Source organism: Prionailurus viverrinus, chromosome B3 (assembly GCF_022837055.1).
Source record: "Prionailurus viverrinus isolate Anna chromosome B3, UM_Priviv_1.0, whole genome shotgun sequence".
NCBI classification, from domain to species: domain Eukaryota; kingdom Metazoa; phylum Chordata; class Mammalia; order Carnivora; family Felidae; genus Prionailurus; species Prionailurus viverrinus.
Genome location: NC_062566.1, coordinates 65,414,445 through 65,486,533, shown reverse-complemented (window position 1 = coordinate 65,486,533; position 72,089 = coordinate 65,414,445). Strand labels below are relative to the sequence as shown.

Below are 72,089 nucleotides of genomic sequence, written 5' to 3'. Positions count from 1 at the left end.
ACTTCTGATAGAATAATTTTGCTCCTAAGTGGAGACACTGCTCAGGACTTGGTTTGTAAGAAGTTTATGTTCTGACAAATCATAAGTCAGGCTGTGTCATTTCCACAACCACTCCTCTCCCTATAGCCAAAGCCATGAATAAATTCTTACAAAAACTATTCTGAAGACTTTCTTGACCACTTCACATAACACTGGTAATTTGCACCTGCACTGGGGTGGAGTGCTTCATGGATTTCCAAAGGTGTGCTCATCCAGATAAAAATTTGCACAAACTTACTTACAAAGAGGAGGCAAACCCACAAATACCGGCCTTTCAGGAAATAACACTTTTGCTCCCAACTCACTTTTGTTTTTCAAGATCCATTTAGTATCTTTAGCCACAGTATTGCAAACTGCACAAGTGGAAAACACAAGGACAGTTTATGCATGTCAAACAATCAGTTATGGATGCAGATGGCCAACGTAGTCCTAGTTCTGTGCATTCCTATTCTTCTGTGCCTTCATATTTATTTTACTAACTAAAATGTATTTATGAGTATGTATTGTTGTCAATCACTTGGAAAGACAATCCCTATCTCACATTGTAAGTCAATATCCAACAAACATAGTAAGATGAATGCCACAGACTTCATAATACCTGAGTAAAGTGAAAGAAGAAAGCCACAGCTGTTGTGATCAGAAAAGACAAAATAGAAAACACGGCATTGAGCAGACCTTTTATAAATAGTAAACATTACAATACATACAGAGAGTTTGAAGAATCCTTTCAGACGGATGGTACAATATGAGAAACGACAGTTAAGCTCAAGGCACTCTGAGATGATGGTGAAGAGGGCAGGCTGCCCAAGAGAACGGAAGTTGTGTAAAAGAACAGTAGAATATAAGACGAGAAGGAAAGTTGAGGCTGGTTTTATGACCTAAGGCTCTAATTGCAGATGGTGAGGTACTGGTAATAAATAAAGAGGAACAAAGACTCAGGAGCAAAGAATTAATGATAAAACCTCTGCTGGAGGAAGATGATTCATCTTCCAGTATGGCAGACACACTAGAAGGAAAGGACCAAGAAGAAAGAAGCTCAGTTAAGAGACTAGTATAATAGAATGGATCGCACTTAAGAATCTTCATTATATCAGCAACACCATTTCTTACAACTGAGAAATTGGGCACCTGGGAGCATCTGACTTTGGCTCGGGTCATGATCTCAAGGTTCATAAGTTTGAGCCCTGCATCAGGCTCTCTGCTGTCCAAACAGAGCCGGCTTTGGATCCTCTGTCCTCCTCTATCTGCCCCTCCCCTGCTCATATTTTTCTCTCTCAAAATTGAATATTAAAAAAAAGAAAGAAAAAAAGCAGGGACAAATCTTTGTTCCTGGATTTTTTTTTTACTGTTATCCCCCTCACCTACCTGTTTTGCCAAGGGAACTAGGAGATCAACATCACTAAAGATTCAAGTATGGTCTCCCAACCACATCCTATTCAGAACCATTATAGACATACCCAAATAGCTGTAAAACAACGGCAGAGCAAGAGTGGAAGCTAATTCTAATTACAGCCCCAGAGGGCAGTGACCAACTGATGCTGCAAAGATCTTGGATTGCCAGATTGAGATCCCTTAACCTGGGGAATTATCACCTATGATCATTTTGGTTTTCCCAGTGTAGCCAAGGAGAGAAGCTGTTAATGAGAAGAAATAAGAGTTGGTAATTTTCTGACAAATAGACTCTTTGCATAATCAAGAACTATTTGGAATCTTGACTTTTACTGTGACTGAATATCTATTCCACAGGAAAATTTAAAGTGGACTTTTGCATTTTTAATCATTTTATGATAATTTTTGTAGGGTGTATTCCATTTTAGAAATGTGAAAATATAGAACAGTATTTTTTAAAACCTTGAGGACACACTATTTTGAGTTTAAACAAAAAGAAATACTATTTTCAAAAGTGAAATTAAAGTGATTTTGAAAATCAATCCTCTTGCATATTATCTTGTTCACTCTTTAGACTAGCACAGCAGAGTAAGCACTATTATCACATACAAAATTTCTTTTTCCTTTTTTCTAATTTTAATTTTAGTTAGCTAAAATACAGTGCAATACTGGTTTCAGGAGTAAAATTCAGTGATTCATCACTTAACATACAGCACCCAGGGCTCATCACAACAAGTGCCCTCCTTAATACCCATCACCCATCTACCCCATCTCCCATCCACCCCCCTCCATCAAGCCTCATTTTGTTCTCTAAGAGTCCTTTGTGGTTTGCTCTCCTCTCTACTCTCCCCTCTCCCACCTTCCCATATGTTCATCTGTTTTGCTTCCTAAATTCTTTTTATCATTTATTTTTTTAATATGAAATTTATTGTCAAATTGGTTTCCATAACCCAGTGCTCCTCCCAACAGGTGCCCTCCTCAATGCTCATCACCCACCCTACCCTCCCTCCCACTCCTAAATTCCAAATATGAGGGAAAACGTATGGCATTTGTCTTTCTCTGATTGATTTATTTTGCTTACCATAATATATTCTAGATCCATACACATTATTACAAATGCCATGACTTCATTCTTTGATGGCTGAGTAACATTCCAGTGTGTGTGGGTGTGGGTGTGTGTGTGTGGGGTGTGTGTATGTATGTATGTATGTATGTATATACCACATCTTCTTTATTCATTCACCAGTCGATGGACATTGGGCTCTCTCCACAGTTTGGCTGTTGTTGATAATGCTGCTATAAACATTGGGGTGTGTGTACCCCTTTAAATCTATATTTATGTATCTTATGGGCAAATACAAAGAGTGTAATTGCTGGATCATAGGATAGTTCTATTTCTAGTTTCTTGAGGAACCTCCGTATTCTTCCCCAAAGTGGCTACACCAGTTTGCATTCCCCCCAGCAGTGCATGAGTGTTCCTTTTTCTTCACATCCTCCCCAACACCTGTTGTTTCTTGTGTTGTAAATTTTAGCCATTCTGACAGGTGGGAGGTGGTGGCTCTTTGTGGTTTTCATTTATATTTCCCTGATGATGAGTCATGTTGAGCATCTTTGCATGTGCCTGTGAACCATCTCGATGTCTTCTTTGGAAAAGTGTCTATGACATGCAAGATTTCAATTTATATAATAAACCAGATTATATATCTAAGAAAGCTTAGTTTCATCTTTGAACACAGAACCACTAATTTGTTCCTGTTCTTCTCTTCATCATACTCCTTTGCCACAAAGTACTGAATACAAGTACAATGTTACCCAATTTTTTTAGAAGACAAAATCAAAGTATCAGGTAACACCACCAACTCCACAGAGATAATTGACTATCACTTTTGAAAATAAAGAATTCTAGATTAAGACAGCTGAAAAGAAAGTGTTTCCTTTCCTCTTCCTGCTACACCAAGGTAACCAACAAGGCTCTCACCAAACCTCACACTTTATAACCCTTCCTTCTTGTGCACTTAAGAACCACTGCAGCTTCCCCCCCACTTTGGTATCATCCATGCTTCCCTGTTTTGTCATTCCCCTCAGCTTTCACCATATGTAGATCTCCCAACGTACTAAATTTTTTTTTAATTTTAATGTTTATTTATTTTCAAAGAGAAATAGAGAATGACTGCAAGTGGTGGGTTGGGGGGGGAGGCACAGAACCCGACATGGGGCTTGAACCCACAAACCACAAGCTCATGACCTGAGCCAAAGGCAGACCCTTAACCAACTGAGCCACCGAGGTGCCTCTAGAAACTCTTAATCTAACTTTCCTTTAATGCTCCATTTCTCTAAAGACCTTTCCAAAACAATTCCTCAAATGAGTTGCCTCTGCTCTCTTCTCCAATTCCTCTCCCAGATTTTCCTGCAAATTCACTCCAGTCAGAAAGTTTTTTGAAGTGTTTTTAAAATTTATTTAGGTTGCGGGAAGAAGGGGGGAGAAGTAGATAGAGAATTCCAAGCAGGCTCCACACTGTCAGCACACAGCCCAAAGCAGGGCTCAAACTCATGAACTGTGAGATCATGACCTGAGCCGAAATCAAGAGTGGGGTGCTTAACCGACTGAGCCACCCAGGCATCCCAGCACTCCAATCAAAATTTGAGTCCAGAACTTCCACTAAAACTTGTCTTTCAGTGTTCCCATGACCTTCATATCAAAATCTAATGATCAAGTCTCAATCCTCATCTTTTAACTGTTCATTACCTACTCCAACCTTCAGGTACATTTTTTTCACTTGGCTTATCAGGTACCACACAATCCTGGTCTTTCCTTTTCATCACTGGTGGCTCCTCTTTACTCTCCATAAGTTGTTATTCAGTCTCTGAGCTCTTGATGTCTAAGAATACCAGCGCTCATGTCTTTTCCATCTATTTTCATGCTCTAGGTTTTCTCATCTAGTACCATGACCTTAAAGAGCATCTGTGTATCAATCTCTTGCTCCTATTTCTACCCTATATATCACACTTGCTTATCCAGGTACCTACTTTACATTTCCACTTGGATATCCAATAAACATCTTAAATGTAATGTGCACAAAATTGAGCTCAGCCTTGTTAAAGTTGGTTACTATGCCTTCATCTTTCCAGTGGCTTATATCAATCAATAAATAAACAAACAAACAAACAAACTTAGAGTCACTTCTCTAAAATCCAGTATCCTCCAGCTGGCAAATTGTGTTAGCTAACCCTTCAAAAGCTCACCACATCTTACCATTTGCATTGCTACTCACGCCGACATTCCCCTCTCCCCTTAATTCCTGCAACACACTACTTAATGTACCATTGCTTAGGCCACTGCACCACTTTCTGTAGACTATTCTTAGAAGTACAACGAGTCATAAAGTTAATTTTAAATATAAGTGGTATCATGTCACCTCTCTGCTCAGAATCCTCCAATGGTACCCCGTTTCCTGTTACAATGGTTTACAGAATCCTACATGATTTGGCCTCACTTTACCTATGCAAATTTTCTACTATTCTCCTCTTTTTACACTGACTGGCCTTTTTGCTGTTTCTTGAATACAACCAAGCACTTTAAGCCTTTGCACTGACTATGTCCTCTGCCTGGGATGAACTTTCCTCCTGACATTTGCAATGATAATTCACTTGCCTGTATCAAATCTTTACTCAAGGACACCTTCCCACTGATGCCTACACCCTAACTGCCCTGATGGGAAGTGCAACACACTGCCCACAACTCTGGACTTTCAGATGCACTTTAACCTTCCCTATTATATTGCTATTGCACTTATTTCCTATTAACTTTCTTTAGAACTTGTTTATTTTGCTAAATATTTATTATCTGGATAGGTGCACAAGAGTAGGAATTATATATATATATATATATATATATATATATAACTTACATATACATAACAATGAAAAAAGTATGTAAATAAACTTTATGTATATTTATTTATGAATAGTTTTATATATATTTAATGTTTACTTATTTTATATATATTAAATGTACAAATATATATTTGTTTTGTATATGTATATATTTATATATAAATTATATATTTTTTAACTGTTTATATTATATATAGTATATTTATAATATACAAACATAATACATATAATATATATAATTTATTATATTTTTATATCTAATTATGTAAATATATTTTAAATATACTTTATATACATTACATATTTTACCTATATATTATGTGTATATTTATCATATATTTATTTATATAATGTATACATAATTATAAAATATATAATTTATGTACATAAATATGTATGTGTTTTATATACATTTAATATTTTCTGTATTAATATATATTAAATATACATTAATATGTGTTATGTATTTTATATATAAATTATATATTTATATATATTATATGTTTCACACATTTTATATGTATATTTTTATATATTTAATATATATTAATATGTAATATATATTACATGTACATTTTTTTTTTTACTTTATTGAGATATTCAAAATGCCTACAGTAATGCCTGGCACTCAGTTGGCACCTGATACTTGCTGCATGAATGAAAAATTGAAAAGGGAAGGTGGAGGTTAAATTATAGGGAAAGAATGAGAATCACAACTGGGTTCTTGGTTTCATGCCTGGATAGATGATAGTCTAAGGAGATGGAGTTTTCAGTGCTGATCACAAGTACCATTTTGTGTCTCTTCAGTCAAAGGATATATGAGAGATGCCATTAGATATATCACATATTATTCTGGATCTCAGAAGACACCAGGACTGTGTTTTATATAGTAATGTAGTATCAAATGGTTATACATCAGAAGGGAAAGGATTACTCACCAAACAGTACTGAGAAAATCAGCAAGCAGATTTGAAAACTTTAGATCCCATCCTATTATTTCTACCAAAAATAATTTTAAGGTGGATAAATTATTTTAGAAATACATGTGAGTGAATATTCATTAGGTGTTCGAATGGAAAAGAACTAAGAACAAAACTTAGCCACAATAAAGAACAAAATAAAAATTCACAATTTAAAAGTTCCATAGATGGGGCGCCTGGGTGGCTCAGTTGAGCATCCAGCTTCTACTCAGGTCATGGTCTTGTGATTCACGGGTTCAAGCCCCCCATCAGGATCTGTGCTGACAGCTCAGAGCCTGGAGCCTGCTTCGGATTCTGTGTCTCCCTCTCTCTCTGCCCCTTCCCTGCTAATGCTCTGTCTCTCTATCTCTCAAAAAAAATAATAAACATTAAAAAAATTTTTTGGATCCTGGGAAGATGGTGGCGTAGGAGGACGCTGGGCTCACCGAGTCCTGCTGATCACTTAGATTCCACCTAAACCTGCCTAAATAACCCAGAAAACTGCCAGAAGTCTAGCAGAACTGGGTCTCTGGAGGGAAGCTCAGAGAGAGGCCCACGGAAGAGGGTAGGAAGGGCAGAGAGGCGGGGCGCGCTCCACAGACTGGCGTAAGGGAGCAGGGGCAGAGGGGCGGCCCACTAGCCAAGCAGAGCCCCCGAGACTGGCTTGCAAAAGCGGAGGGGACAGACGGAATGTGTTCCGACACCAAGAGGGACTTGACATCTGGAAGGTTATAAGCTAACAGCTCTGATCAGAAAATGGGAGGACTAGAGGACAACGGGAGGGCGAGTTGTTGAGCCACGGACAACAGAACTCAGTTTGGTTGGGAACAAAAGCACTCACCAAGGCCATCTCCCTCGCCCATCCCCCTGCCAAAAGCCCAAAGGGAACCAGTTCCTGCCAGGGAACTTGCTTGCACTGCACAAACACCCAACTCTGTGCTTCTGCGGATCCATCCCTCCGGCGGGTCTGACTCCCTCCCAGTGCTGCAGGGCCCCTCCCGAAGCAGATCTCAGAAGGAAAAGCAAGCTGAGCCTGCCCCTCCCGCCCCCATGCACCTTGCCGAACCACCCCAGCTAATACGCCAGATCCCCAGCACCACAAGCCTGGCAGTGTGCAAGTAGCCCAGAAGGGCCACACCACCCCACATTGAATCCTGCCCCTAGGAGAGGGGAAGAGAAGGCACACACCAGTCTGACTGTGGCCCCAGCAGTGGGCTGGGGGCACACATCAGGTCTGACTGCGGCCCTCCCACAAATGCAAGTTATTCAAGACAGCACAGGGGAAGTGCCCTGCAGTCCCGCACCACTCCAGGGACTACCCAAAATGAAGAAACGGAAGAATTCCCCACAAAAGAATCTCCAGGAAATGACAGCTAATGAACTGATCATAAAGGATTTAAACAATATAACAGAAAGCGAATTTGGAATTATATTCATAAAATTAATCACTGGACTTGAAAACAGTATAAAGGCCAGCAGAGAATCTCTTGCTACAGAGATCAAGGGACTAAGGAACACCCAGGAGGAGCTAAAAAATGCTATCAATGAGCTGCAAAATAAAATGGAAACAACTACGGCTCGGATTGAAGAGGCATAGGAGAGAAAAGGTGAATTAGAAAATAAAATTATGGAAAAAGAAGGTGAGAAAAAGAGAGAGAAAAAATCCAGGAGTATGAGGGGAAATTTAGAGAACTAAGTGATGCACTAAAGAGAAATAATATACGCATAATTGGTATTCCAGAGGAGGAAGAGAGAGGGAAAGGTGCTGAAGGTGTACTTGAAGAAATAATAGCTGAGAACTTCCCGGATCTGGGGAAGGAAAAAGGCATCGAAATCCAAGAGGCACAGAGAACTCCCTTCAGACGTACCTTGAATCAATCTTCTGCATGACCTATCATAGTCAAACTGGCAAAATACAAGGATAAAGAGAAAATCTGAAAGCAGCTAGAGATAAACGTGCTCTAACCTATAAAGGGAGACCTATAAGACTCATAACCAATCTCTCTACTGAAACTTGGCAGGCCACAAAGGAATGGCAGGAGATCTTCAACGTGATGAACAGAAAAATTATGCAGCCGAGAATCCTTTATTCAGAAAGTCTGTCATTAAGAATAGAAGGAGATATAAAGGTCTTCCCAAACAAAAACTGAAGGAATTCGTCACCACTAAACCAGCCCTACAAGAGATCCTAAGGGGGATTCTGTGAGTGAAATGTTGCAAGGACCACAAAGTACCAGAGACATCACTACAAGCATGAAATCTACAGACATCACAATGACTCTAAACCCATATCTTTCTATAATAACACTGAATATAAATGGACTAAATGCTTCAACCAAAACACAGGTTATCATAATGGATAAAAAAAAAAAAAAAGGACTCATCTATTTGCTGTCTACAAGAGACTCATTTTAGACCTGAGGACACCTTCAGACTGAAAGTGAGGTCATGGAGATCTATCATGCTACTGGAAGTCCAAAGAAAGCTGGAATAGCCATACTTATGTCAGACAAACTAGACTTTAAATTAAAGGTTGTAACAAGAGATGAAGAAGGACATTATATAATAATTACAGGGACTATCCATCAGGAAGAGCTAACAATTATAGAGGTCTCTGTGCCAAATACAGGAGCTCCCAAATATATAAAACAATTACTCACAAACATAAGCAACCTTATTGATAAGAATATGGTCACTGCAGGGGACTTTAATCCTCCACTTACAACAATGGATAGATCATCTATACACAGGATCAATAAAGAAACAAGGGCCCTGAATGATACATTGGATCAGATGGACTTGACAGATATATTTAGAACTCTGCATCCCAAAGCAACAGAATATACTTTCTTCTCGAGTGCACATGGAACATTCTCCAAGATAGATCATATACTGGGTCACAAAACAGCCCTTCATAAGTATACAAGAATTGAGATCATACCATGCATACCTTCAGACCACAATGGTATTGAGCTTGAAATCAATCACAGGAAAAAGTCTGGAAAACCTCCAAAAGCATGGAGGTTAAACAACACCCCACTAAAGAATGAATGGGTCAACCAGGCAATTAGAGAAGAAATTTAAAAATATATGGTAACAAATGTAAATGAAAATGCAATAATCCAAACGCTTTGGGATGCAGCGAAGGCAGTCCTGAGAGGAAAATAAATTGCAATCCAGGCCTATCTCAAGAAACAAGAGAAATCCCAGAAGAAAATCTAACAGCGCACCTAAAGGAAATAGAAGCAGAACAGCAAAGACACCCCAAGCCCAGCCAAAGGAGAGAAATAATAAAGATCAGAGCACAAATAAACAATACAGAAGCTAAAAAAAAAACAACAACTGTAGAACAGATTAATGAAACCAAGAGTTTAATTTTGATAAAATAAACAAAATTGATAAACCTCTAGCCAGGTTTCTCAAAAAGAAAAGGCAGAGGACCCAAATAGATAAAATCATGAATGAAAATGGAATTATTACAATCAATCCCTCAGAAATACAAGCAATTGTCAGCGAATACTATCAAAACTTATATGCCAACACACTGGACAACTTGGAAGAAATGGACAAATTCCTAAGCACCCACACACTTCCAAAACTCAAACAGGAAGAAATAGAAAATTTAAACAGACCCATAACAAGCAAAGAAATTGAATCAGTTATGAAAAATCTCCCAACAAGAGTCCAGGACCAGAAGGCTTCCCTGGGGAAGTCTACCAGACATTTGAAGCAGAGATAATACCTATCCTTTTCAAGCTGCTCCAAAAAAATAGAAAGGGAAGGAAACTTCCAGACTCATTCTATGAAGCCAGCATTACTTTGATTCCTAAACCAGACAGAGACCCAGCAAAAAAAGAGAACTACAGGCCAATATCCCTGATGAATATGGATGCAAAAATTCTCAATAAGATACTAGCAAATCGAATTCAACATCATATAAAAAGAATTATTCACCATGATCAAGTGGGATTCAATCCTGGGCTGCAGGGCTGGTTCAACATTCGCAAATCAATCAATGTGATACATCACATTAATAAAAGAAAAGATAAGAAGCATATGATCCTCTCAATCGATGCAGAAAAAGCCTTTGAAAAAATTCAACATCGTTTCTTAATAAAAATCCTTGAGAAAGTCAGGATAGACAGAACATACCTAAACATCTTAAAGGCATTTATGAAAACCCACAGCTAATATCACCTCAATGTGGAAAAACTGAGAGCTTTCCCCTGATATCAGGAACATGACAGGGATGTCCAATCTCACCCCTGTTGTCTAACATAGTGTTAGAAGTCATGATATTATACATGGAAAACCCAGTAGACTCCACCAAGAGTCTACTAGAACTGATACATGAATTCAGCAAAACGCAGGACACAAAATCAATGTACAGTAATCAGTTGCATTCGTATACACTAATAATGAAGCAACAAAAAGACAAATAAAGAGACTGATCCCATTCACAATTGCACCAAGAAGCATAAAATACCTAGGAATAAACCTAACCAAAGATGTAAAAGATCTGTATGCTGAAAACTATAGAAAGTTTATGAAGGAAATTGAAGAAGATTTAAAGAAATGGAAAAACATTCCATGCTCATGGATTGGAAGAATAAATATTGCCAAAATGTCAATACTACCCAAAGCCATCTACACATTCAGTGCAATCCCAATCAAAATTGCACCAGCATTCTTCTCGAAGGTAGAACAAGCAATCCTAAAATTTGCATGGAACCACAAAAGACCCCAAATAGCCCAAGTAATATTGAAGAAGACCAAAGCGGGAGCCATCAAAATCCCAGACTTTAGCGTCTACTACAAAGCCGTAATCATCAAGACAGCATGGTATTGGCACAAAAACAGACACACAGAGCAACGGAATAGAATACAGACTCCAGAATTGGACCCACAAACATATGGCAAACTAATCTTTGAAAAAGCAGGAAACAATATCCAATGGAAAAAAAATCTCTTTAACAAATGGTGCTGGGAGAACTGGAAAGCAACATGCAGAAGAATGAAACTAGACCACTTTCTGACACCATTCACAAAAACAAACTCAAAATGGATAAAGGACCTGAGTGTGAGACAGGAAACCATCAAAATCCTAGAGGAGAAAGCAGGAAAAAACCACTCTGACCTCAGCCAGAGCAATTTCTTACTTGACACATCTCCAAAGTCAAGGGAATTAAAAGCAAAAATGAACTATTGGGACCTCATGAAGATAAAAAGCTTCTGCACTGCCAAGAAAACAATCAACAAAACTAAAAGGCAACCGACGAAGAGGAAGAGTTATTTGCAAATGACATATCGGACAAAGGGCTAGTATCCAAAATTTATAAAGAGCTCACCAAACTCCACACCCAAAAAACAAATAATCCAGTGAAGATATGGGCAGAAAACATGAATAGACACTTCTGTAAAGAAGACATCCGGATGGCCAACAGGCACATGAAAAGATGCGCAACATCGCTCCTCATCAGGGAAATACAAATCAAAACCATACTCAGATACCAACTCACACCAGTCAGAGTGGCTAAAATGAACAAATCGGGAGACAATAGATGCTGGCGAGGATGTGGAGAAACGGAACCCTCTTGCACTGTTGGTGGAAATGCAAACTGGTGCAGCCACTCTGGAAAAAGTGTGGAGGTTCCTCAAAAAATTAAAAATAAACCTACCCTATGACCCAGCATTAGCACTGCTAGGAATTTACCCAAAGGATACAGGAGTGCTGACACAAGGGGCATTTGTACCCCAATGTTTGTAGCAGCACTTTCAACAATACTCAAATTATGGAAAAAGACTAAATGTCCATCAACTGATGAATGGATAAAGAAATTGTGGTTTACATACACAATGGAATACCACGTGGCAATGACAAAGAATGAAATATGGCCTTTCATAGCAACATGGATGGAAATATAGAGTGTTATGCTATTTGAAATAAGTCCTACACAGAAAGACAGATACCGTATGTTTTCACTCTTATGTGGATCTTGAGAAACTTACAGGAGACCTGGGGGGGGTGGGGGGAGGAGGAAAAAAAAAAAGAGGTTACAGTGGGAGAGACAGCCAAACCCTAAGAGACTCTTAAAAACTGAGAACAAACTGAGGGGTGATGGAGGGTGGGAGGGAGGACAGGGGGGGTGATGGGTAATTAGGAGGGCACCTGTTGGAATGAACACTGGGTGTTGTATGGAACCAATTTGACAATAAATTTCATATTAAACACACACACACACACACACACACAAAACAAACAAACAAACGTTAAAAAAATTTTTAAGTGGATATACGTTTTAGCAGGTAAAAACCTTTTGGGAAAATTACAATGTGAATAAAGAATTTAAATGATTATGATCCTCTATTGATTCTAAATATATCAATCTCTAAAGGAAGTAATCTGAGATACAGACAACATATGTAATATTTTCAAGCAGAGTACAAAATTAAAGATAATCTAATAGATCAATGAGAGAGGAATAACAAATATAATTATGATTCTCATATAATGCAGTAGTATGTATGTATTTAAAACTATTTTGAAAAAAATTAAATTAAATTAAAAAAATAAAAAATAAAAAAAATAAAAAAATAAAAAATAAATAAATAAATAAAATTATTTTGTACTACAACATTTGATAATGCGAAAAACTTCTCTGAATGTAATATTCATCAAAAAGGCAGGCAGGATAAAATGCAGAGACCATTAAATGTCCCTTTTATAAATATCTATTTTTATTTAAGCAGAGAAAAACACTATAAATTAGCATATCAAAATATTGCCACTAATTATCTCCACATAGTGATTTTATGGGTGATTTCTACTTCATCTCTAATTCAAAGGAAGCTTTTCTTTTTATTAGAAGAAAAAAATTGTATTAGAAAAAATAGTACTTTCTTAAGTAATAAAACATGGAGGAATTCACATCAGAAATCATGGAAAATACACTCTTCTTAGAACCAGAAATGTATTTATCAATACCCTTTCGATTATACAGGACAAAACCACACCTCAAACAAACTTAAGCAAGAAGGTTAATGTATTCGCCCATTTATTAGCTCAGCTGGTCACCAAATTCATTGGTGGGCAAGAATGAAGCTGAATGCCAAAGACTGTTGGAACCAAGAAACTGGCTACTGCCAAGCTTCTATCTGTAAATCCTACGTCTTTTTCCACATATGTTTTTTCAGTATCCCAGACTTGATTTTTGACAGCAGGAAGTATGATGGCCAGCAGTTTCTCCATATCACAGCTCAAAAAGGGATGAGCTTGTTTTCTCTCTGTTCTTGGGTCTACCATCCTGAGGAAAAGCTCAGATTTGGCCCATCTTGGTCAGAGGCTCATACCTGAAGCCTTCAACTATGGCTAAGAGATGTGTCATCAAGACTTGGTTCAGAAGCATCCTTTAAGCAAACAGAAGTAGTCAGAGAGGTAGGATTTACATGTCACCTTCCAGTCATATGACATGGTTACGGCAAGACAAAGCTACATTTACCAGGAGAAGCAGGTTGCTGATTTGAGCAAATAACACACTAGATGTCCACTAAAAGCAGTTATCTCTTCAGAGTACAAAGAATGACCTTTAAAATTAAGTGATACAGAAAATCTTCAGGTACTATGCAGTTGGTGCATCTGCCTTATCATACATACAGACCTGATAGAAGAGCAGAAAGACAAAAGATTGGGAGGCGTAGAAATTTTTTTAAATCAGAGAGGAATCTGGTAACCTGCTAGCCTACTGAACCTTATTTAATCAGTAAAAGAGAAACCTGGAATCTCCGCTTTAAAAACACTACTTCCAAACAAATCTTAGCAGACAGAGTATAAGTGCTAGCTACTAAACTGTTTTCCAAGTATCCATCAGGGGTGTCAAAAATAATGAATGAATGATAAAAAGAGCAATGGAAATCGAAAGAAAACACAAATAAATTAGCAAGTGACATTGTAATTTCATTAATAAGGACCACTTACAAGACAATAGGAATACTGATTAACTGGTTAAGGACTATGTGTAAGGATACATAAGGTTCAGAGTTATTTGTACTACATCTCTGAGAATGAGCCTTGGTTCTTCTTTGTTAAAATGGATATGAATGGAAATTTCTAAATCCATGTATGCAAATCCCTTATTCCTCTAGAATATAATACATTCATATAAAAAAACACCTCCCAAACTAAAACTCAGCTTGCAATGCCTCAAATCCTGTAAATGCAATGGGAATAGTATTATTTCATAAGAAAGAAAAGGAAGAACCAGGCTAGTTACAAAAAAAATGAGAACGAATCTTAAAGAACATAGGAGTTAGAGAGTCTGAAACAGAATACAAACAAAAGTCAAAAGGTAAATCTTGTGAGACCAACCAGCTCTGTCCAGACAGAAAGGTGGCCTGGCCTAAGGATCCATTACTTTTCCACTTCTGATGGCAGGCCTATCCTCAAAGGCATCAAAATCTCATGTGATTATTTGAGTGTCCTGCTGACTCCTCTTACTCCGGTTCCCTCCTCATTAATGTCCTTACATCACTTGACTTCTCATAAATTTCCCTTCACTGAATTAATCAATTAGGCTTACATGAAAGTTCAGACCACTTGCTGATCTTTCACAGCAAGTTAATCAATTGACATCTTGATATACGTATATATTTCTATCTAGTATCAATTTATTTTGTGTCAATCAGCATTCCCTTACATAACACACTCTGACACTGAAGAGACACTATTTTGAATTCTATACCACAGTAAATTCATCAAGGTAATGTCTCCTGAGAGACAAGCAATTGTCCTTCTCTGGGAGCTACTGTGTTTCACACCACATGCTTCCTTCAACCAACCGTAGGCAGCAACACAATCTCTCAGTTAAGATTTTTAAAGACCCTTGTTATTTTAATCTGGGACAACTCAATGGTAGTAAGGTACTTGGAATCTAGTATTCAAACTATAGATATGTAATGTTACTTCAAGTCAGTAAGGAAATTTTGTAATACTTGTGTCATTTAAGAAATCCTTCTATAAACAATAAACCGACTACACACTTTCCTCATTGCCACTTTCATCTCTTTGTTCCTGAATGTATAGATGACTGAGTTAAAAAAAGGAGTGAGAACTGCATCAAAAACAGCAAGATTTTTGTCTAGGTGTGAGGTGGGGTGAGGCCAGATATAAACGAAGATGCAAGGGCCAAAGAACAGAATTACCACCATGACATGAGTTGACAAAGTGGAGAGGGCCTTAGTTGTGCCTGCTGAAGAGTGTTTCCGAACAGTGATCAGGATAGAAATGTACGAGACAATCAATATGAAGAATGATCCCAGAGATATGAACCCACTGTTGGCTATGACCATGAACTCTAGACGGTAGGTATCTGTGCAGGCAAGTCTGATGAACCGAGGAAAGTCACAATAAAAGCTGTCTAACACATTAGGGCCACAGAATGGCAATGTTATTACAAAACCCAGTTGAATCACAGAGTGGGTCAAGCCAATTACCCAGGCAGCAACTGAAAGCAAAATACACATTTTTCGGTTCATAATAGTCAAATAGTGCAGAGGCTTGCATATGGCAACATATCTGTCAAAGGCCATGGCGATGAGCAGCACCATCTCCATGCCACCGATGACGTGGATGAAGAAGATTTGAGCGATGCAGCCACCAAAGGAGATGACCTTACGCTTTCTGAAAAGGTCATAAATCATCTTCGGAGAAATGACACAAGAAACTCCCAGGTCAATGAAGGACAGGTTGGCCAACAGAAAGTACATGGGGGAGTGTAAGTGAGGGTCAGAAATCACAGTGAGCATGATGAGGGAGTTTCCCATCATGCTTGCCACATAAAACGTAGAGGAGAACACAAAGAGGAGAAGTTGGATCTCCCAGGAATCGGTGAGTCCCAGGAACACAAACTCTGACACCACAGAGTGATTTGCTCTATCCATTGATTTATCTGCTAGAATGTTCCAGACAAAAGAAAATAACAAGAAACTAAAATGAGAATGTTAATAAAGTTCTACATTAAAATGATTAATTAATCAAGGATATTCACATTGTGAGAACAAGATAACTCCTCAATTCCTTGTCAGGGTCATTATTAAATATGCATTTTACTGGGATCACCTAAAGCAGTTGAGTCACTTCCACATACAGTATTCCTAACACAGTGGCTGCAAGGACTATGGATCTATAAACAAGAAAATGATGCAAATATGAAAACATAGATGTATATAGCAAGGATCATGAGGCACGGGGAAGGTGGTGCAATGCAACACAAACAGAAAAAGAAAGAAGAGGTAAAGATTGCATTTGCCAGAATTCACTGCTATTGCTTTTTTTTAATATTTTAAGTTTATGCATTTTTATTGAGAGAGACAAAGACAGCACCAGAGGGGGAGAGCAGAGAGAGAGGAAGAGAGAGAGAGAAGGAGAAGGAGGGACAGGGAGGGAGGAAGGAGGTGGGGGATATGGGAGAAAAAGAGAGAGAATTCCAAGCAGACTCCATGGTGCCAGCAAACAGCTTGATGCAGGGCTTGAACCCACCAACCATGAGATCATGACCTAACCCAAAGTCGAATGCTTAACTGACTGAGCTACCCAGGCACCCCTCACTGGTACTATTTTAAATGTTCATACAACAATTCCTCAGTCATTCAAGTTGTCTTATTTCTTGCCCTCAAGTCATCTCAGGCACATATTATGTCTCTTGTAGTATGTCTCATACCAGTACCTACAATCACTTTTGCAATTCACACTAAGCCCACAGGGTAGTGGCAAGCTAAGGAAACCTGACTTAGGATACAGAGGTGACTTGGGTGTATGCCAGGACCAAGGGCAGAAAAACCTAGCAGTAGGAAAAAAAAATGGATTCTAAAGCTTTTCCTTTTTAAAAAAAAAATGTTTTAATCTTTATTTATTTTTGAAGGAGAGAGACAGAGCATGAACGGAGGAGGGGCAGAGAGAGAGAGACACACAGAATCTGAAGCAGGCACCAGACTCCGAGCTGTCAGCACAGAGCCCAAAGTGGGGCTCGAGGTCACAAGCCATGAGATCACGACCTGACCCAAAGTAGGATGCCCAACTGACAGAGCCACCCAGGTGCCCCTTGTCCTTTAATATGTGTATTTATATATGCACACATGTGCACACCTCAGTTGTACATGATCAGTGAAATCAGTCATAAGAATACCCCACAGACACGTCTGGGTGGCTCAGTCAGTTAAGCGTCCACAGCTCAATTCATGGTCTCGCAGTGTATGAGTTCGAACTCGGTGCTGGATTCCGTGCCGCCGTCTCTTTCTGCCCCTCCCCCACTCTTTTCACACTCTTTTCTCTCTTTCCCAAAAATAAACATTAATAATTATTATCCCACTAACTCATTCATGATTCCCTAGTCCAAGCTAATAATTTACAAAGGAGAAAACAGTAGTCCAGGGAGGAAAGAACAACTAGTTACAGAGAATTCAGGTTTTCTAGTCTACAAATGACTTCAGATTCCATATGCTAGAAAAATGATAAAGTGACAAGAGGTATGCCAAACCTAGATCTACTTAGTCCAAAACAGCAGCCACTCCTTCCATATGGTTGTTACGTGAAATTAAAAACCTATTTCCTTGGTTGCACTAGCCACATTTCAAGTGCCCAACAGCCTCCTATAGCTAGTGGTTAAGTATAGGGTAGTACAATATAGAACTTTCCAAACCTTACCCATCCTTAAAGGTAAATCAAACTCCCATTTCCTCTATGAAAACTTTCCTAGTAACTACACTTTATACAAACGTCTTTTCTCTCTTATTCCTACAAGTCAGGAAATTTAAACCTTAATGGAAAAGTAATAATTAACCACATTAAAAATAAACCACAATATATAGCATCATAGGAGACATTCCAGATGTCTACTTTTGGCCAAGAAGGACACCTAAGAATCTGTGAAATTCAGAGACATCTTTACAAAGGAGAAAGCGTTGTCAGTTTTGAAAAACCAGTAGGAGTTTAATAAGCTAAGAGGGGAAAGGAAGGCCTTTTGAGAAGAGATAATAACTGCTCTCTTATTAGAGCAAATCCTTTGCTACTAATCATAATTCCTCAATGGTTTCAATTTCTTTAACATTTTATTTCTTTTTGAGACAGAGAGCACCAGCAAGGAAGGGAGAGAGGATCCAAAGTGGGCTCAGAGCCAGCAGCACAGAGCCCAATGTGGGGCTCCACTCACGAAATGTGAGATCATGACCCGAGCCGAAATGAGACTCTCAACCTACTGAGCTACCCACGGTGCCCTCTCATGGTTTCAATTACAGATTTTCTCTCCTCAAATATACTGTAAGTTTGAAGAGGAAAAGGACCATTTCTTCTGGTTCTTGTGTTTCCTAAAATACAAAATAAGTAGCAAGGATATCCTGATTATTTAGTTAATAACACTTCTCTGAAGTACAACCATTTTCTCAAGTCCATCATTTTTCAGTTTCTGTTTTTCTCATCTACATGTTTTTCCATGAAGTCCAGCATGCATAAAGGAACTCTTCACATTCAAAATTAAGCATTAACATAGTTCCCAATCACTCCCAAAAGGATGCCTGGTATTCTTGCTATAAATCTCTACTTGGGAATAGGGAAGCCTCATCTCAACTCTTATAATGGTTCATGGTTTAACTTTATGAAGTTTTAGAAAACAAGAAGCAGCACGTAAAAGGAAAAGGAAGACCGGGCGTGAGGTGGCAGTTTCCAGTAACAGCCAACATATCAGGAAATTTACAGTTTCTATTTTCCAAGCTTCACGATATAATTAGTAGTCATCTTCCATGCCATTGTTAAAGTCAGGAAAAAAATAATGATTCTTTTCACCATATTTTAAAAGTTTCTAAAATATTTAACGATGCAATCCTAGAGCTGGAAAAGTATACGTTATTTTCATGGCGCATATTTACTAAGGACTTTCACACATTTGATGCTTGTATTATCTGTAGGGGTGGATATATCTGATAGAATTATTTTCATTTATAGATGAAAAACCTCAAATTCAAAAAAGTAACTTACCTAAAAACATAGTTACTTAGTTTGAAATCAAATACCAGGTCTTCTGATTCCAAATCCAGTGCTGTCTTGACTACATCAAGAAAATATGGATGTTTGCTCATGGTCTAAAACAATGATACCTCCTATAAATTTTAACCAAGCATACAAAAAAAAGTACACCTTAAACTGGCACAGTGTTATAGGTCATTATATTTCAATAAATGTGGAAAGAATTCCATTTTATTCAGAAAAATATTCTATCCCACCCACATAAACATTTAATACCTATATAAAATAATTTACCCAAGGTTTTATAGCTACTTGTTGCAGATCCAAGACTTAAACCTACATATTAGTGTACAAGTTAAAGGGAAGGGAGAAAGGTGGTTGCCAATTAGAATAGGGGGAAAAAACCAAAACCCAACAAAGTTTTGGTGCTAGTCAAAGATTCACCAAAGTCTGGCCCATTTATTCGTAAAAAGTCATGGTGATTGACAGACAAGAAACATCCAAGCTAGAGACAAAAACGTAGAAGCCATTCAAACTTTGACGTCATGAGAAAGAAATATTTGCTTAAAAGATAACATATTAACAGATAAAAGAAAGCTAATGGAGGACACATGCATGGCCAAAAAAGAACAAATACATAGTATTTCTCATCATCATTATTATATTGCTAGTACTACGATTTTTACATATTATCTGCCTTTTTTTTCATTTTTTTAATGTGTATTTATTTTTGACAGAGAGAGAGAGAGACAGAGACAGAGACAGAGAGAGACAGAGATAGACAGACAGAGCATGAGTGTGGGAGGGGCAGAGAGAGGAGGAGACACAGAATCCAAAGCAGGCTCCAGGCTCTGACCTGTCAGCACAGGCTCCCCTATTATCTACCTTTTAAAAGCCCTGTTTCTATATACAAAAATCAGGTAGAAAGAAATGTCAAAGAATTAAGGAACGGCTCACTTTCATATGCTAACCAGTGATCAAATTGAGAAGACTAAGTAAAAGCCATAGACTTAGGGCTGAGCTATCACTGGTGCCATTCAAGAGAGTAGAGAAAATCAAAACAGAGAAAATCATGATTTTAGGGAGATAACCAATGGTGCCAAAGTGGAGAAAGTCAAATAGGAACTGACAAACAATGTCAATCATCTAGGGGAAGAGGTTTGGGAAGGGGGGAATGGGGAGATAAGGCAATATGCTATGTGCAGAAAACGTGTAGAGTGACAGAAATCTACAGTAATGAGATAAAGAGGTTCCAAACAACTCTGAGGATCTGGATGAAGCTGGCTATCACAAACTTAGACAAAAGCCAGAGGAAACCTTTTTGTGACACCATTCAGAAATGTTCACGAACTGATACCCAGAATTTTAGAGCAGCGTATTTATTTAGCACAATTAGGAGAATGGGGTATCAAAACAGAGATCCTTTGTTCATTATTTTTGCTTCCTAAATTGTACATATAAGCGAGATCATGTGGCACTTGTCTTTCTCTTATTTTGCTTAGCATTATACTCTCTCAATCCATCCATGTTGTTGCAAATGGCAAGGTTTCATTCTTTTTATGGCTGAATAATATTCCATTGTGTATATATTTACCACATCTTCTTTATCCATTCAGATAGCAACACTCTGTTTCCTGAACTTGGCTATTGTAAATAATGCTGCAATAAACACAGGAGTGCATATATCCTTTTGACTGTTAACAATAGAGAACAAACTGGCAGTTACCAGAGAGGAGGTGGTGAGGGTATGGGTGCATAGGTGAAGGGGATTAAGCATACATTTATCATGATGATCAATGAGCAATGTACAGAACTGCTGAAACATGATATTGCACAACTAAACTGGAATTAAAATAACAAACTTGATAACAAACTAAATGCATTCCCTTGAAAAAAAAGAGACAGAAAGAAAGAAAGAGATCCTTGGAGGCCTGAGGTCACATTGAAATTGTTTGACCAAATCACATACTGGGCAATGCAGCAAGCGAAGCCACAGATGAGCTGACAACTGGAGAAAACACAATACAGATCAGAGATCGTGAAGGCAGGTACAGTAATTGTAAGCCTGTGATAACTCTATACTTTACTCTTTCTCCCATATCTTCGTTCTCAAATCTGGATTCCCATTAAAAAGCAACTTCAGTACAACATTATGACTATAGTTAACACTGCTCTATGATCTACAAGAAAATTGCTAAGGGAGTTAATCCTATGAGTTCTCATCAAAAGGAAAATTTTTTTTTTATTTAACCTATGAAAAGATGGATATTAACTAAATCGACCGTGTTTGTCATTTCACAATATACATAATCCAACCCATCATATTCTACATCTTAAATTTATATAGTGATGTATATCAATTATTTCTCAATAAAGCTGGAAAAATCTATTTCACTTTCTTTCCTCTACTGTTCTGTACACAGTTGCCCCAACTCTTCCCTCCTGTACAATTCCTACCTCTGCTCATTTTCGTATACCCTTCCTCTCTTGAAGCATAGGAACCTATGAAGGAGAGTCTTCTTATAGAGTATGGTCCACCAACCCCTCTGCCCCTCTTCACCACCACCACCTACCTAATCTGTCAAAAGATCTCATAACATCAGGCTCAGGGAATCAGAGGAGTTCCACACACTGAATTTCCTCCCGTGCATAAGCATTGCCCATATCCTTCCACTCACCCTCCCTAGGACAAGAAGCTAAACAAAACTCTGCTATTTGGAGAAAGGCTCCTAATTTAGCTATAGCACAAGGTGGTGACCAAATGATGCATTAGAGTTCTGGGATTCTCAGCCTGAGGTCATGAGTCCAAGGGAACGGTCTCACAGGATTATCAGGGAGGGAGGAAACAGGTGTAGGATTTTCTTATACAAAATAAAGAGCTACTAGTTTATTTATTACATCCTTTTTAGCTTTTTTATTATATAACCCAGGGAAATCTCTAATGAAAGGAAAAATGTATTTTATGTTTTTTAAATGGGAAAAAACTCCACAACTTTCAGGAAAACAGTTGTAGAACCTAGAAATCTTGACACATTTTGTCAACAAAGTCTCTTTGTGTGTTCAAACGTCCAAACAACAAATAAGAACAGCAAGCATGAGTAAATATGAAAGGCTCAGAATAATGAAGAAGGATGTGAACACTTGGGGTACAAACAGATTAGGACAGAAGGCAGAGAGATGGAGATAGAGAGGTGTGGGTACAAACACTTTCCTTCCCCCAGAAACAATACGAAACCAACCCAAAGACTGGTCAGAGTGCAGCAAATTGGAAAAATAGAAAAATTCCAATTCCAAATAGAATTGGAATGTAAGATTATTACATTCAAACTAAGACCCTGAATATAATTTTCTTGGATTTGAAATATATTAAATACGAAAAACATGAAAATAAAATACATTTTCAATAATAGCACATAAATTAATCATTACAGATACCTTCTTCTACTCTGGTAAATAAATATAAGCCGAACTAGTAGAAAACAAAAAATAGAATGAATTGACAGTTCATAAAGGAAGAAAAATTAAAAGGCCAATAAACATAGAAAAGTACAAAATTTGGAGGCAAAAAGTTGGTGTTTGTCCTTTCCACACTACATGATGCCCAAGGCCATCCAAGGAGTATCTAGGAGAATGTATTTCATTTATCTCACTATTAAGTATTAATTAAAGGATATAGACATAGTGAAGTTCCCTTTGTTCCTCACAGATTTTTGCCCAGTAGACATACACACACTTTCTGTCCAGTCAAACAGACAACCCCAGATATTTATGGCCTGTTGAACATTAACCAGTGTTACATCTGTAATTCAGCAATCTTACTAGAATTTCTATGCAAAAGTACCTACAGATACCCTAAATTTTTTCACAGTTTTACGGAGATATTGGCATACGATACTGTGTAAGTTTAATAAGTATACAGCATGATTCAATACACATAAGTGATAAAATAATTACCACAATAAGGTTCATTAACATCTTCATCACCTCACTATCATTACTTCGTGTGTGGTGATAACATTTAAGATTTACACTCAGGGTACCTGGGTGGCTCAGTCAGTTAAGCCACCGACTCTAGACTTTGGCTCGGGTCATGATCTCACGGTCGTGAGATCAAGCCATGTTGGGCTCTACACTGACAGTCGCCTTGGGATTCTTTCTCTCCCATTCTCTCTGCTCCTCCGTCATGTGCATGCACACATGTGCTCTCTCAAATCAATAAACACTATAAAAAAGATTTACACTCAAAACTACTGTATTATACACAGAAAATTGTTATCTATTGTTACTATGCTATACATTAAATCCTCAGAACTTATCCTTCTTATAGCTGCAAGTTTGTACCCTTTGGACAACATCATCCCATTTCCCCTACCCCTTGGTCCTTGGCAATCACCATTCTACTCTCTGTGTCTAGGAGTCTGACTTTTCAAAACTCCACATAACAAAGAATGGGTAGTATTGGTCTTTCTCTGCCTGACTTACTCCACTTAGCATAATGCCTCAAGGCTACCTATACTCTTACGAAATCAGGATTTCCCTTTTTGATGGCTGAGAAATATTCCTCTGTGTGTGTGTGTGCGTGTGCACGCATGTGTGTGTACCAAAGCTTCTTTATCCATATCTCTACCAAAGGACACTAAGGTTGCTTCCATGCCTTGGCTATTGCAAATAACGCTGCAATGAACACAGGTGTGCAGAGAGCTCCCTGACATAGTAATTTCATTTCCTTCAAGTATATGGCTACAAGTGAAATTGTTGCCTGATATGGTAGTTCTATTTTTAATTCTTAGAGGAACCTCCAGACTGTTTTCCATAGTGGCTGCACAAATTCACATCCACCAACAGTGCACGCAAGTTCCATTTTCTCCACATCCTTGCCAATACTTGTTATCTCTTATTTTTTTTTATAATAACCGTTCTAATAGGTATGAGATACTACCTGATTTGCATTTCCCTGATGATTAGTGATACTGAGCAACTTTTCATGTGTCTATTACCATTTGTATGTCTTTGGGGAAATGCCTATTCATTCCTTTGCCCATTTTTTGATTGGATTCTTTGTTTTGCTAGGAGTTCTGTGTGTATTTTGGGTAGTAACCCTTTGTAATTTGTTGCAAATATTTTCTCCAATTCTATAAGCTTTTCTTCTCCTATATAGAAGGTTCTTAGTTTAATGTAGTCCCACTTCATTTTTGCTTTGGTTACTATCATTTAGTGTTCTATCCAAAAAATGGTTGCCAAGACCAATGTTGAGATGTTTCCCTATGCTTTCTTCTAGTAGTAGTTTTACAGTTTAGGGTCGTATATTTAAGTTTTTAATCCATTTTGAGTTCATTTCTCCACTTTTGTAAGAGAGGGGTCCAACTTCATTCTCTTGCATGTGACTATCCAGTTTCCCCAACACCATCTGTTGAAGAGACTATCATCTCTCCATTAAGTATTCTTGTCAAATATTAGTTGACTGTATATGCAGGGGTTTATTATGGGTCTTTGATTCTATTTCATTGATGTATGTGTCTGTTTTTATGCCAGCACCATACTACTTTGATTAGTATAACTTTGAAATAAAGTTTGTAATTAGGAAGTGTGAGATCTCCAACTTTGTCCTTCTTTCTCAGGACTGCTTTGGCTATTTAGGATCTTTTGCCATATGAATTTTAAGACGGTTTTTTCTATTCTGGTAAAAACAAAATGCCATTGTAATTGATAAGCATTGCACTGAAAATATAGAAGTATAGAATTAATCATTATAGAATATAGTGGTAAGCTTTATTTTTTTTTCTGAAATTTATTGACAAATTGGTGTCCATACAACACCCAGTGCTCATCGCAAAAGGTGCCCTCCTCAATCCCCATCACCCACCCTCTCCTCCCTCCCACCCCCCATCAACCCTCAGTTTGTTCTCAGTTTTTAACAGTCTCTTATGCTTTGGCTCTCTCCCATTCTAACCTCTTTTTTTTTTTTCCTTCCCCTCCCCTATGGGTTAATGTTAAGTTTCTCAGGATCCACATAAGAGTGAAACCATATGGTATCTGTCTTTCTCTGTATGGCTTATTTCACTTAGCATCACACTCTCCAGTTCCATCCACGTTGCTACAAAAGGCCATATTTCATTTTTTCTCAAGGCCACGTAATATTCCATTGTGTATATAAACCACAATTTCTTTATCCATTCATCAGTTGATGGACATTTAGGCTCTTTCCATAATTTGGCTATTGTTGAGAGTGCTGCTATGAACATTGGGGTACAAGTGCCCCTATGCATCAGTGCTCCTGTATCCCTTGGATAAATTCCTAGCAGTGCTATTGCTGGGTCATAGGGTAGGTCTATTTTTAATTTTCTGAGGAACCTCCACACTGCTTTCCAGAGCGGCTGCACCAATTTGCATTCCCACCAACAGTGCAAGAGGGTTCCCGTTTCTCCACATCCTCTCCAGCATCTATAGTCTCCTGATTTGTTCATTTTGGCCACTCTGACTGGCGTGAGGTGATACCTGAGTGTGGTTTTGATTTGTATTTCCCTGATAAGGAGCGACGCTGAACATCTTTTCATGTGCCTGTTGGCCATCCGGATGTCTTCTTTAGAGAAGTGTCTATTCATGTTTTCTGCCCATTTCTTCACTGGGTTATTTGTTTTTTGGGTGTGGAGTTTGGTGAGCTCTTTATAGATTTTGGACACTAGCCCTTTGTCCGATATGTCATTTGCGAATATCTTTTCCCATTCCGTTGGTTGCCTTTTAGTTTTGTTGGTTGTTTCCTTCGCTGTGCAGAAGCTTTTTATCTTCATAAGGTCCCAGTAATTCACTTTTGCTTTTAATTCCCTTGCCTTTGGGGATGTGTCGAGTAAGAGATTGCTACGGCTGAGGTCAGAGGGGTCTTTTCCTGCTTTCTCCTCTAAGGTTTTGATGGTTTCCTGTCTCACATTTAGGTCCTTTATCCATTTTGAGTTTATTTTTGTGAATGGTGTGAGAAAGTGGTCTAGTTTCAACCTTCTGCATGTTGCTGTCCAGTTCTCCCAGCACCATTTGTAAAAGAGGCTGTCTTTTTTCCATTGCATGTTCTTTCCTGCTTTGTCAAAGATGAGTTGGCCATACGTTTGTGGGTCTAGTTCTGGGGTTTCTATTCTATTCCATTGGTCTATGTGTCTGTTTTGGTGCCAATACCATGCTGTCTTGATGATGACAGCTTTGTAATAGAGGCTAAAGTCTGGGATTGTGATGCCTCCTGCTTTGGTCTTCTTCTTCTAAATTCCTTTGGCTATTCGGGGCCTTTTGTGGTTCCATATGAATTTTAGGATTGCTTGTTCTAGTTTCGAGAAGAATGCTGGTGCAATTTTGATTGGGATTGCATTGAATGTGTAGATAGCTTTGGGTAGTATTGACATTTTGACAATATTTATTTTTCCAATCCATGAGCAGGGAATGTCTTTCCATTTCTTTAAATCTTCTTCAATTTCCTTCATAAGCTTTCTATAGTTTTCAGCATACAGATCCTTTACATCTTTGGTTAGATTTATTCCTAGGTATTTTATGCTTCTTGGTGCAATTGTGAATGGGATCAGTTTCCTTATTTGTCTTCCTGTTGCTTCATTGTTAGTGTATAAGAATGCAACTGATTTCTGTACATTGATTTTGTATCCTGCAACTTTGCTGAATTTCTGTATCAGTTCTAGCAGACTTAGTGGAGTCTATCGGATTTTCCATGTATAATATCATGTCATCTGCAAAAAGCGAAAGCTTGACTTCATCTTTGCCAATTTTGATGTCTTTGATTTCCTTTTGTTGTCTGATTGCTGATGCTAGAACTTCCAGCACTATGTTAAACAGCAGCGGTGAGAGTGGGTATCCTTGTCGTGTTCCTGATCTCAGGGAAAAAGCTTTCAGTTTTTCCCCGTTGAGGATGATGTTAGCTGTGGGCTTTTCATAAATGGCTTTTATGATCTTTAAGTATGTTCCTTCTATCCCAACTTTCTCAAGGGTTTTTATTAAGAAAGGGTGCTGGATTTTGTCGAAGGCCTTTTCTGCATCGATTGACAGGATCATATGGTTCTTCTTTCTTTTTTTGTTAACGTGATGTATCACGTTGATTGATTTGTGAATGTTGAACCAGCCCTGCATCCCAGGAATGAATCCCACTTGATCATGGTGAATAATTCTTTTTATATGCCGTTGAATTCGATTTGCTAGTATCTTATTGAGAATTTTTGCATCCATATTCATCAGGGATATTGGCCTGTAGTTCTCTTTTTTTACTGGGTCTCTGTCTGGTTTAGGAATCAAAGTAATACTGGCTTCATAGAATGAGTCTGGAAGTTTTCCTTCCCTTTCTATTTCTTGGAATAGCTTGAGAAGGATAGGTATTATCTCTGCTTTAAACGTCTGGTAGAACTCCCCTGGGAAGCCATCTGGTCCTGGACTCTTATTTGTTGGGAGATTTTTGATAACCGATTCAATTTCTTCGCTGGTGATGGGTCTGTTCAAGCTTTCTATTTCCTCCTGAGTTTTGGAAGAGTGTGGGTGTTCAGGAATTTGTCCATTTCTTCCAGGTTGTCCAATTTGTTGGCATATAAGTTTTCATAGTATTCCCTGATAATTGTTTGTATCTCTGAGGGATTGGTTGTAATAATTCCATTTTCATTGATGATTTTATCTATTTGGGTCATCTCCCTTTTCTTTTTGAGAAGCCTGGCTAGAGGTTTATCAATTTTGTTTATTTTTTCAAAAAACCAACTCTTGGTTTCGTTGATCTGCTCTACAGTTTTTTTAGTTTCTATGTTGTTTATTTCTGCTCTGATCTTTATTATTTCTCTTCTTCTGCTGGGCTTAGGCTGCCTTTGCTGTTCTGCTTCTAGTTCCTTTAGGTGTGCTGTTAGATTTTGTATTTGGGATTTTTCTTGTTTCTTGAGATAGGCCTGGATTGCAATGTATTTTCCTCTCAGGACTGCCTTTGCTGCGTCCCAAAGCGTTTGGATTGTTGTATTTTCATTTTTGTTTGTTTCCATATATTTTTTAATTTCTTCTCTAATTGCCTGGTTGACCCACTCATTCGTTAGTAGGGTGTTCTTTAACCTCCATGCTTTTGGAGGTTTTCCAGACTTTTTTCTGTGGTTGATTTCAAGCTTCATAGCATTGTGGTCTGAAAGTAAGCATGGTATAATTTCAATTCTTGTAAACTTATGAAGGGCTGTTTTGTGACCCAGTATATGATCTATCTTGGAGAATGTTCCATGTGCACTCGAGAAGAAAGTATATTCTGTTGCTTTGGGATGCAGAGTTCTAAATATATCTGTCAAGTCCATCTGATCCAATGTCTCATTCAGGGCCCTTGTTTCTTTATTGACCGTGTGCCTAGATGATCTATCCATTTCTGTAAGTGGTGTATTAAAGTCCCCTGCAATTACCACATTCTTATCAATAAGGTTGCTTATGTTTATGAGTAATTGTTTTATATATTTGGGGGCTCCGGTATTCGGTGCATAGACATTGATAATTGTTAGCTCTTCCTGATGGATAGACCCTGTAACTATTATATAATGTCCTTCTTCATCTCTTGTTACAGCCTTTAATTTAAAGTCTAGTTTGTCTGATATAAGTATGGCTACTCCAGCTTTCATTTGGCTTCCAGTCGCATGATAAATAGTTCTCCATCCCCTCACTCTCAATCTAAAGGTGTCCTCAGGTCTAAAATGAGTCTCTTGTAGACAGCAAATAGATGGGTCTTGTTTTTTTATCCATTCTGATACCCTATGTCTTTTGGTTGGCGCATTTAATCCATTTACATTCAGTGTTATTATAGAAAGATACGGGTTTAGAGTCATTGTGATGTCTGTATGTTTTATGCTTATAGTGATGTCTCTGGGACTTTGTCTCACAGGGTCCCCCTTAGGATCTCTTGTAGGGCTGGTTTAGTGGTGACAAATTCCTTCAGTTTTTGTTTGTTTGGGAAGACCTTTATCTCTCCTTCTATTCTAAATGACAGACTTGCTGGATATAGGATTCTTGGCTGCATATTTTTTCTGTCTAGCACCCTGAAAATCTCGTGCCAATTCTTTCTGGCCTGCCAAGTTTCAAAAGAGAGTTCAGTCACGAGTCTCATAGGTCTCCCTTTATATGTGAGGGCACGTTTACCCCTTGCTGCTTTCAGAATTTTCTCTTTATCCTTGTATTTTGCCAGTTTCACTATGATATGTCGTGCAGAAGATCGATTCAAGTTACGTCTGAAGGGAGTTCTCTGTGCCTCTTGGATTTCAATGCCTTTTTCCTTCCCCAGTTCAGGGAAGTTCTCAGCTATTATTTTTTCAAGTACCCCTTCAGCACCTTTCCCTCTCTCTTCCTCCTCTGGGATACCAATTATGCGTATATTATTTCTTTTTAGTGTATCACTTAGTTCTCTAATTTTCACCTCATACTCCTGGATTTTTTTATCTCTCTTTTTCTCAGCTTCCTCTTTTTCCATAACTTTATCTTCTAGTTCACCTATTCTCTCCTCTGCCTCTTCAAGCCGAGCTGTGGTGGTTTCCATTTTGTTATGCATTTCGTTTAAAGCGTTTTTCAGCTCCTCGTGACTGTTCCTTAGTCCCTTGATCTCTGTAGCAAGAGATTCTCTGCTGTCCTGTATACTGTTTTCAAGCCCAGCGATTAATTTTATGACTATTATTCTAAATTCACTTTCTGTTATATTATTTAAATCCTTTTTGATCAGCTCATTAGCTGTTGTTATTTCCTGGAGATTCTTCTGAGGGGAGTTCTTCCGCTTGGTCATTTTGGATAGTCCCTGGAGTGGTGCGGACCTGCAGGGCACTTCCCCTGTGCTGTGGTGTATAACTGGAGTTGGTGGGCGGGGCCGCAGTCAGACCTGATGTCTGCCCCCAGCCCACCGCTGGGGCCACAGTCAGACTGGTGTGTGCCTTCTCTTCCCCTCTCCTAGGGGTGGGATTCACTGTGGGGTGGTGTGGCTCGTCTGGGCTACTTGCACCCTGCCAGGCTTGTGATGCTGGGGATCTGGCGTATTAGCTGGGGTGGGTAGGCAAGGTGCACGGGGGCAGGAGGGGCAGGCTTAGATCGCTTCTCCTTAGGTGATCCACTTCAGGAGGGGCCCTGTGGCAGCGGGAGGGAGTCAGATCCGCTGCCGGAGGTTTGGCTCCGCCGAAGCGCAGAATTGGCTGTTTGCACGGAGCGAGCAAGTTCCCTGGCAGGAACCGGTTCCCTTTGGGATTTCGGCTGGGGGATGGGAGGGGGAGATGGCGCTGGCGAGCGCCTTTGTTCCCCACCAAACTGAGCTCTGCTGTCAGGGGGCTCAGCAGCTCTCCCTCCCTTTGTCCTCCAGCCTTCCCGCTTTCCGAGCAGAGCTGTTCACTTATGACCTCCCAGACACTAAGTCGCGCTTGCTGTCGGAACACAGTCCGCCCGGCCCCTCCGCTTTTGCAAGCCAGACTCGGGGGCTCTGCTTGGCCGGCGAGCCGCCCCTCCACCCCGGCTCCCTCCCGCCAGTCCGTGGAGCGCGCACCGCCTCGCCGCCCTTCCTACCCTCTTCCGTGGGCCTCTCGTCTGCGTTTGGCTCCGGCGACTCTGTTCTGCTAATCCTCTGGCGGTTTTCTGGGTTATTTAGGCAGGTGTAGATGGAATCTAAGTGATCAGCAGGACGTGCGGTGAGCCCAGCGTCCTCCTAAGCCGCCATCTTGCCCTAGTGGTAAGCTTTAAACACTTTAAAATATTCTTTCAATCCATGAACACAAGATATCTTTCGATTTTTTTTGTGTGTCTTCCTCAATGTCTATAATCAATTGCTTTGAATGTTCAGTGTATGTTTCTTTTACTTCTTTGTTTAAACCTATGTTTAAGTATCTTATTCTTTTGATGCTATTTAAATTAGATTATTTCCTTTATTTCTTTTTCAGATTCTATGTTCTCAGTGTAAGAAATGAAGTGATTTCTGTACATTGGTTTTGTATCCCACAACATCACTAAACAAATGCATTTATTAGTTCTAAGTGTCTGGTAGGGTCTTTGGGATTTTCTGTATTTAAAAAACTCTTATCATCTGCACACATAGACAATGCTTTTCCTTTCTGATTTGGATGTCTTTTACTTCTTTTTCTTACCTATTTACCATGGCTAGGACTTCTAGCACTGTGTCGCAAAGCAGCAGCTAGAGTGGGTACCTCTGTCTTGTTCCTAAGCTTACAGGAAAAGGTTTCAAACTTGCACCATGGAGTATGAGGTTTGCTATGGTTTTATCATAAATGGCCTTTATTATACTTCAGTACATTCCTTGTATACCCAATTTGGTGACAGCTGTTAATCAGGAGAGGATGTGGAAGACTGTTAACTTATTTTTCTGTATCTACTGAGATAATGTGATTTTTATCTCTCATTCTATTAGTGTGGTATACCACATTTATTGATTTGCATATGGACATCAGATTATCATCCTGTATACTTCAAGGTGACATATCTATCAATAATAGCTTAATAAAGCTATAAAACATACTCTATTTTTTTTATTTTAAGATGCTGTCTTTACTGATGGTCGTTGAAAAGAAGCTAGACCTCTCAATGTAATCATTTCATCAGGAAACCAGATTAGTCACAGAGAATGATATATTTAAGTGATAATACAACATGTTCTTAGAATTTCGTTTCACTAAAGCTATAAAACTACTTAAATACTTCTGTGATAAGTACATTAGTCACCAGTAAGGTTCATAGATTTTTCCTGCTACTCACAAAACTTCAGCCTCTAAATTCACCATTCCCTTTGTAGCCGTAAACCCTTTAAGTAAAGTGAAGTCGAATACCAAAGTCCTTTGCTCTCAGAATATGCCATCTGTCACTCAGTAACTTCCAACACAGGGTACTACAGCAAACCAGCTTAGCACTGAATCACAGGTACATCAAAAACTGAGAGCTAGAAACCTTTCTTCAGGGCTTCAGTGACAGCTCCCATCTCTGCAGCTAATCTCTAATTCGGGATAGAAACACTCTGTTTTGTTGGGTTTTTTTCCCCTGTAAATTTGCTGGAAGCATCGATGGGATACAGAAAAGGAAATTCATGAAATTACCGGGTAAGGATCCAGAGTCATATGATGTTGTGAAAAGCTGTATTTTTCCACTCAGGAACTTTTAGATGACTCTGTACCTAAAAGCAGTTTTAGAAACTGAGAAAAGAAAATAGGAACAGTAATTTATAAGGAACAAAACAAAATCACAAGCAATGACCACCCTGAACCATAAGGGACAAGACAAAATAAAAATCACAGGAGTGTTGAAAATGAACAAGCTGTAGCCCCTTCGCTTAGGTTAACAAGCATTTGCTGAGTCATGTCTCAAGGAAAACTCCAACTTGTTCAGGGAGGCACTACTATAGTCATTTTGAACAAAAACTTGCCTGTGCCTCTAATTAGAGGCTAACTAGTCTCAATTTGTATCTTGTTGGTGTGCTGAAATAAAAAAGAAAAACAAGAGACAGCAGGCAGTGTTGAATGGAAACATTTTATTAAATCCAATCCGGCAACAGACTAGAAAAATGAAAGATAGTAGTTCAAAGGAAATGGGAAGAAAAGGAGTTAAGTGCGTTCAAGCCAAAAGTCTATGATCCATGCCAAGTGGGAAAGCAATCTCTGAATTTGGTTGACCGGGTTGGCAGCATCCGGGTAGGCGGGTGAGGTGAGCCCTAAGCGGCTGGGCTCGCTGTTTGTGCTCCGCTGCAGATGAGGCGTCGGAGTCTAGGACACACAGGTGTCTGCAGGGCCGGTCGGACAGAATACACAAGTGAAAATACAATTTTCAAAACGCTAAAATCACGACATTCTTACAAAGTCATTAATTACCAAGCAAACTAACAGGTTTTAAAATCAATTCAAATGGGGGCGCCTGGGTGTCTAGGTCAGATAAGCACCTGACTTAGGCTCAGGTCAGTATCTCCCAGGTCATGAGTTCCAGCCCGCATCAGGCCCTGTGCTCACAGCTTGGAGGGAGCCTGGAGCCTGCTTCACATTCTGTGTCTCCCCTCTCTCTGCCCCTCCCATCCTCATACTCTGCCTCTCTCAAAAGTAAATATTAAAAAAAAAAAATTTAAGAGCATAATCAAAGACAAAGGCCCACATTCCTATAGAACCACATAATCCCAGAGGATCCCCTAGCTAATGCCCAGTATTCCATGGAAAAGGCACCCAGTCATTTCTTTGCCCATTTCCAAGACATTCTCAATTTTTCCCTATTAGTCAGTATTTACCTGTTTCCCAGAGCAACAACTATTGGAGGTTAAAAACAGACAAAAAAAGAAAACAAAACATACACACCAAAACAAAAACAAACACACACAAAAAAACAGTCTTCCCTGCAGTGCAATCAAATGATAGTCAAAGGAGAGGAAAAATTCTCCTATGGTTATTCACTGCCCCAATCTAACTGGCTCCCTGCAGAGAAACTAGTCTGCAAGAACATTTGGAGTGCTGTCCCAAGGTGATGTGCTTTGAGTAAGTTTTTCATGAAATAAACTCAGTCCTGAGGCTGACCCAGTATGATTCAAGTTTCTCTGTTTGACCGTGATATAATGGAGGTAAACAGAACATTGTCACTGTGTTTTCAGTGCCTTCACCTCCAACACTCTTTCTGCACCAACAGAAGTTGTGTGTGAAGTAAGGGAAGGAGGTGATCTAGAAGAGCTATCTCTATAATTTGTCAAGTCACAACTTCTTGATGTGGCATTAGTTTGCTCCAGACATGTATATAATTATTCAAAAACAATGTATATACATAAAATTGCCAATTTTCAAGACAAAACAGTCATAAAGAAAGTGCATACGCAGAGATTACAAGAACCCTAATCAGAAAAACCGCAGCACAAAGTATAAAAATATGGCCAACGTATGTTTATATTCTCCTTCCTTTCCCTTGTTCTTTCTCTTGCTAGAAGAAATAACTGAATTCCCTGCCTTTGGAGCTCTTGTTGCACCTATAGGAAAAATTGCTTACAATCACAATTTTCTCCCCTTTCCCTTTCCCACTTGCCCAGAAATTTACAGGTAATGAATATCTTAGTTGGGGGTTACTTCTTCCCATTCGTAACTATAGAAAATTAAAAACCAGTAGAGATATTGCCAGTAGGTAAGGCTCATACCGATAAAACACAGAAATAAGCTAAAAACAAGATACTAAAGAGAAGTCTGATGAATGGATAATGAAGATGTGGTATAGATATGGTATATACAGACAGATATGGATATATGCATAGATATTATACATAGTGATACATACATGCTGTGTTTATGTATATATCACAATGGAATATCAGTGACCAAAAAGAATAAAATCTTGCCATTTGCAGCAACCTACACGGAACTAGAATATATTACGCTTAGTCAAGTAAGTCAGAAAAAGACAACTGTAATATGATTTCACTCACATGTGGAGTTTAAGAAACACAACAGATAAACATAGGGGAAGGGAAAGAAAAATTAAGATACAAACAGAGAGGAAGGCAAACCATAAGATTCTTAAATACACAGAACAAGCTGAGGGTTGCTGGAGGGGGGGTGGGGGGGATGGGCATTAAGGGGGGCACTTGGTGGGATGAGCACTGGGTGTTATATGTGGGTGATGAAACACAGAGTTCTACTCCTGAAACCAATACTACACTGCATGGTAACTAACTTGAAATTAAATTAAACACAAAAAGAAAAGAAAACATAACAAGTAATAACGACATGAAGGAGAAGAAAGAGTAAAACTAAATTACCAAATAAATCTTTAGGCCTCTAACCAGAAAAGACTGACTTAAAACATAAACTAACTGATAAAATCTTTCTCGTTTTAGCCTGAAAAATCAACAAAAATCCTCTTCTGGCAAAGGAAGTGGGTTAAAAGCCAAGGATATTGATGGGAAGTTTTAAGAATGTAGCTTAAAAATACTCTGTTTTGATTCTATTCATCCCTTTATAGATGAGGACTACACCTTAACTTTTGTTTGAAAGATACTCCTATGAAAACAATGCAGCTAAACAGAAGGTTTGCATGAATGAGAAGTTTTGTTGGTTTTTTAAAAAGGCTAGATGCCTTTTGTCATTCTAGGCTAATTTGTGCATTCTGCGTACACTAGATTTTAAAGTTCTTAAGAAGAGTTGAATTGTGTTATCACAAACTGAGTTATTCATTAAATCATTAAGTTGAGGAATTCAGGTTTGTTGTGTTAGAAAAAAGCTAAAAATTCACTGAGGGCAACTGATTTCAATAAAGGAAGAACTCTTGTCTCAAAGACAGACACAAGTTGATTCTGTACAGTTAGAGATCGAATAAAGATAACAAGATGAAAGTACAGGTACAAGTTTGAGACACTGTCTGCTTCCACGGAATTTTTTTTATCATTTAAAGTTTTTTATTTAGTGGGACCTAGGTGGCTCAGTCAGTTGAGCGAACAATTCTTGATCTGGCTCTGGTCATGATCTCACAGTTCATGGGTTTGAGCCCCACATGTGCAGAGCCTGCTTCGGACTCTCTCTCTGCCTCTCCCAGTGCCACCACCCCCCCTTCATCAGTAAAAGAAATAAATCAGTAAAAGAAATAAATGTTTTTTTATTTATTTTAGACAGGCAGGCAGAGTGCCTGCAGGTAGGGGAGGGGCAGACAGAGAGAGAGAGAGGATCCCAAGCAGGTTCTGTACTGAGGTGGGGAGCCCATCATGGGGCTAGAACCCACAAAATGGGAGATCATAACCTGAGCTGAAATGAAGAGTCCAAGCTTTAACCAACTGAGCCACCCAGGCGCCCCCATTTGAATCTTGATTTGAGGCGATTGCTACTGTGGTTTCTGATTGAGAAAGTCAAAGAAATAGCCACTCATCCTTCTACTATTTTCTAAAGAGAGATGAATGTGAAAACTCACTTGACAAGCATTAATTTATATTAATTCTATTCTCAGCTTAGTAATTTCCTAAATGTTTTCAATCATTAATTAGTAAGTTCGAGGACTTTCTGTGGAAATCTCCTTGTCCAATAAAAAAAAATCTGCTATGATATTACTAAAACAGTAGCACTTAATTAGGGAAAGTGGGAACAAGGTGACGATGGCATAAGGGTCGATCTCATTCATACTTATTAAAACAGGCTATCAAAAACTGGGCAAATCTTGAGATTGGTTGTGTTTTAAAGCCAGAGTTGATACAAGCAAGAGGCAAGAGACTGGGGCAAAAATAAAGGAAGTGCAATGTGAATCACAAGATGTTCTGGTTACAATTACACAATTGGTGGAGATGGTTGTTCTAGTTCTCAGTCATGCATGGCTGATTGAGGACTATGTTTTGCCAATCCAGAGGGTCAGAAAAAAAGTAGCCTCACTCCTGACTACATCACCGTCAGAATTTCTAGATGGCATTGATGTCACAGAAACAATAGCTTGGAGTCCAATTAGGAACCGATCAATATGCTCCTTTTGTTGAATGATGGGTTGTTGGGTCATGTGGTATGATACGACTATACAGCAGCCCTTAAAACTTTGGAAATTACTTGCAGTGGCAATGCACAGAAATTCAAGAGCAGAATAATTATGAAACACTGCAGAATGCTTCAGAGACAGAATTGTAAATTACCAAGCTCCAGCCTAAACAATGTAGCTTTGCATCTAATTACCTACCTTGGCAAGCCAGATAAACCATCTTCTTCAGTTTACACATTAAGTGTTCTTTCTGGCTTACATCCAGTGCAACAAAAAGTGTTGGCAAAAGCAGAAACATAACCTACTTGGCTACCTAATACAAAGTCTAAAGCTATTGTGTGGTCCACTGTTACATAGGCTAAAATGATGCTTAGACTTGCATATTCAGCCTCAAAAGCTATCAGAGTCCATTATAACTTCAGCTGAGGTTAATGATACCTTTCTGGCCATGTTTTCCAATTAATGATCACTTACAGAAATCTCCACTTTAGGGATGGCACCATAAAGAGTGAATCAGTGATTCCTCTAGGAAGTTCTTCAGATGTTAGGTCATGCAAGATTTCCTTGGAAGGATGAGGAAAAGATGCTAGTACCTGCTGATGATAAAACCCAGTGATGTACCCACCAAAAAACTGCTAGAACTGTTTCATGAATTCAGCAAAGTGGCAGGATAGAAAATCAAAGCATACAAATCGGTTGTACTCCTATACACCAACAATGAAGCAACAACAAGACAAATCAAGGAATCGATCCCATCTACAATTGCACCAAAACCACAAAATACCTAGGAATACATCTAACCAAAGAGGTGAAAATACTGTACACTAAAAACGATAGAAAGCTTATGAAAGAAATTGAAGAAGACACAAAAGAACAGAACAAGATTCCATGCTCCTGGACAGGAAGTACAAATACTGTTAAAATGGCATAGCCACCCAAAGCAATCTACATGGTCAATGCAATCCCTATCAAAATAACACCAGTGTTCTTCACAGAGCTAGAACAAATACTCCTAAAATTTGCAGAGAACCAGAAAGACCCCGAATAGCCAAAGCAATCTTGAGAAAGAAAACCAAAGCAGGAGGCATCACAATCCTGCACTTCAAGCTATACTACAAAGCTGTAATCATCAACACAGTATGGTACTGGCACAAGAACAGACACTCAGATCAAAGGAACAGAATAGAGAACCCAGAAATGCACCCACAAACGGAGGGCCGTTGACTAATGTCACAAACTAATCTTTGACAAAGCAGGAAAGAATATCAATGGAACAAAGACAGTCTCTTCAGCAAGTGCTGCTGGGAAAACTGGACAGCAACATGCAGAAGAATGAACCTGGACCACTTTCTTACACCAGACACAAAAATAAATTCAGAATGGATGGAAGACATCAATGTGAGACAGGAAGTCATCAAAAACCCTTGAGGAGATTGCAGGCAAAAACCTCTTTGATCGTGGCTGCAGCAGCTTTTGCTCAACATGTCTCTGGAGGCAAGGGAAACAAAAGCAAAAATGAACTATTAGGACTTCATCAAAATACAAAGCTTCTACACAATGAAGGAAACCATCAGCAAAACTAAAAGGCAACTGACAGAATGGGTCAAGCATTTTGCAAACGACATATCAGGTCAAAGGTTAGTATCCAAAATCTAGAAAGAACTTATCAAACTCAACACCCAAAAAACAAAGAACCTAGTGACAAAATGGGCAAAAGACAGGAACAGACACTTCTCCAAAGAAGACATCCACATGGCCAACCAACACATGAAAAAATGTTCCACATCGCTCACCATCTGGAAAATACAAATCAAAACCACCACAAGCTACCACCTCACACATGTCAGAATAGCTAACATTAAAACTCAGGCAGGGCGCCTGGGGGGCTCAGTCGGTTAAGCATCTGCCTCAGATTCAGGTCATGATCTCAGTGTGTGAGTTCGAGCCCCATGTCGATCTCTGTGCAGAGCAGGGAGCCTGGAGCCCACTTACAGTTCTGTGTCTCCCTCTCTCTCTGCCCCTCCCCTTCTCGCACTCTGTCTCTCTCTCTCTCTCTCTCTCAAAAAATAAACATTAAAAATTTTTTGAAAAAAACTCAGGCTACAACAGATGTTGGCAAGAATGCAGAGAAAGAGGATCTCTTTGGTATTGCTGGTGGGAATGCAAACTAGTGCAGCCACTCTGGAAAACAGTATGGAGGTCCTCCAAAAATTAAAAATACAACTGCCCCTGCCCCATCCATGCTCTCTCTCTCACTTTCTCTCTCTCTGTGAAAAATAAACTTTAAATATTTTTAAAAAATTAAAATTAATATAGAAATACCCTACAACCCAGCAATTGCACTACTAGGTACTTACCCAAGGGATACAGGTGTGCTATTTCCAAGGGACACGTGCACCCCAATGTTTATAGCAGCACTATCAACAATAGCCCAAGTATGGAAAGAGCCCAAATGTGCATTGATGGATGAATGGATCAAGAAGATGTGGTACATATATACAATGGAGTATTACTCGGCAATCAAAAAGAACGAAACCTTGCCATTTCAACAACATGGATGGAACTAGAGGCTATTACACTAAGCTAAATTAGTCAGTCAGAGAAAGACAAGTATCATATGACCTCACTCATATGAGGACTTAAGACACAGAACAGATGAACATAAGGGAAGGGAAGAAAAAATAATATAAAATCAGGGAGGGGGACAAAACCTAAGAGACTCTTCGATATGGAGAACAAACAGGGTTACTGGAAGGGTTGTGGGAGGGGGAATGGGCTAAATGGGTAGGGGGCATTAGGGGATCTACTCCTCATACCATTGTTGCACTAACTTGGATGTAAATTTAAAACAAAACAAACAAAAAGCCCCTGAGTAATGTAGTACATTAGTTCCTTGTAGTATTGGGCCATATCTGCTTGCAACAGAATGGAGTCTAAGAACAGATGATTTTCTAAGATGCACAGATTGGCCTGTTACGAAGTCATCAATAGACTATGAGCTAAGGAAGCTGAAATATTTCTGAAAGGTTTGAATAATTTTAAATTAATTCCATTTGTCTTACAAGCACCAGGTGATGTACAGAATTGTTGAATCACTACAGTATACACCTGAAACTAACATACTACTGTATGTTAAGTAACTGGCATTAAAATAAAAACTTTTTAAAAAGCCAAAAAAAAAAAAAAAAAAGAAAAGGAAAAGAAATAATTCCATTTGTCTTTTCTCCTAGGCCAGAAGATGGGAGATGGTATTAATAGTAGAGTTTTCATGTACATGAGAAGGTCTTGCATAGGTCTTAATGACAGCATCGTGACTCCCCAAGTGGGAAACTGAGGATACTTTTCCCAGTGTCAGAGACACAGATCGCTAACAAGGATGTTGACCGTTCTGAAAACAAACATAGAAAAATAAAACATATTCATACCCCATTGCAGGGAGTAATAATATGAAGTCAATTTGGATGTATTCAAATGGGCTGTGAGACTCTGGCTCCCACATATGCCTAATCTTGACAGTTTTGCCATGATTATATCATTGGAAAATTAGGCATGTCTTAGAGATACTCTAAGTGATTTTTCTAAAATTTCCCTAGCAGTGTTGATTTACGATGATGACAAACTTGTCCTTACTATGATGGGTAAGTTCACGTAGAGTCAAAACAAAGTCTCCTTAAAATCATCAGGGACTACAACAACTGTATCCTGGAAGTGACAGAGATTATCTTCATGGAATCTACATCCATATCATTTCCAATATTCCTTCTGGAGGTTCCAAACGAATTTTGGCTCTCTGTGACCTTTTCAAACTCCTCCAAAGTCCTATTTAGGGGAAGTATCACAGAAACAAGCACCTTTGTAAGGGCTTTCTACTATAACTCCTTGCATGGAACATATTCTCACTTATACAGCAACTCCATGGTCCCTAGCATCTCCAATCTTCTGGCTTAGTGGAAAATACGAAGATAATTCTCAAATGGAAACTAGTCAAATTTGCCTTATAAGATAACTAATTGCAATGCTTTTTAATTTACATGCTCCTTTAAATTTTATCTGGTGTGGATACAGGTAAGAAGGGTATTTGCAAATCCTTGATCAGAATGGATGAATCAGGGCCCTAAAAATATTAGCACATAACAGCTGAAGAAGAGTCATATTAAATACATCAGACTCACATTTCCAGGTTGTAAACAGTCATTTTAATTAAATGACTACTAAGAGATAAAAATATAGGTGCCTAGGGATCCAAATCTAGGAATATTCACATTATTCCACAAATTCTCATTAATGAGGTCCTCCCTTTGGCTGTATCTCTGATTTGAAAAGCATATTAACTTAATCAATTGGCACCATAGAGATTGAGCAAAGATCCTAATGTCACTTCGTGCTTCAGTCCATATGTTGTTAATCAACATGAAGGAAGTCTTTTTCTCATTTCATTCTTTGTCTCCTTTTCACTGACTTCAAATGAAAATAGACTACCTTCCTTTCTCCCAAGACTCAACTCTCTTGGACAAGGGCAGTTTCTATTTTTCATATACCATCTATCCTTAACTCGTGGAACACTAGTACAAAGAGAGTGGACAGTCAGCTACGATTAAGAGGCACATAGACCAAATCTACACTAAACCTGTCATTTTTCCCATGTAAATATTGTCCTATATGGCTATTTTATAAGAAGGCTAGGAGGATTTTAACTTTCTTTTGTGTGACTGGCTTTCAGGGCTTGGCTCTAAGTCAGCCTACAGGACGTTATTTGTAACGCCTCCAGTTGGTCTCACTCTGATTTCCACCAATAACTACTCCCCAGGGTTAAAATACAAATCAACCAAAGTATCTCCTCATAAGCTATGCAGAGAATTAGGGATTGCCATCGTAACCTCCATTTCTAAAGGGCAGAGCAATTGCATGTGAAAGCGTCTTGATAGTCCCAGTGATACCAAACTCAGAGATTGACCCAAACCCATTCAATGAATAAAGGATCTGGAGACCATTAAGATAGAATTTCCTTTGAGAAAGGATGATAAAATGTATAATTATCTATGAGTTCACCAAAGATATACCAGGAGAAAAGCAATGCAATTTTTGAGACTAAAAACCATGCCTGTTAGAATTCTTTTAGAGGTCAACTCTAAAGGCGAATAAACTACCACTAGTGATTATGATTTACATATAAGCTAGCAAAATGGAAGAAGACGGCGGCGAAGGAGGACGCTGGGCTCACACGTCCTGCTGATCACTTAGATTCCACCTACACTTGCCTAAATAACCCAGAAAACCACCACAGGATTAGCAGAATGGAGTCTCCAGAATCAAGCGCAGAAGAGAGGCCCACGGAAGAGGGTAGGAAAGGCAGAGAGGCGGTGCGCGCTACACGGACTGGCGGGAGGGAGCCAGGGCGGAGGGGCAGCCCACCGACCAAGCAGAGGCCCCCCCCCCCACAAGTCTGGCTTGCAAAAGCGGAGGGGCCGCACACAGTGTGTTTGCACAGCAAGCTGGACTTAACATCTGGGAGGTTATAAGTTAACAGCTCTGCTCAGAGAGCAGGAAGGCTGGAGGACAACGCGAGGGAGAGTTGTTGAGCCCAGGATGACAGAGCGCAGCTTGGTGGGGAACAAAGGGGCTCACCAGCGCAATGTCCCTAGCTCATCCCCCTGCCAAAATCCCAAAGGGAACTAGTTCCTGTCAGGGAACTTGCTTGCACCGCGCAAACACCCAACCCTGTGCTTCTGCGGATCCATCCCTCCGGTGGTGGAGGGTATGACTCCCTCCCAGTGCCACAGGGCCCCTCCAAAAGCTGATCAAAGAAGGATAAGCGAGCTGAGCCTGCCCCTCCCGCCCCGGTGCACCTTGCCGATCCACCCCAGCTAATACGCCAGATCCCCAGCACCACAAGCAGGCAGTGTGCAAGTAGCCTAGATGTGCCATATCACCCCACAGTGAATTCCGCCCCTAGGAGAGGGGAAGAGAAGGCACACACCAGTCTGACTGTGGCCCCAGCGGTGGGCTGGGGGCAGACATCAGGTCTGACTACGACCCCACCCAGCAACGCAAGTTATTCAAGACAGCACAGGGGAAGTGCCCTGCAGGTCCTCACCATTCCAGGGACTATCCAAAATGAGGAAACAGAAGAATTCCCCACAAAAGAATCTCCAGGAATAATGACAGCTAACGAACTGATCATAAAGGATTTAAACAATATAACGGAAACTGAATTTAGAATAATAGTCATAAAATTAATCGCTGGGCTTAAAAACAGTATAAAGACCAGCAGAGTATCTCTTGCTACAGAGATCTAGGGACTAAGGAACTGCCAGGAGAGGCTAAATGCTATAAATGAGCTGCAAAATTAAATGGAGATGACCATGGCTCACATTGAAGAGGCAGAGGAGACAATAGGGGAACTAGAAGATAAAATTATGAAAAATGAGGAAGCTGAGAAAAAGAGAGATAAAAAAATCCAGGAGTATAGGGGAAATTTAGAAAATTAAGTGATGCACTATAGAGACATAATCTACACATAATTGGTATTCCAGAGGAGGAAGAGAGAGGGAAAGGTGCTGAAGGTGTACTTGAAGAAATAATAGCTGAGAACTCTAAGCAAGCATGAAACCTACAGACATCACAATGACTCTAAACCCTTATCTTTCTATAAAAACAATGAACGTAAATGGACTAAATGTGCCAACCAAAAGACATAGGGTATCAGAATGCAAAAATAAACAAGACCCATCTATTTACAATCCACAAGAGACTCATTTTAGACCTGAGGACACCTTCAGATTGAAAGTGAGGGGATGGAGAACTATTTATCATGCTACTGGGAGTCAAAAGAAAGCTGGAGTAGCCACACTTATATCAGACAAACTAGACTTCAAATTAAAGGCTATAACAAGAGATGAAGAAGGGCATTATATAATATTTACAGGGACTATCCATCAGGAAGAGCTAACAATTAAAAATGTCTATGCGACGAATATGGGAGCCCCCAAATATATAAATCAATTACTCACAGACATAAGCAACCTTATTGATAAGAATGTGCTAATTGCAGGGGACTTTAACACCCCACTTACAACAATGGATAGATCATCTAGACACACGGTCAATAAAGAAACAAGGGCCCTGAATGAGACATTGGATCAGATGGACTTGACAGATATATTTAGAACTCTGCATCCCAAGGCAACAGAATATACTTTCTTCTCAAGTGCCCATGGAACATTCTCCAAGATAGATCATATACTGGGTCACAAAACAGCCCTTCATAAGTATACAAGAATTGAGATCATACCATGCATACTTTCAGAACACAATGCTATGAAGCTTGAAATCAACCACAGGAAAAAGTCTGGAAAACCTCCAAAAGCATGGAGGTTAGAAAACATCTTACTGGGGCGCCTGGTGGCGCAGTTGGTTAAAGCGTCCGACTTCAGCCAGGTCACGATCTTGCGGTCCGTGAGTTTGAGCCCCGCGTCAGGCTCTGGGCTGATGGCTCAGAGCCTGGAGCCTGTTTCCGATTCTGTGTCTCCCTCTCTCTCTGCCCCTACCCCGTTCATGCTCTGTCTCTCTCTGTCCCAAAAATAAATAAACGTTGAAAAAAAAATTTTTTTTAATTAAAAAAACATCTTACAAAAGAATGAATGGGTCAACCAGGCAATTAGAGACGAAATTTAATAATATATGGAAACAAATGAAAATGAAAATACAACAATCCAAACGCTTTGGGATGCAGCCAAGGCAGTCCTGAGAGGAAAATACATTGCAATCCAGGCCTATCTCAAGAAACAGGAAAAATCCCAAATACAAAATCTAACAGCACACCTAAAGGAAATAGAAACAGCGCAGCAAAGACACCCCAACCCAGCAGAAGAAGAGAAATAATAAAGATCAGAGCAGAAATAAACAATATAGAATCTAAAAAAACTGCAGAGCAGATCAATGAAACCAAGAGTTTGTTTTTTGAAAAAATAAACAAAATTGATCAACCTCCAGGCAGGCTTCTCAAAAAGAAAAGGCAGAGGACCCAAATAGATAAAATCATGAATGAAAATGGAATTCTTACAACCAATCCATCAGAAATACAAGCAATTATCATGGAATACTATGAAAAATTATATGCCAACAAACTGGACAATCTGGAAGAAAAGGACAATTTCCTAAGCACCCACACACTTCCAAAACTCAAACAGGAAGAAATAGAAAATTTAAAAAGACCCATAAGCAGCAAAGAAATTGAATCGGTTATCAAAAATCTCCCAACAAATAAGAGTCCAGGACCAGATGGCTTCCCTGGGGAAGTCTACTGGACATTTGAAGCAGAGATAATACCTATCCTTCTCAAGCTGTTCCAAAAAATAGAAAGGGAAGGAAACTTCCAGACTCATTCTATGAAGCCAGCATTACTTTGATTCCTAAACCAAACAGAGACCCAGCAAAAAAGAGAACTACGGGCAATATCCCTGATGAATATGGATGCAAAAATTCTCACTAAGATACTAGCAAATCGAATTCAACAGCATATAAAAAGAATTATTCACCATGATCAAGTGGGATTCATTCCTGGCTGCAGGGCTGGTTCAACATTCGCAAATCAATCAATGTGATACATCACATTAATAAAAGAAAAGATAAGAACCATATGATCCTCTCAATCGATGCAGAAAAAGCATTTGACAAAATTCAGCATCCTTTCTTAATAAAAACCCTCAAGAAAGTCGGGATAGACAGAACATACCTAAACATCTTAAAGCCATTTATGAAAAGCCCACAGCTAATATCAACCTCAATGCGGAAAAACTGAGAGCTTTCCCCCTGATATCAGGAACATGACAGGGATGTGCACTCTCACCCCTGTTGTCTAACATAGTGTTAGAAGTTCTAGCATCAGCCATCAGACAACAAAAGGAAATCAAAGGCATCAAAACTGGCAAAGATAGGGGCGCCTGGGTGGCGCAGTCGGTTAAGCGTCCGACTTCAGCCAGGTCACGATCTCGCGGTCCGTGAGTTCGAGCCCCGCGTCGGGCTCTGGGCTGATGGCTCGGAGCCTGGAGCCTGTTTCCGATTCTGTGTCTCCCTCTCTCTCTGCCCCTCGCCCGTTCATGCTCTCTCTCTGTCCCAAAAATAAATAAACGTTGAAAAAAAAAAAAAACTGGCAAAGATGAAGTCAAGCTTTCACTTTTTGCAGATGACATATTATACATGGAACACCCGATAGACTCCACCAAAAGTCTGCTAGAACTGATACATGAATTCAGCAAAGTTGCAGGATACAAAATCAATGTACAGATATCAGTTGCATTTTTATACACTAATAATGAAGCAACAGAAAGACAAATAAAGAAACTGATCCCATTCACAATTGGACCAAGAAGCATAAAATACCTAGGAATAAATCTAACCAAACCAGTAAAAGATCTGTATGCTGAAAACTATAGAAAGTTTATGAAGGAAATTGAAGAAGATATAAAGAAATGGAAAAACAGTCCGTGCTCATGGATTGGAAGACGAAATATTGTTAACATGTCAATACTACCCAAAGCCATCTACACATTCAATGCAATCCCAATCAAAATTGCATCAGCATTCTTCTCAAGCTAGAACAAGCAATCCTAAAATTTGCATGGAACCACAAAAGACCCCAAATAGCCCAAATAATATTGAAGAAGACCAAAGTGGGAGCCATCACATACCCAGACTTTAGCCTCTACTACAAAGCCGTCATCATTAAGACAGCATGGTATTGGCACAAACTCACACATAGACCAACGGAATAGAATACAGACTCCAGAATTGGACCCACAAACATATGGCCAACCATCTTTGACAAAGCAGGAGACAATACCCAATGGAAAAAAGACAGTCTCTTTAACAAAGGGTGCTGGGAGAACTGGACAGCAACATGCAGAAGAATGAAATGAGGAAAGTTTCTGACACCATTCATAGTAATAAACTCAAAATGGATAAAGGACCTAAATGTGAGACAGGAAACCATCAAAACCCTAGATGAGGGGCGCCTGGGTGGTGCAGTCGGTTAAGCGTTCGACTTCAGCCAGGTCACAATCTCACTGTCCGTGAGTTCGAGCCCTGCGTCGGGCTCTGGGCTGATGGCTCAGAGCCTGGAGCCTGTTTCCGATTCTGTGTCTCCCTCTCTCTCTGCCCCTCCCCCGTTCATGCTCTGTCTCTCTCTGTCCCAAAAATAAATAAACGTTGAAAAAAAATTTTTTTTAAAAAAACCCTAGATGAGAAAGCAGGAAAACACCTCTCTGACCTCAGCCGCAGCAATTTCTTACTTGACACATCTCCAAAGTCAAGGGAATTAAAAGCAAAAATGAACTATTGGGACTTCATGAAGATAAAACGCTTCTGCACAGCAAAGGAAACAATCAACAAAACTAAAAGGCAACCAACGGAATGGGAAAAGATATTTGCCAATGACATATTGGACAAAGGGCTAGTAACCAAAATCTATAAAGAGCTCACCTAACTCCACACTCAAAAAACAAATAATCCAGTGAAGAAATGAGCAGAAAACATGAATAGACACTTCTCTAAAGAAGACATCCGGATGTCCAACAGGCACATGAAAAGATGCTCAATGTCGCTCCTCATCAGAGAAATACAAATCAAAACTATACTCAGATACCAACTCACACCAGTCAGAGTGGCTAAAATGAACAAATCAGGAGACTATGGATGCTGGAGAGGATGTGGAGAAACGGGAACCCTCTTGCACTGTTGGTGGGAATGCAAACTGGTGCAGCCGCTCTGGACAACAGTGTGGAGGTTCCTCAAAAAATTAAAAATAGACCTACCCTATGACCCGGCAGTAGCACTGCTAGGAATTTACCCAAGGGATACAGGAGTGCTGACGCAAGGGGCACTTGTACCCCAATGTTTATAGCAGCACTTTCAACAATACCCAAATTATGGAAAAAGCCTAAATGTCCATCAACTGATGAATGGATAAAGAAATTGTGGTTTACATACACAATGGAATACCACGTGGCACTGAGAAAGAATGAAATATGGCCTTTTGTAGCAACATGGATGGAACTGTAGAGTGTTACAGATACCATATGTTTTCACTCTTATGTGGATCCTGAGAAACTTAACAGAAGACCATGGGAGAGGGGAAGGAGGAAAACAAAAAAAAAAAAAGTGAGGGAGGGAGGGAGCCAAACCCTAAGAGACTCTTAAAAACTAAGAACAAACTGAGGGTTGATGGAGGGTGGGAGGGAGGACATTGTGGGTGATGGGTAATTAGGAGGGCACCTGTTGGGATGAGCACTGGGTGTTGTATGGAAACCATTTGACAATAAATTTCATATTAAACACACACACGCACACACAAAACAAACAAACAAACATTTAAAAAAATTTTAACTGGATATACTTTTTAGCAGGTAAAAATCTTTTGGTTGTAATTAAAATGTGAATAAAGAATTTAAATGATTATGATCCCCTATTGATTCCGAATTTATCAACCTCTAAAGGAAGTAATCTGAGATACAGATAACATATATAAGATTTTCAAGCAGAGCACAAAATTAAAGATAATCTAATTGGTCAATAAGAGAGGAATAACAAATCTAATTATGATTCTCATATAATGCAGTAGTATGTATGTATTTAAAATTATTTTGTACTGCAACATTTGATAATGTGAAAAACTTCTCTGAATGTAATATTCATCAAAAAGGCAGGCAGGATAAAATGCAGAGACCATTAAATGTCCCTTTTATAAATATTTATTTTTATTTAGGCAGAGAAAAACACTACAAATTACCATATCAAAATATTGCCACTAATTATCTCCACATAGTGATTTTATGGGTGATTTCTACCTCATCTCTAATTCAAAGGAAGCTTTTCTTTTTATTAGAAGAAAAAAATTGTATTAGAAAAAATAGTACTTTCTTAAGTAATAAAACATGGAGGAATTCACATCAGAAACCATGGAAAATACACTCTTCTTAGAACCAGAAATATATTTATCAATACACTTTCGATTATACAGGACAAAACCACACCTCAAACAAACTTAAGCAAGAAGGTTAATGTATTCGCCCATTTATTAGCTCAGCTGGTCACCAAATTCATTGGTGGGCAAGAATGAAGCTGAATGCCAAAGACTGTTGGAACCAAGAAACTGGCTACTGCCAAGCTTCTATCTGTAAATCCTACGTCTTTTTCCACATACGTTTTTTCAGTATCCCAGACTTTTTTGACAGCAGGAAGTATGATGGCCAGCAGTTTCTCCATATCACAGCTCAAAAAGGGATGAGCTTATTTTCTCTCTGTTCTTGGGTCTACCATCCTGAGGAAAAGCTCAGATTTGGCCCATCTTGGTCAGAGGCTCACACCTGAAGCCTTCAACTATGGCTAAGAGATGTGTCATCAAGACTTGGTTCAGAAGCATCCTTTAAGCAAACAGAAGTAGTCAGAGAGGTAGGATTTACATGTCACCTTCCAGTCATATGACATGGTTACGGCAAGACAAAGCTACATTTACCAGGAGAAGCAGGTTGCTGTTTCGAGCAAATAACACACTAGATGTCCACTAAAAGTAGTTATTTCTTCAGAGTACAAAGAATGACCTTTAAAATTAAGTGATACAGAAAATCTTCAGGTACTATGCAGTTGGTGCATCTGCCTTATCATACATACAGACCTGATAGAAGAGCAGAAAGACAAAAGATTGGGAGGCGTAGAAATTTTTTTAAATCAGAGAGGAATCTGGTAGCCTGCTAGCCTACTGAACCTTATTTAATCAGTAAAAGAGAAACCTGGAATCTCCGCTTTAAAAACACTACTTCCAAACAAATCTTAGCAGACAGAGTATAAGTGCTAGCTACTAAACTGTTTTCCAAGTATCCATCAGGGGTGTCAAAAATAATGAATGAATGATAAAAAGAGCAATGGAAATCGAAAGAAAACACAAATAAATTAGCAAGTGACATTGTAATTTCATTAATAAGGACCACTTACAAGACAATAGGAATACTGATTAACTGGTTAAGGACTATGTGTAAGGATACATAAGGTTCAGAGTTATTTGTACTACATCTCTGAGAATGAGCCTTGGTTCTTCTTTGTTAAAATGGATATGAATGGAAATTTCTAAATCCATGTATGCAAATCCCTTATTCCTCTAGAATATAATACATTCATATAAAAAAACACCTCCCAAACTAAAACTCAGCTTGCAATGCCTCAAATCCTGTAAATGCAATGGGAATAGTATTATTTCATAAGAAAGAAAAGGAAGAACCAGGCTAGTTACAAAAAAAATGAGAACGAATCTTAAAGAACATAGGAGTTAGAGAGTCTGAAACAGAATACAAACAAAAGTCAAAAGGTAAATCTTGTGAGACCAACCAGCTCTGTCCAGACAGAAAGGTGGCCTGGCCTAAGGATCCATTACTTTTCCACTTCTGATGGCAGGCCTATCCTCAAAGGCATCAAAATCTCATGTGATTATTTGAGTGTCCTGCTGACTCCTCTTACTCCGGTTCCCTCCTCATTAATGTCCTTACATCACTTGACTTCTCATAAATTTCCCTTCACTGAATTAATCAATTAGGCTTACATGAAAGTTCAGACCACTTGCTGATCTTTCACAGCAAGTTAATCAATTGACATCTTGATATACGTATATATTTCTATCTAGTATCAATTTATTTTGTGTCAATCAGCATCCCCTTACATACCGCACTCAGACACTGAAGAGACACAATTTTGAATTCTAGACCACAGTAAATTCATCAAGGTAATGTCTCCCGAGAGACAAGCAATTGTCCTTCTCTGGGAGCTACTGTTTTTCACACCACATGCTTCCTTCAACCAACCGTAGGCAGCAACACAATCTCTCAGTTAAGATTTTTTAAGACCCTTGTTAATCTGGGACAACTCAATGGTAGTAAGGTACTTGGAATCTGGTATTCAAACTATAGATATGTAATGTTACTTCAAGTCAGTTAGGAATTTTTGTAATACTTGTGTCATTTAAGAAATCCTTCTATAAATAATAAACCGACTACACATTTTCCTCATTGCCACTTTCATCTCTTTGTTCCTGAATGTATAGATGACTGAGTTAAAAAAAGGAGTGAGAACTGCATCAAAGACAACAAGATATTTGTCCAGGTGTGAGGTGGGGTGAGGCCAGATATAAACGAAGATGCAAGGGCCAAAGAACAGAATCACCACCATGACATGAGTTGACAAAGTGGAGAGGGCCTTAGATGTGCCTGCTGAAGAGTGTTTCCGAACAGTGATCAGGATAGAAATGTAGGAGACAATCAATATGAAGAATGATCCCAGAGATATGAACCCACTGTTGGCTATGACCATGAACTCTAGACGGTAGGTGTCTGTGCAGGCAAGTCTGATGAACCGAGGAAAGTCACAATAAAAGCTGTCTAACACATTAGGGCCACAGAATGGCAGTGTTATTACAAAAACCAGTTGAATCACAGAGTGGGTCAAGCCAATTACCCAGGCAGCAACTGTAAGCAAAATACACATTTTTCGGTTCATAATAGTCAAATAGTGCAGAGGCTTGCATATGGCAACATATCTGTCAAAGGCCATGGCGATGAGCAGCACCATCTCCACGCCACCAATGACATGGATGAAGAAGATTTGAGCGATGCAGCCACCAAAGGAGATGACCTTACGCTTTCTGAAAAGGTCATAAATCATCTTCGGAGAAATGACAGAAGAAATTCCCAGGTCAATGAAGGACAGGTTGACCAACAGAAAGTACATGGGGGAGTGTAAGTGAGGGTCAGAAATCACAGTGAGCATGATGAGGGAGTTTCCCATCATGCTTGCCACATAAACCATAGAGGAGAACACAAAGAGGAGAAGTTGGATCTCCCAGGAATCGGTGAGTCCCAGGAACACAAACTCTGACACCACAGAGTGATTTGCTCTATCCATTGATTTATCCGCTAGAATGTTTCCAGACAAAAGAAAATAACAAGAAACTAAAATGAGAATGTTAATAAAGTTCTACATTAAAATGATTAATCAATCAAGGCTATTCACATTGTGAAAACAAGGTATCCCCTCAATTCCTTCTCAGGGTCATTATTAAATATGCATTTTACCTGGGGTCACCTAAAGCAGTTGAGTCACTTCCACGTGAAATATTCCTAACACCATGGCTGCCAGGACTATGGATCTATAAACAAGAAAATGAAGCAAATATGAAAACATAGATGTATATAGCAAGGATCGGGAGGGGCAGGCAAGGTGGTGCAATGCAACACAAACAGAAAAAGAAAGAAGAGGTAAAGATTGCATTTGCCAGAATTCACTGCTATTGCTTTTTTTTTAGTATTTTAAGTTTATGCATTTATACTGAGAGAGACAGAGACAGCACCAGAGGGGGAGAGCAGAGAGAGATGAAAAGAGAGAGAGAGACAGAGAAGGAGGGACGGGGGGGAGGGGTAAGAGAGGGAGAAAGAGACAGAGAATCACAAGCAGGCTCCATGGTGCCAGCAAACAACCTGATGCAGGGTTTGAACCCACCAACCTTGAGATCATGACTTAAGCCAAACTCGGATGCTTAATTGACTGAGCCACCCAGGCACCCCTCACTGGTACTATTTTAACTGTTCATACAACAATTCCTCAGTCATTCAAGTCGTCTTATTTCTTACCCTAACTCATCTCAGACACATATTATGTCTCTTGTAGTAGGTCTTATACCAGTACCTACAATCACTTTTGCAATTCACACTAAGCCCACAGGCTAGTGGCGAGCTAAGGAAACCTGACTTAGGATATAGAGGTGACTTGGGTGTATGCCAGGACCAAGGGCAGAATAGATGTTGATGGCACAGAGTACTTGCATGAAACCCAGAAAGTATAAGTACCTAGAAAAATGGTAGCAGGACTCGCCCAAGATGTGCAAGGAGAATGGGGTTTTATGGGAAGTTAAGGAAGCCAATGCCATTTATCTGTCCAGAGTCTTTATAATCTCTGAAGTTTGTGAACCTTGGTTATAGCTATTGGAGCCCTAAGCTTTGGGAATTTGGATGAAGATATGCCCACTAATGTCACAGTTACCACATAACTATAACTCTCTCCCGTTCTTCCATCAACCTTAGGCCTTTTATTTTTCTTATCTCATGTCTTCCATTTCAATTCTCTCCATTGTCTGAGATCCAATGCCAAGTCTGACAGTTCCCTGCCCCTAATTTTGCATGACTACATGAATCTCTCTAATTGTTACCCATTTTTTTCAGACTAAAATGTTGCCATGTAGGAGATATATTCTCTTGCCTGTGTGTCCAACTGTGCATCTCCAGCCCTCTGGTTCCCATAATACTTAGATTTGCTGCTAAAAAGGGAGGTGATCTGAAAAAAAAGAGGTAGGTTGCAGAATAAACAGTAAGGACTGGTAAAATAAAGATACGTGAATGCACAAAAACCCTCATACCTGGAACCAAAAGGAAAGAGCAAGAAAAACCTAGCAGTAGAAAAAAAATGGATTCCAAAGCTTTTCCTTTTATTTAAAAAATTTTTTTAATCTTTACTTATTTTTGAAGGAGAGAGACAGAGGATGAGTGGGGGAGGGGCAGAGAGAGAGGGACACACAGAATCTGAAGCAGGCTCTAGGCTCCGAGCTGTCAGCACAGAGCCCAATGTGGGGCTCGAAGTCACAAGCCATGAGATCACGACCTGAGCCAAAGTAGGATGCCCAACTGACTGAGCCACCCAGGTGCCCCTTGTCCTTTAATATGTGTATTTATATATGCACACATGTGCACACCTCAGTTGTACATGATGAGTGAAATCAGTCATAAAAATACCCCACAGACGCGTCTGGGTGGCTCAGTCAGTTAAGCGTCCACAGCTCAGGTCATGGTCTCGCAGGGTATGAATTCGAACTCGGTGCTGGATTCCGTGTCTCCCTCTCTTTCTGCCCCTCCCTCTCTCACACTCTTGTCTCTCTCTTTCCCAAAAATAAACATTAAATATTATTATCCCACTAACTCATTCATGATTCCCTAGTCCAAGCTAATAATTTACAAAGGAGAAAACAGTAGTCCAGGGAGGAAAAAACAACTAGTTACAGAGAATCCAGGTTTTCTAGTCTACAAATGACTTCAGATTCCATATGCTAGAAAAATGATAAAGTGACAAGAGGTATGCCAAACCTAGATCTACTTAGTCCAAAACAGCAGCCACTCCTTCCATATGGTTATTAAGTGAAATTAAAAATCTATTTCCTTGGTTGCACTAGCCACATTTCAAGTGCCCAAAGCCTCCTATGGCTACTCTTTAAGTATAGGGTAGTACAATATAGAACACTTCCAAACCTTACCCATACCTTAAAGGTAAATCAAAATCCCATTTCCTCTATGAAAATTTTCCTAGTAACTACACTTTATACAAACATCTTTTCTCTCTTATTCCTAGAAGTCAGGAAATTTAAACTTTAATGGAAAAATAATAATTAACCACATTAAAAATAAACCACAATATATAGCATCATAGGAGACATTCCAGATGTCTACTTTTGGCCAAGAAGGACACCTAAGAGTCTGTGAAATTCAGAGACATCTTTACAAAGGAGAAAGCGTTGTCAGTTTTGAAAAACCAGTAGGAGTTTAATAAGCTAAGAGGGGAAAGGAAGGCCTTTTGAGAAGAGATAATAACTGCTCTCTTATTAGAGCAAATCCTTTGCTACTAATCATAATTCCTCAATGGTTTCAATTTCTTTAACATTTTATTTCTTTTTGAGACAGAGAGCACCAGCAAGGGAGGGACAGAGAAAGAGGGGGGACAGAGGATCCAAAGTGGGCTCAGAGCCAGCAGCCCAATGTGGGGCTCGAACTCACCAACTGTGAGAAAATGACCCGAGCCAAAATGAGACTCTCAACCCACTGAGCTACCCACGGTGCCCTCTCATGGTTTCAATTACAGATTTTCTCTCCTCAAATATACTGTAAGTTTGAAGAGGAAAAGGACCATTTCTTCTGGTTCTTGTGTTTCCTAAAATACAAAATAAGTAGCAAGGATATCCTGATTATTTAGTTAATAACACTTCTCTGAAGTACAACCATTTTCTCAAGTCCATCATTTTTCAGTCTGTTTTTCTCATCTACCATGTTTTTCCATGAAGTCCAGCATGCATAAAGGAACTCTTCACATTCAAAATTAAGCATTAACATAGTTCCCAATCACTCCCAAAAGGATGCCTGGTATTCTTGCTATAAATCTCTACTTGGGAATAGGCAAGCTTCATCTCAACTCTTATAATGGTTCATGGTTTAACTTTATGAAGTTTTAGAAAACAAGAAGCAGCACGTAAAAGGAAAAGGAAGACCGGGCGTGAGGTGGCAGTTTCCAGTAACAGCCAACATATCAGGAAATTTACAGTTTCTATTTTCCAAGCTTCACGATATAATTAGTAGTCATCTTCCATGCCATTGTTAAAGTCAGAAAAAAAATAATGATTCTTTTCACCATATTTTAAAAGTTTCTAAAATATTTAACGATGCAATCTTAGAGCTGGAAAGTATACATTATTTTCATGGCGCATATTTACTAAGTACTTTCACACATTTGATGCTTGTAATTATCTGCAGGGGTGGATATATCTGATAGAATTATTTTCATTTATAGATGAAAAATCTCAAATTCAAAAAAGTAACTTACCTAAAAACATAGTTACTTAGTTTGAAATCAAATACCAGGTCTTCTGATTCCAAATCCAGTGCTGTCTTGACTACATCAAGAAAATATGGATGTTTGCTCATGGTCTAAAACAATGATACCTCCTATAAATTTTAACCAAGAATACAAAAAAAAAGTACACCTTAAACTGGCACAAGGTTATACCTCATTATATTTCAATAAATGTGGAAAGAATTCCATTTTATTCAGAAAAATATTCTATCCCACCCACATAAACATTTAATACATATATAAATTAACTTACCCAAGGTTTTATAGCTACAGAGACAAGATTTAAACCTACATATTAGTGTACAAGTTTAAGGGAAGGGAGAAAGCTGGTTGCTGACCAGAATGGGGGGGGAAAACCAAAATCCACCAAAGTTTTGGAGGTAGTCAAAGATTCTCCAAAGTCTGGCCCATTTATTCGTAAAAAGTCATGGTGATTGACAGACAAGAAATATCCCAGCTAGAGACAGAAACGTAGAAACCATTCAAACTTTGAAGTCATGAGAAAGAAATATTTGCTTAAAGGATAACATATGAACAGATAAAAGAAAGCTAATGGAGGACACATGCATGGCCAAAAAAAGAATATATAGTATTTGTCATCATCATTATTATATTACTAGTACTACTGTTTTTATATATTATCTGCCTTTTAAAAGCCCTGCTTCTATATACAAGACTCAGGGAGAAAGGAAAGTCAAAGAATTAAGGAACGGCTCACTTTCATATGCTAACCAGTGATCAAAATGAGAAGACTAAGTAAAAGCTCTAGAATTAGGGCTGAGCTATCACTGGTGCCATTCAAGAGAGTAGAGAAAATCAAAACAGAGAAAATCATGATTTTAGGGAGATAACCAATGGTGCCAAAGTGGAGAAAGTCAAATAGGAACTGACAAACAATGTCAATCATCTAGGGGAAGAGGTTTGGGAAGGGGGGAATGGGGAGATAAGGCAATATGCTATGTGCAGAAAACGTGTAGAGTGACAGAAATCTACAGTAATGAGATAAAGAGGTTCCAAACAACTCTGAGGATCTGGATGAAGCTGGCTATCACAAACTTAGACAAAAGCCAGAGGAAATCTTTTTGTGACCCCATTCAGAAATGTTCACGAACTGACACCCAGAATTTTAGAGCAGCGTATTTATTTAGCACAATAAGGAGAATGGGGTATCAAAACAGTCAGAGATCCTTTGTTCATTATTTTTGCTTCCTAAATTGTACATATAAGCGAGATCATGTGGCACTTGTCTTTCTCTTATTTTGCTTAGCATTATACTCTCTCAATCCATCCATGTTGTTGCAAATGGCAAGGTTTCATTCTTTTTATGGCTGAATAATATTCCATTGTGTATGTATTTACCACATCTTCTTTATCCATTCAGATATAGATAGACACTTTGTTTCCATAACTTGGCTATTGTAAATAATGCTGCAATAAACACAGGAGTGCATATATCTTTTTGACTCTTAACAACAGAGAACTGGCGGTTACCAGAGAGGAGGTGGTGAGGGGATGGGTGAATTGGGTGAAGGGGATTAAGCATACACTTATCATGATGAGCACTGAGCAATGTACAGAACTGCTGAAACATGATATTGCACACTTGAACTGGAATTAAAATTACCAACTTGACAACAAACTAAATGCATTCCCTTGAAAAAAAGAGACAGAGAAAGAAAGAGATCCTTGGAGGCCTGAGGTCACATTGAAATTGTTTGACCAAATCACATACTGGGCAATGCAGCAAGCGAAGCCACAGATGAGCTGACAACTGGAGAAAACACAATACAGATCAGAGATCGTGAAGGCAGGTACAGTAATTGTAAGCCTGTGATAACTCTATACTTTACTCTTTCTCCCATATCTTCGTTCTCAAATCTGGATTCCCATTAAAAAGCAACTTCAGTACAACATTATGACTATAGTTAACACTGCTCTATGATCTACAAGAAAATTGCTAAGGGAGTTAATCCTATGAGTTCTCATCAAAAGGAAAATTTTTTTTTTATTTAACCTATGAAAAGATGGATATTAACTAAATCGACCGTGTTTGTCATTTCACAATATACATAATCCAACCCATCATATTCTACATCTTAAATTTATATAGTGATGTATATCAATTATTTCTCAATAAAGCTGGAAAAATCTATTTCACTTTCTTTCCCATACCTTTCTCTATACAGTTGCCCCAGCTCTTCCCTCCTGTACAATTCCTGCTTCTGCTCATTTTCATATACCCTTCGTCTCTGGAAGCATAGGAACCTGTGAAGGACAGTCTTCTTATAGAGTGTGGTCCACCAACCCCTCCGCCCCTCTTCACCACCACCACCTACCTAATCTGTCAAAAGACCTCAGAAGGTCAGGCTCAGGGAATCAGAGGAGTTCCACACACTGAATTTCCTCCCGTGCATAAGCATTGCCCATATCCTTCCACTCACCCTCCCTAGGACAAGAAGCTAAACAAACCTCTGCTATTTGGAGAAAGGCTCCTAATTTAGCTATAGCACAAGGTGGTGACCAAATGATGCATTAAAGTTCTGGGATTTTCAGCCTGAAGTCATCAGTCCAAGGGAACGGTCTCATAGGATTTTCAGGGAGGGAGGAAAGAGGTGTAGGATTTTCTTATACAAAATAAAGAGCTACTAGTTTATTTATTACATCCTTTTTAGCTTTTTTATTATATAACCCAGGGAAATCTCTAATGAAAGGAAAAATGTATTTTATGTTTTTTAAATGGGAAAAAACCCCAAAACTTTCAGGAAAACAGTTGTAGAACTTAGAAATCTTAACATTTTGTCAACAAAGTCTCTGTGTGTGTTCAAAGGTCCAAACAACAATTGAGAGCACCAAGCATGAATAAATATGAAAGACTCAGAATAATGGAGAAGGATGTGAACACTTGGGGTACAAACAGATTAGAACAGAAGGCAGGGAGATGGAGATAGAGAGGTGTGGGCACAAACACTTTCCTTCCCCGAGAAACAATAGGAAACCAACCCAAAGACTGGTCAGAGTGCAGTAAATTGGAAAAATAGAAAAATTCCAATTCCAAATAGAATTGGAATGTAAGATTATTACATTCAAACTAAGGCCCTGAATATAATTTTCTTAGATTTAAAATATGTTAAATATGAAAAACATGAAAATAAAATACATTTTTAATAATAGCATATAAATTAATTATTACAGATACCTTCCTCTACTCTGGTAAGTCAAATAAGCCGAACTAGTAGAAAACAAAAAATAGAATGAATTGACAGTTCATAAAGGAAGAAAAATTAAAAGGCCAATAAACATAGAAAAGTACAAAACTTGGAGGCAAAAAGTTGGTGTTTGTCCTTTCCACACTACATGATGCCCAAGGCCATCCAAGGAGTATCTAGGAGAATATATTTAATTCATTTCACTATTAATTAAAGGATATAGACATAGTGAAGTTCCCTTTTTTCCTCACAGATTTTTACCCAGTAGAGACACATACACTTTCCATCCAGTAAAACAGACAGCCCCAGATATTTATGGCCTGTTGAATATTAACCAGTGTTACATCTGTAATTCAGCAATCTTACTAGAGTTTCTATGCAAAAGTACCTACAGATACCCTAACTTTTTCCCAGCTTTACGGAGATATTGGCATACGATACTGTGTAAGTTTAATAAGTATACAGCATGATTCAACACATATATGTGATAAAATAATTACCACAATAAGGTTCATTAACATCTCCATCACCTCACTATCATTACTTTGTGTGTGGTGATTACATTTAAGATTTACACTCAGGGTGCCTGGGTGGCTCAGTCGGTTAAGCCACCGACTCTCGCCTTTGGCTCGGGTCATGATCTCATGCTCGTGAGATCAAGCCATGTTGGGCTCCACACTGACAGTGCAGAGTCTGTTTGGGATTCAAGCAGAGAGGGGACCAACTTCATTCTTTTGCCTGTGACTATCTGGTTTTCCCAACACCATCTGTTGAAGAGACTATCATCTCTCCATTAAGTATCTGTCAAATATTAGTTGACTGTATATGCAGGGGTTAATTATGGGCTTTTGATTCTATTTCATTGATGTATGTGTCTGTTTTTATGCCAGCACCATACTACTCTGATTAGTATAGCTTTGAAATAAAGTTTGAAATTAGGAAGTGTGAGATCTCCAATTTGGTCCTTCTTTCTCAGGATTGCTTGGCTATTTAGGGTCTTTAGCCATATGAATTTTAAGTTTGTTTTTTCTATTCTGGTAAAAAAAAAATGCCATTGTAATTTTGATAAGCATTGCATTGAATATATAGAAGTATAGAATTAATCATTATAGAATTATAATATTATAATTAAAATGACAAGCTTTAAACACTTTAAGATATTCTTTCAATCCATGAACACAAGATATCTTTCCATTTTTTTTGTGTGTCTTCCTCAATGTCTATAATCAATTGCTCTGAAATTTCAGTGTATATATCTTCTATTTCTTTGGCTAAACTTATGTTTAAGTATCTTATTCTTTTGATGCCATTGTAAATTAGATTATTTTATTTCTTTTTGAGATAGCTCGTTCTCAGTGTAAGAAATGAAGTGATTTCTGTACATTGGTTTTGTATCCTGCAACATCACTAAATAAATGCATTTATAGTTCTAAGTTTCTGGTAGAGTCTTTGGGATTTTCTGTATTTAAAAAACTCTTATCATCTGCACACATACACAATTTACTTTTCCTTTCTGATTTGGAAGGCTTTTACTTCTTTTTCTTATCTATTTGCCATGGCTAGGACTTCTAGCACTGTGTCTCAAGCAGCAGCTAGAGTGGGTACCTCCGTTTTGTTCCTAAGCTTACAGGAAAAGGTTTCAAACTTGCACCATGGAGTATGATGTTTGCTATGGTTTTATCATAAATGGCCTTTATGGGGCACCTGGGTGGTGCAGTCGGTTAAGCGTCCGACTTCAGCCAGGTCACGATCTCGTGGTCCATGAGTTCAAGCCCCGCGTCAGGCTCTGGGCTGATGGCTCAGAGCCTGGAGCCTGTTTCCAATTCTGTGTCTCCCTCTCTCTCTCTGACCCTCCCCCGTTCATGCTCTGTCTCTCTCTGTCCCAAAAATAAATAAATGTTGAAAAAAAAATTTTTTTTTTAAATAAATAAATAAATGGCCTTTATTATGCTTCAGTACATTCCTTGTATACCCATTTGGTGACAGCTGTTAATCTGGAGAGGATGTGGAAGATTATTAACTTATTTTTCTGTATCTATTGAGATGATCATATGATTTTTATCTTTCATTCTATTAGAGTGGTATATCACATTTATTGATTTATATATGGGTATCAGATTATCACCCTGTAGACTTCAAATTGACATATCTATCAATAATAGCTTAATAAAGCTATAAAACATACTCTATTTTTTTTATTTTAAGATGCTGTCTTTACTGATGGTCGTTGAAAAGAAGCTAGACCTCTCAATGTAATCATTTCATCAGGAAACCAGATTAGCCACAGAGAATGGCATACTTAAGTGATATTACATGTTCTTAGAATTTGGTTTCACTAAAGCTATAAAACTACTTAATACTTCTGTGATAAGTACATCAGTCACCAGTAAGGTTCATAGATTTTTCTTGCTACTCACCAAACTTCAGCCCCTAAACTCACCATTCTCTTTGTAGCCCTAAGCCATGTAAGTAAAGTGAAGTCGAACACCAAAGTCCTTTTCTTTCAGAATATGCCATCTGTCACTCAGATAGTAACTTCCAACACAGGGTACTACAGCAAACCAGCTTAGCACTGAATCACAGGTACATCAAAAACTGAGAGCTAGAAACCTTTCTTCAGGGCTTCAGTGACAGCTCCCATCTCTGCAGCTAATCTCTAATTCGGGATAGAAACACTCTGTTTTGTTGGGTTTTTTTCCCCTGTAAATTTGCTGGAAGCATCGATGGGATACAGAAAAGGAAATTCATGAAATTACTGGGTAAGGATCCAGGGTCATATGATGCTGCGAAAAGCTGTATTTTTCCACTCAGGAACTTTTAGATGACTCTCTGTCTAAAAGCAGTTTTAGAATCTGAGAAAAGAAAATAGGAACAGTAATTTCTAAGGAACAAAACAAAATCACAAGCAATGACCACCCTGAACCATAAGGGACAAGACAAAATAAAAATCACAGGAGTGTTGAAAATGAACAAGCTGTACCTCCTTCACTTAGGTTAACAAGCATTTGCTGAGTCATGTCTCAATGAAAACTCCAACTTGTTCAGGGAGGCACTACTATGGTCATTTTGAACAAAAACTTGCCTGTGCCTCTAATTAGAGACTAATTAGTCTCAATTTGTATCTTGTTGGTGTGCTGAAATAAAAAACAAAATCAAGAGACAGAAGACAGTGTTGAATGGAAACATTTTTATTAAATCCAATCTGGCAACAGATTAATTTAAAATGAAAATAGACTACCTTTCTTTCTCCCAAGACTCAACTCTCTTGGACAAGGGCAGTTTCTATTTTTCATATACCATCTATCCTTAACTCGTGGAACACTACTATATAGAGAGTGGACAGTCAGCTACAATTAAAAGGCACATAGACCAAATCTACACTAAACCTGCCATGTTTTCCCATGTAAATATTGTCCTATTTGGCTATTTTATAAGAAGGCTAGGAGGATTTTAACTTTCTTTTGTGTGACTGACTTTCAGGGCTTGGCTCTAAATCAGCCTACAGGACATTGGTGATTCCTCCAGTTGGTCTCACTCTGATTTCCAACAAAAACTACTCCCCAGGGTTAAAATTCGAATCAACCAAAGTATCTCCTCATAAACTACTCAGAGAATTAGGGATTGCCATCGTAACCTCCATTTCTAAAGGGCAGAGCAATTGCATGTGAAAGCGTCTTGATAGTCCCAGTGATACCAAACTCAGAGATTGACCCAAACCCATTCAATGAATAAAGGATCTGGAGACCATTAAGATGAACTTCCTTTCAGAAAGGATGATAAAATGTATAATTACCTATGAGTTCACCAAAGATATACTAGGAGAAAGGCAATGCAATTTTTGAGACTAAAAACCATGCCTGTTAGAATTCTTTTAGAGGTCAACTCTAAAGGCGAATAAACTACCACTCGTGATTATGATTTACATAGAAGCTAGCAAAATACCTTTGTCAAGGTTCAACAACAAAAAACTGTGAAAAATACCGAAGATTAGGAGATTTTTAAGTGTATTTGACTCTGTTAGTAGTTTCTCTCATTATTGCAACATTTGTTATAAAATATGTATGAATTACAGACAAGTACAAGAAGGTAATTTTAAAAACACCTATCTGTATCCCCCCAGAAGAAATATCACTATTAACATTTTAACTTATACACATAAATTTTAAAATAGATCAAATTTTAAATCTTGTTTTATCGCCTCCTTTTTCACTTATCAATCTATCCTGAGCAACCCTCCATGTTATTAAATATTCATTTTATAGTAGCTGGCCCACATGTATATAACATATTAATTCAAATTTCTTTTGTCATCAACAAGCAACTGACACAAATACAGGGAGAAACAATAGACAAATTAGTCCCAAGTGAAGCAACTAAACTACAAACTTAAACTTTCCAGTGATCAACATTATATCAATTTTATAAAAAGAACAAAAAGCATAATGATTAAAATTCCAGACGCTGGAACCAGAGCTTAGATTTAAATTCAAATCTGCCATTTACCAACATTAGAGAAGTCTTTTAACCTCTCAGGGCTTCCAACTCCCAATCTGTAAATTTAATGTGAACTAGAAGATAAAACAAATTTTAGGGACATATGGGGGCTCAGTCGACTGAGGGTCTGGCTCTTAATTTTGACTCAGGTCATGATCTCACAGTTGCTGAGATCGAGCCCTGCTTCCAGCTTTGTGCCATTAAGTCAGAACCTGCTTAGGATATTCTCTCTCTCTCTGTCTCTCTTCCCCTCCCCAGCTCTCTTGCACACTCTTGCTCTTTCTCTTAAAATAAACTTAAAAAAAAAAGAAGATAAAACAAATTTTATTTTTAACCTGATAGACTCCAGTCAAATGGTTACACATCAGGAAAGGAGCCCAGGCTAATTTTTTAGTTGATACAGCCTTTTCAAATATCAGCTCAATTAGTCATAACCATAACCTGTGAGTTCTGGTGCAACCTTTGAAGAAACAAATTCACAGAGGTTAAGGGATTTAGGGAAGAAAACATAACAAGAGAGTTGGTGCTGTTGGGGCTAAAATCTCTGAATTACAACTGCAAATTTTGTGCAATGCTATACTGCCTTTGGTTTTAGACTTGTACTAAGACAAAGACTGTGCTATTTGGGGGAATAGGCAAATCTACATACTGGGCACCCCAAATATGGCCTGCCTCATGGTTTTTTTTTTCCATAAAGTTTTGTTGAAACTCACCAATGCCTATTTGTTTATGTGAGGTCTACGGCTATTTCAATACTACCACTGCAGAATTGAATGACTGCAACAAATTAATCCTAGAGCCCATAAATCTCAAACTATTTACAAGCTGGCCCTTGTTGACACATAATGAACAAGGCTTTTAGAATCTCTAAAATTAAGAAAGAGACTTTTATTCAAGCCCAACTTAGGACAGCTGCCCAAGAAACATGGTCTTCACAGGGAAGAAAGTGCTCCAGAGACTGAAGTGCCTTCATAGGGTTCTCTACTTGGCTACACCTCATAAAAAATGAAAAGATTACAGATTAGCATAGACGCAGTTTTAATGTCAACGAGTGCAGGGAGAAGGAACATTCATCAGTATCGTACAGACAAGACGGTGTTCCTTTAGGCTACTCACTTACAAAGCAGGTGTACCATGTTTTCTTGGCGGGCCATAAATGAGGCTTTTGGTTTAAACAAAGTTCACAACGTTTGACCTAGAAAGAAATGTAGACAGCTCCCCTTATATCTCAGGTTTTTAGGGAGTTCTTTGTCTTATCTCTGTTTACACAAGACGTTTGCCGGCACCTCATCTCTGACTGAAAAGAAGGTCGAGAACATACTTTTTTAACATATGGAACAAAGCATGAAAGAATTGTGAATTACAATGTATAAGTAACCACAGCTCCTAGCGATGATTGCTGCTTTCTACCCATAACCAAAAGGCATAACAACGCGGAACAAGTGCAAGGGAGATGTGAGCTCCTGAGAATAAAGCATGACCTTAACCAACATACCAGTCATAGGACAGGATAGCCTGAAATCAGTGCTATGGTTATCCTGAGAAACAAACTTAGTTACATCATTATCTAATATGTGTGTAATGTATTATTGGCATGGTTAATTGGGAACTGAAAAGTATGGGTTAATGTCATCTTTGATTTCTACATCTTTAACACAAAAGTTCCTTTTTTTTTTTTCTTCCAGGAAAGAATGTCACCCATTTTCAGTGAGAACAAAAGAGACCCACCAGGAGGGAGGAAGGGAGTGAAAACTCAGTTCTATATAGAAAGATGGTCGTCGCCCCATTCCAGTTCAAGATGGTGAGGTAAATGGTTCCTGAACTCACCTCCTCCCACAAACACACCTTATCTACATTACTTATGGAACCACTGCATCTGAAAACAACCCTGAAAACTGGCTGGGCCACGCCGACGCCAACATGAGAGGGCCCGCGTCTAAACAGGTCACGGAGGCTGGGACACGATGTAGCCATAAACCCCAACCCCAGCACAGCAAGAGAAGGAACTCAAAACCCTGAGCTCTTCCCTGAGGCGCTGAGCGTTTGAACCCCACATCCATCAGCCCCAACTTTGAAGACCGGCACCTGCGAAGCCCCCAAAACACGTAGCTTTGGAAAACGCCAAAGCTGGCATCCACGAGACCCACAAGGTTAGAGTGGCCTGAACAACAGCTCTAAAAGGGCCCCTGCCCTTAGACTCACCGCCTCAGGGCCCAGCGTGGAGGCAGCAGATGCAGGGACAGCTGAACTTTGTGTAGGAGAAGCTCTTGCTTTTTGTGGACTCAAGCAACAGCCGGAGGCGCAGACTTGTGATCTGACACACGTTTGGGGGCTTGCTGCAGCCACTCTCTGGCGCGGAGGCTGGCGGGCGTCCTTAGCGCCCGAGCACCAGCTGCTTCTGCGGAGGGAGCTTGTTCTTGCAACTCGGGTGCTGGGTTTGGCGGCCGCTGCCCCGGGGATGCCCTTGCCCTCCTCCTGGCTCTGAGGACCACAGAGGCTTGTGTTCCGGGATCCCAGGGGACGGTAGTTCTTAGCAGGCTGCGCAGGCTGACACACCTCAGGCTTTCTGGGAAAAAGACCTGTTTGCTCGCCCTGGAGCTTCCACCTGAGGGGCGCGCTTCAGGTCGCGCGCAGGTGTAAAGGCTTATGGTGGGTGCGCTGTCGTGCTCTCCTGTTCCGCGGGAATGTCAGCAGGTGCGCCCCTCTTGGCTCTCTCCCTCGGCCTCCCACAGCTCACCGCTGTCTCACAGGTGGCTTATACAGTCGGCTGGAGCCCCAATTCTTGGGACTGCCGCTCTGGACAACTCCACATCGCCTGCAGTGGTTCACAATGCTTCCGTCTGCGGTCCCATAAAACTGTTTGTATTTGCGTTTCTTTTATTTTGCTATTTCAGGTTTTTATTTAAATTCTAGTCAGTGGACATATGTGAAACAATTCTCTATAAAACTAAGTGATTCAGGGCGCCTGGGTGGCTCAGTCAGTTGTCCACTGGTGGTCGGCTGGGATCAGGATCTCAGGGTCCCTGAGTTCCAGCCCCCAGCCTAGGGCTCCCTGCTGTCAGCATGGAGCCCGCTTTGGAATCTCTGTCTCCCTCTCTCTGCCCCCCCCCCCAGTCTGTCTGTGTCTGTCTGTCCGTCTGTCTCTCTCTCTCGCACTCACTCACTTACTCAAAATTAAACATTAACAAAAGTGATTCATCCCTTCGGACACCCAGTGTTCATCACAAGTCCCCTCCTTAATACCGCCCTGTCGATGTCTCCCCTGTCAACCTCAGTTTGTTCTCTATAGTTAAGAGTCTCCTATGGTTTCCTTCCCTCTCTCCTTTTTTTCCCCTTCTCATATATTCATCTGTGTTGTTTCTTCCACATATAAGTGAAATTATACGGTATTTGTCTTTCTCTGACTTGTTTTGCAAAACATAATACACTCTAGCTCCATCCACATCATTGCAAATGGCAACATTTCAATTTTTAAAATTTTTATTAATGTTTATTTATTTTGGGGGAAAAGGGAGAGAGAGAGAGAGAGACAGCATGAACGTGGGAGGGGCAGAGAGTGAGGGAGACATAGAATCCGAAGCAGGCTTTGGGATCTGAGCTGGCAGCACAGAACCCGAGGCAGGTCTCAAACTCACAGACCTCGAGATCATGACCTGAGCCAAATTTGACTGCTTAGCTGACTGAGCCATCCAGGTGCCCCCAATTCTGTCTTTCTTTAAAAAAAAATGCTTATTTATTTATTTTAGAGAGACAGCACAAGAGCAGAGGAAGGACAGAGAGAGGGAGACAAAAATTCCCAAGAAGGCTCCACACTGTCAGCACAAGCCTGATGTGGGCCTCGAACCCACAAACTGTGAGATCATGCCCTGAGCCAAAGTCAGGTGCTTAACCCACAGAGCCAAACAGGTGCCATTCCAAAATGAACATCTAAAGCCATTTAAGGGGAAAAAAATCCATTAGATTCCAAGTCTCTTGAATGCCAGGATTTAAGCATTTTTATTCATTCAACCTATTTTTTCAAAACTATTCATGTGCCAATTCCTCAACAAGGTGCTTGGAGCCCAATGAGGAGACACACACATGCAAACAAGGCAATTTAATCTAATCTGGATAATAGCTGTACTAATGTACGTTCAATGCAGTGGATACTAACCTAGAAGAAAGAAGCCCTAAATCTACCTGGGGGGATCTGGGCAGATTTCCCAGGCAATGTACCATTTGGGGAGAGTCTAAGAAAGGAGCAAATGGGTGGTAGGGATTGAGGCCGCCTGGGAAGACATCCCTTCATCACTATACTTACCTCATAACATCGAAACTCTTTCTCTGTGTCCCACAGAAGAGAAGCTCCTCACTGGCAGGGATGCTTCCCTATTTTTCTCTATATCTCCAGTGCCTTGTATACTCTCTGGTGCTTAGCGAGTTTAAGTATATGTTGAATTGAACAAAACTAAACCATTAGGGATAAAATTAGACAAAAGCTGAAATACTAACCTCTCTTTCAGTGTCTCACCAAAGGCCATTCATGTCCATGACCCACAAACTCCCTTTTAAGTATCTATGAAGACAGATAGCATATGCTTTATGCAATGAGCCTGTAATCAGCCTATAAACATGATCCTTAAGCCCTAGAGTAGTCTGAAACAGAACGTCCTAAACAATGTAATCGTCTACTTAATTTAGCTAGGGAAAATAGTGTATATTAGTTAATAAGATAGTAATTTTTCTTATAAGCAAATGATACTTCCAGGCTTTTTCTATGCTCTACATTTATATCTATTTACCCATGTAAATACATAGGCTCTAGTTCATTTCTTTTCAGTGTTTTATATCTATTTCAGGGTACTGATCAAAGTCCAGACAGGAAGAGATGTCACATTAAAATTGATTGTTAAAGCGAGTTGACTACAGGATTCTATACAAGGCAGAGTTAGAAGAACCAACACTCTAAAGGCACCCAGGGCTGGCAAGAGCAGTGAGCTCTTATCATCCCTGGGGCTACAGAAGATAGGAAAGAAATGGTTTCTAAGACTACAACTAAAATCTGTAGCTGGAGAAGAGGGTGACCCAAAAGCAGCTGTGAAAATAACTGCTTCTGTCACTTACCACAGGCTGATGACACATCCTGTAGTTCAACAGTGTTATCATTCAAAGGAGTGGTGCCCCAACCAGCATGGTAACTGCACCACAGCAGGTCATTCCACTCCTCTAGCAGTGATGGAGCTTGTAGGTAGACTGATGAGTTCCATATGTATGTGAGTTTAGTATTACACTTCATTTGCTCTAACATGTGTTCCCGGGTTAAGATGCAGTGTTGTATAGATATAGTAATAATAAGGCATCCTATAAATCTGCAAATGACTAGGCTGTCAGACATGTTGAGAATGTATCACTCAAGAGTTTGATCAGAGAAGTGGAACCACTATGAGTGATTTAAAATAAGGGGTTTCTTGGGGTGCCTGGGTGGTTCAGTCGCATAAGTGTCTGACTCTTGATTTCAGGTCAGGTCATGATCTCACAGTTCATGGGATCAAACCCCACATGGGGCTCTGCACTGACAGCACAGAGCCTGCTTGGGACTCTCGTTCTATGTCTCTCTACCCTTCCCCCACTCATGCTCTTTCTCTCTCTCTGTCTCTCAAAAATACAATAGGGGATTTTCTATGGGGATTAGACATTTATGCAATGTGAAAACTGCTAAGCAGTCTTAATTTACTGTTAAGGTAAATTTGTTGCCACTGAATGTCATGCTGGGCCTGAAGGCGGCAGAAACAGCAGTCTGAAAGGGAAAATGAACAGGATGTGAGGAATATCAAGGACAAACTTGAACCCTGTCTCTCACTGTTTCCAATTTTGATGATGCAGGTGACCTGAATAAACTGATGCCCTTCATTATAAAGATTCATTTTCATATGGCCCAGGACTTGGAGAAACTAAAGATGGAGATCCAGTAGGAGCTAAAGGAGTCACAGGCCTAGGTTATTGTCCCACACTAGCAAGGTAAGCCAGCAACATGTGTGAGCTATAATGTTACTCATCCTATACTGTCCTTTAGACCAAAGATGTCTACTATTTCGCTTCCACTTTGCAAATCTCAAAGTTTTCTTGTGGTGAACTCTAACATGGAAACATACATGGAAGGGAATTCTGGAAACACAGTTCTGCTTTAGCTAAGTTGACAGAGTATGAAGCCATGCCAACAGACTAATAAGTCAAATCCATTGTGAAATATGTATCTATTCCTGCTAGGATAAATCACTGCGTCCACAATAAAAAGAAATCCAATGTATTCAGTGTGCCACCGGGCAACTAGCTAATCCCCCCAAGGAATGGTGCCAAATTGATATCAGCCATTGGCAGGTTGGGACCCAACAATGGTAGTAAGATAGATCGCTTTGTTGAAGGGAGGTCCATGGAAGTGAATCCATGCATAGCCTCCATTTCTGTTACCATAACCATTTTGCACACGAGCCCAGTGAGCAGGCACTGGAGTGGTTAGAGGCAGAGGCTAGCTGAAATCCACTAGATGGGTATCTAATCCAACTAATAATTAAGAGTCTTCACTAAAATGGATATCCTCTACTAGCTTTTATGTGAAAGTGTCTTCATTACATAAAGGATTTAATTAACCAAATCTAGCAGTCCATTTACAACACTCCAGGTAGGTCAATACATTAATATCTGAATACTAAGAGAGTACATCTATAAATAAACCCTACCTGATTTTGTCTCACATTTTGTCTTTTTCAGCCTAATAATCTTAGAATTCACTCACATACATGTTCCCCAGACTTTTGCCAATATTGGCAAGATCCTACAATTCTTTTAGTACAAAACTATATATTATCAGAACATTCCTTGTATTTGTTTCTCAGAATATTTTGGAACCTAACTCTTGTAATGGTCTTAGACACAACAGTTCCAGGTAAAGCCAAAAATTTATTTTTATTCAAGGAAATACTGTTCACTCAATCTTCAATGAAGATATTTCTCTTTGAGGAAAAAGGGTAAGGAGTTGGGAAATCAAGTGACTGTGAAATTTCAAGTGACTCTGACATTTGCTTGTATATGGATTATAGCTTTGCCTTTCATTTAACTTCATTTCATTCAAGCACAAGTGATAATTTGAGTAAATATGTAATTGATAAATTGCGTAAATATATCTTCCTTGTCTGGGGGTATATGTCACATATGATCAAAATCCAATAGCGGAGGCTGGGTAGCTCAGTTGGTTAAGTATCTGACTTTAGCTCAGGTCATGATCTCCTGATTTCATGTGTCGGGCCCCATGTTAGGCTCTGTGCTGACATCTCGGTTTCTGTTTCTGATTCTGTTTCTCCCTCTCTCTGCTCCTCCCCTGCTCTCTCTCTCTCTCTCTCTCTCTCTCTCTCTCTCTCTCTCTTTCTCTCTCAAAAATAAACATTAAAAAAAATTTAATAAAAAAGTCCCATATCCCCCTGACAAGATATACAGGTAGTCCTCTATGTGAGCCAACCATTCCCCATATCCCACTGTGAGGGGCTGTTTCCTGGGACTTCTCTTTATACAACTACTTGTATTAGGGTTCCACCAAGAAAAAAATGTCTCACTCAAATGGAATAAATGGGGAAAATATAATGTACAAGGGAGTCAGCAGTATTAAAGAAAACCAGCAAAAAATGTTAAAGTATCCAGGACTTGTAACTCTAGGATGCCATTGCTATCCCTAAAGCTGATAGGCAATGGGCAGGAACACTACCATAAACCAGAGAAAGAGCTATAGCAATAGAATAAGGCCACCAACAAGAGCTGAGAGCTTTGGTGGAGGAATGCAGTAATTGTCGACACAAAGTTCAGAAGGGAAGAAACTGAGGGAAACCCTGGTTTCACTCTTCATGTCCTCCACATCCTGGCAGTAGCCTCCATTAGCTATTAGCATCCTGGCAATAGCCTCCATTTGCAGAAGCCAAAGGGCACAGCCACTGGTTAATGCAGTCCCTAAAGTTCAGTTTTACAGGGCACAGAGCAGAGTTGACAGAATGAAAAGTAGATACGCAAAGACAATTAGAGAATAGCTATCACACAGTTTAACATTTTCACATATGTTAACATATGGGTTTTACCAAATGTTTGTTTTTACAAAGTAATAACAAATATTGTTATGTATGTTCTTCTATATGTGTCCAAGTGGTTCCAAAGGATAGGTAATGAGAAATGGAGTTTCAAGGAAATATTTTATGCACAGTTTCACTTTTTTTTTGTTAATTGTTTTTTTTTTCAACGTTTATTTATTTTTGGGACAGAGAGAGACAGAGCATGAACGGGGGAGGGGCAGAGAGAGAGGGAGACACAGAATCGGAAACAGGCTCCAGGCTCTGAGCCATCAGCCCAGAGCCCGACGCGGGACTCGAACTCACGGACCGCGAGATCGTGACCTGGCTGAAGTCGGACGCTTAACCAACTGCGCCACCCAGGCGCCCCACAGTTTCACTTTTAATATATACTGTTGTGGTCCTTGACCACGTGGAAGTCCTAAGACCACAACTATTTAATTGATGAACAGAAATAATACATTCAGATATTTAGTAATATGAGAGAGATATCAATTAGGAAAAGGATAAAGGATATTAACAATGCACAGAGTTTATTGATGCCATCCTTTCTGCTGGGTTGGTGGACTCATGACCCATAAGGAGTGGAAATACCAGATCAGAGAAGTATTGGGTGTTATCATTATAGGGCTTGGATCCTTTATGAACCCAGAAAAATGTACCAACATCTTAGCCAGCAAGCCTACATTCTAACTTCCCTATCACTTGGGCCTTGTTTCCAGATTTTAAAACTGGAATCTTTGTGCCACAAAGCTGGGGAAATTTCTACATATGCCCCACACCACATATGGGCTTTCAGCCTAGAGAATCTATTTAATTTGAATTTCCCTAATTAATAATGAAGTTCAGTATTATTCATAATGTTACTTTATTT

General features: G+C 39.3%; 2 protein-coding genes and 1 long non-coding RNA gene across 4 annotated transcripts; all 3 read right to left on the bottom strand.

Annotated features, from left to right (window-relative positions):
* Positions 1–14,677: 14,677 nt before the first annotated feature.
* Positions 14,678–16,217, bottom strand: LOC125168381 (olfactory receptor 4F3/4F16/4F29-like). 2 transcript variants are annotated; one of them, XM_047863464.1, is made up of 2 exons: positions 15,316–16,217; positions 14,678–14,699 (listed from the first exon to the last, which is right to left on the bottom strand). In XM_047863464.1, the coding sequence occupies exons 1-2, from the start codon at positions 16,215–16,217 to the stop codon at positions 14,678–14,680; spliced, it is 924 nt and encodes a 307-aa protein (XP_047719420.1). The 2 variants fall into 2 exon arrangements, with proteins under 2 accessions (XP_047719420.1, XP_047719419.1); XM_047863463.1 differs by lacking the exon at positions 14,678–14,699 and having other exon boundaries at positions 15,279–16,217.
* A 16,560-nt stretch (positions 16,218–32,777) lies between these two features.
* Positions 32,778–57,864, bottom strand: LOC125168308 (uncharacterized). The gene is made up of 3 exons (XR_007153070.1): positions 57,765–57,864; positions 57,601–57,693; positions 32,778–33,034 (listed from the first exon to the last, which is right to left on the bottom strand). It is a non-coding gene; the product is annotated as an uncharacterized LOC125168308 (long non-coding RNA).
* LOC125168306 (olfactory receptor 4F3/4F16/4F29-like) lies at positions 50,728–51,666 on the bottom strand. Its single transcript, XM_047863336.1, has one exon. The coding sequence runs from the start codon at positions 51,664–51,666 to the stop codon at positions 50,728–50,730; it is 939 nt and encodes a 312-aa protein (XP_047719292.1).
* Positions 57,865–72,089: the final 14,225 nt, after the last annotated feature.

Coding starts and splice junctions, on each gene's coding strand:
- LOC125168306 (XM_047863336.1), bottom strand. CDS start 51,666: ATGGATAGAGCAAATCACTCTGTGGTGTCAGAGTTTGTGTTCCTGGGA.
- LOC125168381 (XM_047863463.1), bottom strand. CDS start 16,217: ATGGATAGAGCAAATCACTCTGTGGTGTCAGAGTTTGTGTTCCTGGGA.